Consider the following 72,089-nt stretch of genomic DNA (forward strand, 5'->3'; position numbering starts at 1 on the left):
TTATAGCCCTCACGAATGCTTCCCTTTTCTTTTTGACTAATCTCTCAATATCCTTTGTTATCCAAGGTTCCTGAAACTTGCCATACATATCCTTCATCCTAGCAGGAACTTGCCAGTCCTGAATTCTTTTCAACTGATGTTTGAAAGCCCCCCACGTCAGTTGTTGATTTGCCCTCAAACATCCACCTCCAGTCTAGATTCCTCAGTTCCTGCCTAATATTGTTATAATTAGCCTTCCCCCAGTTAAGGACCTTAACCCAAGCACTCCTGTTATCTTTATCCACCAGTACCTTGAAACTTACTAAATTATGGTCTCTTTTCCCGAAATGCTCCCCTACTGAAAGTTCGATCACCTGGCCGGGTTCATTCCCTAATACCAGATCCAGTATTGCCCCTTCCCTAGTTGGACTATCTACATTTGTCTCAGGAAGCCCTCCTGGATGCACCTTACAAATTCTGCACCATCCAAACCCCTAGCACTAGGTGATTCCCAGTCAATATAGGGAAAGTTAAAATCACCCACCACAACAACCCTATTGCTTTTACAGCTTTCCAAAATCTGCCTACATAACTGTTCCTCAATCTCCCGCCGGCAATTGCAAGGCCTATAGTAAACACCCAACATCGTGACTGCACCCTTCCTATTCTGGCACTCTACCCATATTGCCTCTCTGCATGAGCCCACCGAGGTGTCCTCCTGTCGTACAGCTGTGATATTCTCCTTAACCTGCGGTGCAACTCCCCTTCTTCTACATCCCTCTCTATCCTGCCTGAAACATCTTAATCCTGGAACATTTATCTGTCCATCCTTCAATCAAGTCTCTGTAATAGCAACATCATAGACCCAAGTACTAATCCAAGCTCTAAACTCATCTGCCTTGCCTGTTATACTTCTCGCATTGAAACAGCTGCATTTCAGACCCCCAGTCCCACTGTGTTCAGTAATTTCTCCCTGCCTGCCCTTCCTCTTAGTCCTACTGGCCATATTCATTAGTTTCCAGTCATTTATTTCACCTGCTTACCTATTGCTCTGGTTCCCACCCCCCTGCCATACTAGTTTAAACCCTCCCGAGTGAACCTAGCAAACCTTACAGCCAGGATATCGGTGCCCCTCCAGTTTAGGTGCAACCCGTCCTTCTTGTACAGGTCCCACCTGCCCCAGAAGAGATCCCAATGATCCAAATATCGGAAACCCTCCTTCCTACACCATCTGTTCAGCCACGTGTTTAGCTACACTATCTTCCTATTTCTAGCTTCACTGGCATGTGGCACAGGGAGTAATCCTGAGATTACAACCCTAGAGTCCTGTTTTTTTTAACTTTCTGCCTAATTCCCTGAACTCCTGCTGCAGGACCTCGTCACTCTTTCTGCCTATATTGTTAGTACCAATGTGTACCACGACCTCTGGCTGTTCTCCCTCCCCCTTCAGAATGTCCTGTACCTGATCAGAGACATCCTAGACCCTGGCAGCAGGGAGGCAACACACCATCCTGGTGTCTCTTTCACAACCACAGAAGTGCCTATCTGAGCCCGACTTTGGAGTCCCCATGACAATTGCTCTTCTGTGCTTTGAACCCCCCTGAACAGCAGAGCCAGCCGTGATGCCACTGCTCTGGCTACTGCTATTGTTTTCTCCTGATAGGCCATCCCCCCCAACAGTATCCAAAACGGGATAGCTGTTAGAGAGGAGGACAGCCACCGGGGTTTCTGCACTGACTGCCTGCTCCTTTTAGCGGTCACCCATCTATCTGTCTGTACCTTAGGTGTGACCACATCTGCAAAACTCCTGTCAATGATGGTTTCCGCCACCTGAATACTCCTAAGTGCATCCAACTGCTGCTCCAACCGATCCATGCAGTCTGTGAGGAGCTGCAATTGGGGTACACTTCTTGCAGAGGTAGTTGTCCGGGACACTTGAAGCGTCACAGGTTTCCCCATATCCCACAGGTGAAGCAACTCACCCCAGCAACTGCCATTTCTAGAACTATTTAATAAATTAATTTAAATCTAATAACTACTTACTGACTCCTTATTAACTATAGGTTCCCTCAGGCTAGATTTCTACTATAAATGCTAAATTCTAAAGAATAGTAATCTCCTGCTTCTGGTCTAGATACCCTCTACTTATTAATCAGGTGATTAATTTATTTGGTTTAATTAGGTTAGCAATGTTTTAGTTTCAAATTCAGTGTAGATTCCCTACCAGCCAATCAGGGCACAGATTTACCGAGACACTTTTAAATTTTTTTTTTTAAAAGACCTGAGGTCTGCCCTCTGGCTCTGCTCCCTGGAACTAGGCCGCGAATCCCCGAGGTAAGGTTTTTATACTCACCTCTCTGGTACTCCATCCTGTTCTAGGGAGCAGAGTCGAACAGAAATGTATAATGGAAAATAAGGTTACTAAAATTAAAATGTTTTGAACTGTACAATGGATAATTTAAAAGACCATTACTTACATTGCATTATTGAACATCTGCTTCTAAACTGATTTCACATTTTAAAATATTTAATTTTAATTGGATATACCTTCAAGGAAGCAGCCATCACTTTATTAAGGACTTGATCACAAATACAATGTACAGCAGTTAACAAGTCACAGAATTTTAAATTTCAGATCACAAATTAATCAGAATCACATTATTACACAAAACTCAAGAGCTTTCTACACACAGCACATGAATTACCAAATTGCACATAGAAATACTTTACTCCTAGGTCCGTACTCAAGAATCTACCATTTATTTTCAAAATTCGCATTTTATGCTTCAACATAACGAACAAGCAAAACTCCTTGTGAACATGGGCCCAGCCAGCCAATTCTTCCCTGAATGTAAACAAGTTTGTGGTGAATGCTGGAGTAATACTAAAATACCTCATGCAGAAGTGAATGCTCCAGGAACAACAGTGGCAGAATAATTACAGCATACATATAAACAATTTTCAGCTACTCAATGCAGTGTGGAGCATTTTCCAAAAATAAAGCATTGCACTTACAAGATAAACGACTACCATTGATCAAAGATGATCATTATATAAAGATTTTCAAATATTTGAAGAAATTGCAATGCTGACCTTCTGATCCATCTGCTCCCTATGATTTTGCATTGCAATTAAGACATTGAAAGATAACTCCAATAAAGACGTTAAAGCACTGAGAACTGTAATATTGCCAAAAAAAGATTAAAAAAACTAATTTCCCACACTTATTGGAAAATTAGTTTTAAAAATACAATTAATGTTTATGAGTACAGTGAATCAACTTGCCAATGCTTCACAGGTTATTGTAAATTAAGCAATTAGGATTTGGAGTTAGTTTTATTGTTTTAGTCTTATTTCAAGGAGCAGATTACAAATTAAAACGTCAGCAATGCCTTTAAAAAAAAAAGGAATATGAGGAAAATGTCCAGGAAATTCAATGTACATTTTACAAATGAAAACATATAAACTAGAAACAGTAAAGAGATTAAATGCAATTAGTATTTCATGTATTGGGGTGGGGGTGGTGGTGAGCAAAACTGGAATTCAGAAGATTGGAATATAGTTATCAATCTTGGCCCTGTGCCTTTGTGCAATACACTCTGCAATCCATACAATGTTCCTGCATTCCTGTTCTTTAAGCTTCACATATGCATAGAAGACCCCAAAGTGGAATTGGTTCAGAAATGCCAACTTGTTCAGCTTAACCTGCAAAACAATCCAAAGTTAATGCCAGCCATGCAGAATTCTTAAATTCTGTAGACCCCAAAACATTTTACAATTAAAAAATACATTAAAGCAAGCCCAAGTGCAATTTCTAAACTTCTTCTGAAGCCAGACATGAACTGCAGATAAGACAATTGCTCCTCGACCTTTTCTAACATCATTGTGCAATAAGCTTGCAGGAAAAGTTGCTCCAGTTTGATAATTCACCAATGAGTTATAATAATTTCAACACTTCTCTGTACTTGCACAGGAGAGTTCACTTAATAAATCGAATTCACAAATCACTCCAGCCTGCAGGGCTGTTGCCTTGCTGGATTCTGTTGCACAGATCTTGTGTACTCGGGGGCGACCCTAATCTAAAGATGCTGGATTTGCTAAAGCCCATTAAAAATCATTCAAGTGGCTGTTCTTCATAAATCCAGCAAGTTTACATTGGCGTTTCCGTCAAAAATATGCATTTATATAGTGTCTTAAATGCAGCAAAATATCCCTCCAAGGCCAGTGTAAAAGGTAGTTAACTGTGTTTTATACACTAGTTTAGAATTATTGAACATTCATATGGGTATATCTGCATTATTTTCTAAATTCCAGTACTCAACAGCTAATGAATAAAGAATGGAAAGTTCTTCTTCCATCTCCATCCATCGTGCTGACTAGCTGTGGTTGCAAATGGCTAGACATTACTCCTTGAATACACAGACTCTACAGGAATCACTCACATACCGAATGACACCTCCACATTTACAGTTCATTGAACATCTGCAGTATGAGGCGATTAACAATTTTTATATTGCATCAAAATGCAACAAACCAGTTTAAATTTTAGAATACAAAGGCGCATAAATACACAGGCTGTCTCACATCTGTTCAAGTTCTTAAGACTAAATGTTTTCAATAAATGTATAAAGAAATTGATAAGTCTTTACTGGTAGGTAGAGAATCAGATGGGAACCAAGAGGGTGAAGTGGTCCCCAGGTAAAATCCCAGCTTTGGTCTGGAAACCCAATTTTTATTATGAAATTAGAGAACACACTCTACAACAGTTTATGGTCTACCACGGAATCACTTTAGGGGCACCTATCGAAATTTTATCAATGGCTACTGAAGATTCAATTCTTGAGAGTTCCTCAATAACATTTCAAACAAACTGGGACAGGTAGAGCCATATAATTCCTAAGTCTCCCTACACTTCTTTACTGGTTCCTCCAGTGTTATCCTACATGGAATCTAGAGTAACTTGGGTAATGAGATCGCTACAGGTTACTTGGGGAGATCTGACTTTATCAAGTGGTTGTTCAAAGGTATAAACCCACAATTCATCTAACAATGCATTGCTGAGTGATACTTTACTCGATGTTCTTTAATATTGTGCCAAAAGTTCTAAAAGCAAATGTGCAGTAAAATACATATCCCAGGAATGGTGTTGCACTTCCCACTCACCATCGTTTATTAGGCATATAATGTAACACCTCACACAATACTCTATTTTTGTCACGCTGCTCAATTCAAAGTTAAGTACCTCATGTTCAAAAAATCTATCCTCAAGGGTTTTGTCTCCAGGATTGCTGCCAGCTCCTTCAAACAGTAGCTTGTATTCCTGAGGGGTAAAAACAATAAGTGCAGTAGGAATCTGGCACTCAACTCAATTATCAGATGTGAATTACATAATGCAAGTGTTATAAAGTGCATGTCTGAAGTGCACGAAATAAAGAAAATACAAAAAATTTGTGAATGTACACTTTATTCTACATCTAAGCCAATCCTCTTAACCCAAGTCAGAGGTGCATTTAGCTTGTAGTAAGTTAAAGTAGTTTTCACATTGGCTACTTGTATCAAATTACCCGTTATGAACCAATAGCGGAGATTGCACTTTCTTAATAAGGGAATATATCAAAGCATAAAAAAGATTTTCCTATAGAAAATAGAAAAAAAAAACAAGCTATCTCTTGGAATAGAGATCAAAAACATATCACAATCCATGGAAGAAGCTATTTACATTTAGTCAGTACTTTAGCATGTACAAATTACTCCAGAACTTTTCAATCTAAAAATGGGCACTACTTACTGGATAATAGTCTGCCACGGTTTTCACCTGCTCATAATCATCTGCTCTGGCTAACTGAGCAAGACCTTCTGGGTAGAGTTTTCCACAATGAGGGAATAGTTTCGCTCTGTCTTCTTTAGACAGTTCTGTCCCAAAAGAGTTTATGGTGATGATGAAAGCTCGCCTGTCTGCTTCAAACTAAATGTTATGGAGAACAAATTAGTCTAGTGTTCATTCCTCACAATAGGTTACAGTTTCTTCTATATACACTGCTGCACAGTATCTGTAGTGCACAGAAATCCATATTAATACAGTTCATTTATTGGTGGTCCAGCACTGAGGAAATTGATTCAGATTGTCCAATTACAAAGCAAAGGATTTTAAAATGATTTAGAAAATATAAACACTTTAAAAATTATAATTGAAATATTTAATGGATGTTTGAGGGCTACCTTGATCTGAAAATTTTTTCTTCTATTTAAACTACATTTCAAATCTACACTAACTAGAGGGTAGCGGGAGGGGTGTGGGGTTGGAAATCACAACAGGGAATGGTGACCACTATCTCAATTTGCACTATCTGCACCACAGGTAGTATTGTGCATCCTGCTCTTTAGTGAGTTAGTGATTCATGCAGATGTTGTTTTAAGTGTTATTTGAAATCTGATCTCATCCCTCTCAACTTCAAGTATAACTGTGCCTGACTGCAGCTGAAGCTCTCCATGGAGATCCCAACATCCGCATGAATCACTAACTCACTAAAGAGCAGGATGCACAATCTGTGGTGCAGATAGTGCAAATTGAGAGAGAGTGGTCACCATTCCCTGTTGTATCTTCTTCACAAGAGATTAGCTTCTAGCTGCAGTTCACAGTTGAAGTAGCACTATTGCATTATAATAAATTTTCCAAAAGACTGCACATGCAATGAGTAAACAAGCTAAATCTATTTTTAAAAAATTAAAGTTAGGCTAGATTAAATGTTAATTTTAAAAAGTATGATAAATATAATAAATTCATGTAAATGTTCCAACTTTACATGTGGTCCAAGTGTCAAAAATTCCAAATAGCAGCTTGGTCAAGGTTTGGGGGAGAGAACAAACGTTAGATGTAACGATGTGGAGGGGACCTATTTGAAAAAAATCTGGAATTTATCGCCAGCTATGGAATCTTGTCTGTTTGTGCACGTTAGATCACTCATTACTAAGCCAGTAAGATCACAATTGTAGCTAAACTATTGTATGCAGTGCCTTCTGTAAACCAGCTGCAGCTGTTACAATGAGACATTTCAGCCATTTACAAAAATTCTAATTCTTACATGAATCTTAAGTCTTACTCTGATTATTCTGAACAAAAATTCAAACAAAGGCTCATTAATATTTAAAAACAAACCCAAACTTCAATCAAACAAATGAGAAATTACCCAACTGGCTACACATTTTGATCAGAACCTTGGGAACATGAATCAATGTACAGGGTTTGTACTGACTGTCAAAAATATTTAAATCATGGCGAGTTTTTAAATTCTCAAACTTAATATACTAAGTTCAAATTAAAATTAATAAGACATTTTTGAACGTTTAGCATTGCAGTTTAAAATTCTCACCTCCAAAATAGGACACATTGCATCAGCAGTTGTACCTCCCAATGTCTTGCAGAACTTGTAAAATGATTCGAGATATGCCTTAGGGTTTTGTGGGGATGGGGGAGGGCAAGAAAAGCAGTTAAGTCAATTACATAAGCTTCCAAAGTCATGTTGAAACAGCCTAGCAAACCCCTCTCAGTGAATTGTAGCAAATCTATTGTGGTTGAATTGCATTAGATTTCATGACATTCAACTAAAACTTTGTTTCAACTTGCAAGTTGGCCCATCTGAGATTCTCTTCTGCCAAAAAGATTCATATTGAAGCTCTGTTCCATGTACACCAATAGCCCTTTGTCACCTGCTCGTGTATCAATGTTAAATGAGTTTACAGTGAGTTTTGGCAGGTTAGGATTTTAACTGATTCCATTATAGTAGATACCACATTACGACTTAGCACTCACTGAATAAAATAATCAACCTGTCTAATCAATGCAAAACTTTTCATATTTCATTTGGGCAATATAAACCAATATTCCCAGATTAAAAATGGTGAATAATGCATTCACAGGCTTCTCACCTAGATAGTGAAAACAAGATACTGCCCAAATTTCACCAAAATGAAGGTCTCACACTGAAATGAATTTGACCTGCCTTAATCTTTCAGTTCCCACATGCCCATACACTGAGCTGCCCAAAATTTGAAAAGGTTGGCAACAAAATAGTTACCGGGGAACCCTTAAGGTTTAGCGGTTATGGGAAATGCAAAATATATTGTGTCCTGTTAGTGGTGTTTCAAGATTCTGGGTATTGTACACTACAGAGGGCACTTATTGAAAATCTGACTTTATTACACCCACCTACACGTACTGGATGCTAATACTGGCTGTCCAAGATGAGAATGTGTTCCATTTCTTAGCAATGACATCTTTTACCTTGCTGCACATAGAATTCATTTAAAGTTTCAGAAGTACAAGTTACTTTGCAGTTACCTTGTACAGTGTATTACGAATAATTTCAATGTTCATTTCATCAAGGTCTTGTTCGGATATACAATCTTGGAAAAATGCAGCTGAAACGAAGACAAAAATCTCATTGCACTCATTACTTTGAATTTTATAAAGAAAAACTGAAAATCTCAACCACAGTGCATTCACTAAATTAAAATTCTGAAGGAACAATTTACATTGAATATCACTTACAATATTTCAAAAAGCACAGAACCATTTTTACTGTGTAGCTCCCAGAGTTCTGCAACAAGAAAATGTATTTTAAAACATAGATCCCTGTTTACACTCTGGGTCATGCCTGGATGGAAAACTAACTGCTCCATTAACTCTGTAGATACAGGCAGCTGCAGCTGTCTCCCAAACAGATATTCAATGGGAGAATTGCAGGTTATTTTAAACCTTAGATTAAGGTCAGATAGGTTCCTAAATTGTCCAGAGGGCTCAAAGGTTTGCAAACCAGGTTTACTGTCCATGCAGTACAAGATGTAGGTATGACATGAGCCCTCCTGCTAATTTAGTGTTTGCACTAAGTGGAAATAGCCTCACACAACTGCTAAATTTGTAGTTATAAGCATCTTTAGCATTGATAAGCAGTACATTCTAATAGAAGCCCTCTGTTGTTTTTTCCTTAGAAAACTAAGTTATGCAAATTCAAAAGTGTTGTCCTCTGGCCCTCGGGCAATGCTTTACACTACAAGAGCATAGATTGGAAAATCAAAAGTTCCTTAGTTGCCTTTTGAATGTTTAGCAGATCACTATACATCGTGCAATGGATGAGAAGTTGAGGGTCAAGGAGGACAAGTTCTAGCAGATATAGTACTTTAATACATTATTGCATACAATTAAGATTCTTAAATGCCTCATTTTCTCTTATTAATTAGTGTTCAATGTTAAACAAACTATGGCAACAGGCTTTGATTTGCTGTAAGAATGCTATTGATTTTGAAAGAGTATTTAACTTTTGCAGACTCGAAACGTCAACTCTTTTCTTCTCCGCCGATGCTGCCAGACCTGCTGAGTTTTTCCAGGTAATTCTGTTTTTGTTCTAAATAATAATCCCAGTTTTATTCTTAAGCCAAGGGTTAACTGCATACTAGTTTTAAAAACACTGCAATTTACATAGCTTCTTTGTACTGCACTCTAGATCAGAGCTTCCCAAAGTGTGGGTTGCACCCCCCCCCCCACAAAAGGGATGCAAGATGAGATTTTGTGGTTGCGAGCTCAGAGGCAGCAATGGTTTCTTTGCTCAAACCAATTTGACAGCTGTAGGACCCCTTTAAATCCTCACCTTTTTCCCCCATTGGGTAGGCGAGGCCTGCTCTCTGAGGCCTCATTGTCGTTGCAAAAACATACTGTGAAAAGGTAGGGGTTCGTTGTTTTTGTAGAAACCCTTTTCATTAACTTCCCCAACACAACTCCTGTTCTCCCACCACCACCAACCTATCACCACCTCCGCACCTCCCAGTCAAGAACTAAAGCCCCCTCCACTTAACAACTGAAAACCTCCCCTCGCTGCTCAAGAGCTGAAGCCTCTTCCCACCTGCTCAGTAGCTCTCGCAACCCCCAGATGTTCACTGAGGGATCACACAAAATCTGAGGCATTAAAATGTGGTCACACCAGGAACAAGTTTGGGAAGCACTGCCATAGATCCTTAATTTCCTGAAGGCGATGCATTGGCATGTTGAAAACCAAAAGTGAATAGTTTCAATTCAAATCAACTGCTTTGCAACAACCTCAATCTGCGCTATTCACCTGGGCACCCAATAGGTTAATTGCTATTCCTGGTCAGTATCATGAGCCATTAATACCATAGACATGAAGAATAGGTCACTTTTCTGATTTATAAAACAGCTGAAGTATATCCTAGCTGAAGGACTAGTCCCAGTGAAGAGCGCTATTCAACTCATCCATAGAATCAATCGTATAAATTCCCACAGTACTCATTAAGCGATTGGGTAGCCTTTCCCATTCAATGTGATGGCAAAAAAATAGGAGGTTGCACATAGACTGACATCAACACCATACTCTGCTCTCTTTCCTTTAGGTCAAGTTGTTTCAGCTTGGCTGCCTTTCATGTGCACAGTAATTCCTTATGAGTAATTATCCTACCTTGGTCCGTAACCAAACCCCCAATCTTCCATAATGTGGACACTTAGGTATAGAACAACTGTTATAAAATCTAATACAAAGTTCCAAATTACAAGGAAGAACTTGAAACATCGTCACAGTTAAGGAAAAAATATATTAGATTATAAGCCAAACTTCAGTTCAGAAAGATGCTTTTACCTATGTTCTTGGAAACATAGAACTTAGGAAGAGTAGACCTTTCAGCCTTTCGAACCTGCTCCACCATTCAATAAGATCATGGCTAATCTGGTTTGTCTCAACTCCTCTTTGTCGTCTGCCCATCCCCATAACCCTTGACTGCCTTGTCTATCAAAAATCTGTCTAACTCAGCCTTGAATAAATTCAATGCCCCAGCCTCCATTGCTTTCTGGGAAAGAGAATTCCACATACTAATAACTCAAAAAAAAAAATTCTCCTCATCTCTGTCTTAAATAGTAGACCTCTTATTCTTAAACTGTGTCCCCTGGTTCTAGTCTCCCACAAGTGGAAACATCCTCCTGGTATCTACCCTATCGAGTCCCCTCAGGACCTTATATATTTCAATAAGATCACCTCTCATTCTTCCAAATGCCAATGGGCATAGACCCAACTTGTCCAGCCTTTCCTCATAAGAATTAATCAAATGTTGAACTCCTCCCATTATGACTTTTACATTCTTTAATCTTCAGACCCATACCTTACCTAAAGGTGTGTCAACCAAGATGGCATTGTAAAGTTCTGCTGGTGTCTGGGCAATGTTCACTGCTTCCATCTGCTCAAAGCTGCCTAAGGGGTGGCACTTTGGTACTAGTTCAGAAATGGATCGCTGGTGTAATGTTCCAGTAATCAGGAGAATTACATTGTCAATCATGTAGCTGTACCTGTATAAATAAAACTACATTAACAGCTTATAGAGGGAGTTGGTGCTCAGTTTGAAGTCCCAGTTATATTTTTAAAGAAAGCCATCATACTGTTGTAAATTCTAAATGCAATCACTTGCACTTAAGATAACTTGCCTTTAACATAGCAAAATATCCCAAAGCACTTCACCAGGTAGGAGAGAGGATTTGGCACCCAGAACACCAAACATAAATAAGCTGGAGTTAGGGAGAAGCTAGTTAAGATGACTTATCCAAGAAGTAAATTTTGAACTTTTAGAAAACAGTGAAGAGATGTAACAAGGAGGATCATTTTTGAAGTAAATTCCAAGCACAAGAATATTATGGTTGAAGACTATGCCACTAACCTTGGAACTAAAGAGTATGGAAAATAACCAAGCTGGAAGAGCAAAAAGATTAACCAGGAGGTAAAGTTAGAGGAAGTTTCAGAGGTGAAAACAGATGAAAGTGAGCACCACTTAATATGCATAAGATATAGGCAGTACATTTCTCGATAACTTGCAGTTTCTGAATGGTGGAGCTGAAAGCTAACAAAAAGATCATTGAAGTTTGCACGAGTGCTTTAAAAGGCAAGTGTACTTTACTATTCCCCTCAATCTGATGCTTATGTCAAAATACTTCAGGCAACTTTTAATCTCGTAAATGTTACTAAAATGCTCCAATGGTGAAACCCTCCTTTCATCAGTACCATTTATACTGGATAGCATTTACAAAGTAATGTGCACCAGTAAAGGCAACAGCCATTTTGGAAAAGCAACTTTCTCCAATTCAATTAATCAGGTTTGGCCCACTTGGTTCCAAAGTGCTTTCTGCACATAATTTTAAGGACACATCCTGAGAGGAGTGCAATTTTTTGAATGGCTATTGGTCAAAATTTAAACATTGTCAAACAATGCTTAAATTATGTGACCAATGCTGCATCCTCAATATAAAGTAGTCGAATACAACAGTCCTAGAAGAGTATTTTTGGCAACTATCTTTCTTAAAGCTTTACACTGGCCCAGGACTTCCAATTTCCAGACAATTGTACTTCGGAAGTACACCAGGAGATGAGCTGGAGCATCTCCCGGAAGTCTCCACACAAGAACTACATGAGAATTGCACAGTAAGTTTAAACTTCCGATGGGCAATTACCCTGCAACGGGAACTATCCAAAACACCAATTTAGATCTGAATCTTTGGATGGTCCTCACTCTTAGCAGAATAGTTACCCAGAAAAAGTTGGAACAATTAAAGCCACTTCTAACTCCTGGGTAACTATGGTATTGAGCTCCCAACTCCCGATTGGTTTCCCCCAGTCCAACCCAAACATCTCCCGCGTCCTTGACCACCCCTGAATCCCCAATAACCCTTTGACCATCCTCTTGACAACCCCAACTACCCACCCAACATCCCCTGCTGCCCCCTTCAACTACCCGCCCAATCCCCATTCCCCTACTACCCTCCCAAATGAACCCCCCCCAACAACATACCTTCCTACCCATCCACCCACCCATCCCACTACACATCATCCCTTCCCAACCCGCCCATACTACCTACTTACCTTATCCTTGGCTTCCGAAAGTACATTTAAATATAGGAACCATACCTTAAAAAGGGGTTGTGGTTCACTTTGCCGACGTCACTGTCCTGCACTGGAAGGCCGCAGGAACCAGGTATGCTGCACATTTCTCACTAGGCCCGGGTCAGAAGGTCAAACAAGAAATGTACAGCTCCTGACCTGGGTAAGTAAAAAGGAGCAGAGGGGCAATCTGACTACGATTGCCACTCCATGGAAGTTCTGGCCCAATATCTGTTTTTAAAATTGTATTCTTACTCATGGTGCAAAAGAAAACTTATTGGCTGACTGGCATTTTAATTTGCAATTCTTGGTTGCGTTAGAATATCATAACCAGCAGAATTGGAAGCTTGAAATGGCCAAGTACCAAATTTTGCTATTGAAGTGGGTGGTAGAATTTTGGGAGCATTTTACACTCATGAATAATTTTAGGACTGCATCACTAAAAATACTGTGACAGGATCTTCTGGTATTTAAAACACCACAAATGATCTTGTATTTACACCTCATGACACCTTCAGGGTGTTCCAAAGCACTTTGTGCCCAATTAGTTACTTTTGAAATGTTCACCACTGTTATTTTGGTAAATAAGAACCAAGTGTACACAATCCCAAAAGGCAAATCAGCTGAATATGCAGTTAATCTGTTTTTGATGGTGTTGGTTGAGGGAGGAATGCTGGTCAAGACAACTAGGTAAATATGCTACAAATATTATCGTGAAAGACAAAGTAGATTTTCTCTCCTATGTTACATTGCCCCCACACACAACTTTTTACTCACGTGATGAAATCAAGAAAGCTGCCCAGTGGCTCGTATGCATGGTTCCTCATATGCCTAAACTCAACCACCATCTTTTCCTTCAACTTATCATCAATCACTGACACAGTGAGTGGGGAGGCCTCATTCGCCAGGAAATTACCATAGTCCGTGCTCTGGAGATGAAGCTTCAGATCTGTAAGATATAATTTAAGATGTAAGCATAATTAACCCATATTCCATGAGACAAAAGCTTCCCCACCCCATCAAAATAAAGATCACCATCAAACTGTCAAAAGAAACAAAAAATATATTTCTGGCCAGGAGGTTAGAGTATACTTTTGTATATTTCTTCCCTGCAGTCTAACTCCTTTGCTACATGCAGTTTTATGCCACAGATCAGCTCAAATAGAATTGTTCTCTGTTTTAGCAATCAAATTGAACACATTAACATGGGGGAAACTTAATTCCATCCCATTTCTGGTACCCAATGTCAGTGAGCATTTGTATATCCACAATATTACAAGTATCACCAACTCTGTGCCAGTGGATATCTTGAAACCACTTTAGAACATTGTGCAAAAGCCAACTCCAAGATTGCCAACATACAGCAAATTAAGGGCAGTTTTCCTCTGTTGGGCCATAACTGGTAGGTTTCAGGCTGAGATTGCTCAAACTCATTTTTATCTGTTCATTCACAGGACAAGGGCACCACCAGAAAAGCCAACATTTATTGCCCACCCATTGTTGTCCTCAAGATGGCAGTCATCTACCCTAACCTCTGCAGTCCCATAAGGTAAAACTACTCTGACAGTGCTGTTAGGTAGGGAGTTTGACACAATGACAATGAGAGAATAATGATACATGCCCAAGTCAGGATGGTGTGCAACTTAGGTGGTGACGTTTCCCATTTGTGTACTGTCCTTGCCTTAACTGGTAGAGATTGCAAGCTTGGGAGTTGCTGTTGAAGCAGCTTGGCAAGTTGTTCCAATGCAGCCTGCAGATGGTACACAAAACACCAATCTATATTTCATAGAGATCAACCACCAGTACAGATTTTCATTCCAGCACACTGGGCTGAATTCAGCTCAAGGGAATTACATAGGATTACATAGGACGTACTGCACAAACAGGCCATTGATCCCAACCAATCCCTGTTGTTGTGTATGCTCCAGTCAAGCCTCCATCCATCTTTTCTTATCCAAATCTAACATAAGTATCTATTCCCTTCTCCTTCATATTTGTCTAGTTATCCCTAACTGCATTTATACTGCTACCTTCACTCCCTGTGGTAGTTAGTTCCCCATTTTCACCAATCCATGGATGAAGTTTCTTCTGAATTCTCTACTGGATCTTTTCATGACTATTTCATATTGATAGCCTCTAGTTATGCTCTACCCACAAGAGGAAACATTCTCTGTATCCACTCTAACAAAACATTTCATAATTTTAAAGGACTCTATGAGGTCATCCCTCAACCTTCTTTTTCAAAAGAGACCCAGGTTGTCAATCTATGCCTGATATGAATACCCATGCATTTCTGATGTCATCCTATCAAACTCATCTGCATCCTCCCTAGTGCCTCTGTATCCTTTTTATTGTAAAGTGACCAGAACTGCATGAAGTAATCTTAACTATGGACTAACCAAATTTTGATACAGGTTTAGCATAATTTCCCGACTTTTCAATTCTCTCCCCGTAGAAATAAAACCTAGTGCTTTTGTTTTTTTAATGGTCTTCCTAACCTGTAGCACAACTTTTCATGATTGGACTTGCACTCGAGTTCCCATTGTTCCTCTAACCCATTTAGACTTGAGCCTTCGAATAATAGTTGACTTCCCTATTCTTCCTGCCAAAATGCAGAACCTCTCATTTATCTTTTTTTGACTTGATTTGTCAATTTTCCCGTACTGCAAATTTATTAATGTCCTCGTGTAACTTGCTGCAGTCGTCCTCAGCATTGACCTTCACCCGCAATGTCATCTGAAAATTTGGAAAATTGATTGGGGCATCACTCGAATCCAATATGCTACAGTTATTTTGTGCCAAGTGATTTTTTTTTAAACAAAACTAACATGTAGACATTTTCAATTCCTGCACTGAGAGAGGGGTAAAACCTCATCTAGGGAGCATCCAGACATTTTGGGTGGGTGGGGGGGGGGGGGAGCAATTGCTTCTTGTCAAGTATTCAGAACATTCAAAATCCTGACACAGCTAATTGATTACTCACTCAGCTAAGTAGGTAGGTGGAAAAGCTAATTTGCATTCAGCAAGTTACAGTACAGCAAATGACTGGTTAATCAATTTTTGGTGGGGTGATAAATGTTGATGAATGTCAACCAAGCCACAGAGAATTCACTGCTCTTCAAATGGTGCCACAGAATCTTTTTTGTCCAATTCAGTTGGTAGATGGAGTCTGCAAATGACATCTCTCTGAAAAGATAAAATCTCCAACAATGCTGCATCCCCTAGGTATGGTATTGAACTGGTGGTTTAGATTGATTGCTCAAATCCACAGCAGGGCTGAAAATCACAACCACTGGACTCAAGAGTGAGCCAAGCTCAGTAAAGTCTAAAAAAAAATGACCAAAAACTTTTGTTTCTCCACGAACTGTTTAGGAGATTTCATCGTGATTTCATCATGGGATGCAGAGGATATAGGCCCTACTAAAAGATTTGGTTTAATCATTTAAATGTGGCACACTCCATACAAAGTGTGGCATAATACATATTTCCTACCACCATGGACTATACATTTGATTCACTGGACAGCTCTACAATCTCAGCAAACCACAGAACAGTGGAAAGCCCAGCACATTACCATCTGATATACATAGTGTGTAAAGTGCAAGTGAAATTAATTAATTTTCAACAGGACTTCAATATTGCAATTTATAATAGCAAAAAGCCACAGCACAGACTGTTCAGAATCGTGATCCAAAACCCTGGGAGCGCAGGTAGCTGAGGAATTGGTAATCAAGAACGAACTTTAATGCTGCAATAGCCAGAGACAGGTCAACACCAAAATCCTAATTAAAACAATACTGCTGGATGTGACTTAATACTGGAGTGCATCTAGATAAGGGAACTGCTATACAGTTAACATTAGGCAGGGCAGAGGTAGCTGTCAGTTAAACCAAGTTCAAAGAAACCTCAGTATCTGAAAATCAAATTAGGAAGTGTAACCAGAGCTCTGATTAAATAATACTGCCAAAAATGGCTAATTGTTGCAATTAAGTTACATAAGAATGAAAAGAAACAGCCACTGTAGCTTCTCTTTTGCGACTACCTTTTAAACACTTTGCTATTGTCGGGTGTCCTAAAAGAGGAACACAAAAAGTGAATGATTAAATTGAAAAAGCGTGCACTGTTTTGGCTTTAGCAACCTTTGACTTTTACTGCAACTCATTCAGCTAGTAGAACATGGCTTTGAATATAAAGAAATATGTTATTCATTACTGGTGACTGGAGTCATACAAAACAGTTTTCCCATGAAGTCTGGAGATGCTTTGAGGGTGAAAAACACATTTGATGGTATAGTACAGAACAAACCATTCACCCAGTTAATATCAACAATACAAGTACTTTAACTTCCTCACAGGAAACAGGGTCAGTAATGCCTTTAAATCAGTAACCCCACTGAGGTTAAAGAAATGTTTTTTTTGTACTGATGGCAAGCTTTATAAGATGCAGTGTTCCAATTTCAAACCAAATATTTGATTACATAATAGAGAACATATTTGTAAACATTAATCAGGATTACAACTCATTTTCACCAGTATTTTAGTTCCATTGGACTTTAATAAGCTCAGGCATTGCCCTGCGATTAATTTAAGAAATTCTTGTTTCAGTGCATGCTCTATCACAATTAACATCCTGATCAAACATCGTCTGTGGGTCATATTTCATTTTCATAACTGTTTTAGTTACAGGTTCACAGGAAAGCATCCAAGCTTTGCAGTGAAGGTCCACGCAGCTGATCCGCAGCATTGTTATAAGAAAGGTTCCTAAAACTCACTTTATAGAAGGGGAGATGAAGGTGTGGCACCAATCAATCAACAGGCTGATGTAGAGTATATGCAATCAAATTATAAATTCAGGAGGAGGAGAGGTGGGTAATCTATAAGATCAGTCAATAAATTGTTGCCACAGTATGAACCAAGTCAATAGTGAAGGCTATAAACAAAGAGCACAGCAGGGGAACTTCACATACTGGGGATCCCACAGCAAGAACATTACTGCAGTTTTCCAGTGACTCCTGTCTGCAATGCTTCAATTGTCTTCCCCATTCCTCAATTATTTTCTGCTTTTCCCTCTCACCTTTAGTTCATTTCCATATTCACTAGATTTTAAACTAATGTACGATTCTTACTAACAAAAGTTTGCACAAATTGACCAGTGAACAATTTTGCTTTTATCCTATTGCCACCTTTCTGGAACTAGGACCTGAACAGTGCAACCATGAGTTCCTGCAGCCAGAGACAAGCAACCTATGCATACGTGGCATTCTGGGAAGCTGCACAATACTTGATATTGTGTAACTGTTTTCGGCTCGCATGTCAATAACAAATCTTGATCATATTTACAATATTACCATCTGGAATCCTGTAAACAGGGTTATCAGATTAAGGTTAGGAAGTACCATGTTATGCTATTTGCATTCATCATTGAACTGAGCTTCACATAAGAGATCAATCCTACTGCAACTGTTAGTTTGGACCGCTGAAAAATTCAGAAGTCTTGTTTCTCTCTCTCTCCAGTCCCTTGCTTTTCCCTTCCATATTTAAACTAAGCACTGCTGCTATATACAGCAATTCCAGCGTCAAACACACAGACAGTACAAGTCTCCAAGCTGCTATTAATGTGTTAATTATTTTTAAGTTGGATTCCAGCAGCCAGCTGCCATCACTATTGCTAGCAAATATGGCTCCCTTATTCCAGCAACAGACTTAAAAGGCCCAACTTTTTTCCTATACAAAGTGCTGTGATGCTTAATTTATTAGGAAAATCAATTAATATGAGTTGGAGTTAAGGAAATTTTGTTTGATTACATCTATATGATGCACCTTGGGTTTTTTATCCAAATTAAAATGTCATACATAAATGCAAGTTCTTGTTGTTTTACACTGTTCATACAGCTATTAAAATTGACAAAACAAATAAAAACAAACCATCAAAGGAATTATAGAAACTTTCTTCAATGTTTCCCTCAATATTGCAGCCACAGAAATAACAATCTTGGAAAGATAAAAGGAATTAGAAGAGGAGAAATATTAACTTTTTAAAAAACATGCACATTGGCATTTTTAAAATGTGTTCTGGAAGAGGAAAACATTTTGGACTTCTACAACTTTTGAATTCCTAAACATTGTACTTCAATTAACCCCTGTCTAGGCCACCCTTCTTTCAGCCCAAACGTCTACTAGAGTTTCTCTGAAAGCTTTTTTTTATTCTTTAATGGGAGGTGGGCACCACTGGCTAGGCCAGTATTTATTGTTCATTTCTAATTGCCCTTGAGAAGGTGATGAGCTGCCTTTTGAACCACTACAGCCCATGAGGCATAGGTACACCCACAGTACTGTTAGGGAGGGAACTCCAGGGTTGACTCAGCAACAGCGAAGGAACGGTGATATATTTCCAAGTCAGGATGGTGAGTGACTTGGAGGGGAACTTCCAGGTGGTGGTGTTCCCATGCATCTGCTTATCTTGTCCTTCTAGGTGGAAGAGGTTGTGGGTTCGGAAGGTGCTAAGGAGCCTAGGTGAGTTGCTGCATTGCATCTTGTAGACGGCTGCCACTATGCGTCAGTGGTGGATGATGGAGAGAGTGGATGGGGTGCCAATCAAGTGGACTGCTTTGTCCTGGATGGTGTCAAGCTTCTTGAGTGTTGTTAGAGCTGCACTCATCCAGGCAAATGGATATTATTCCATCACACTCCTGACTTGTGCCTTGTAGATGGAGGCCAGGCTTTGGGGAGTCAGGTGGTGAGTTATTCTTCATAGGCTTCCCAGCTTCTGACCTGCTCTAGTAGCCACAGTATTTATATGGCTGGTCCAGTTCAGTTTCTGGTCAATGATAACCCCAAGGATGTTAATATTGGGGGATTCAGTGATGGTAATGCCACTGAATGTCAAAGGCTGATGGTTGGATTCTCTCTTGCTGGAGATGGTCATTGTCTGGCACTCAAGTACAAATAACATTCGCGCCCAAGCCTGAACGTTATCCAGGTCTTGTTGCATATGGGCACGGACTGCTCCGGTATCTGAGGACTCTCAAATGGTGCGGAACATTTCAGCAGTGAACATCCCCACTTCTGACCTTATGATAGAAGGTCATTGATGAAGCAGCTGAAGATGGTTGGGTTGAGGACACTAACCTGAGGAACTCCTGCAGTGATGTCCTGCGATTGAGATGATTGACCTACAACTACCACAACTATCTTCCTTTGTGCTAGGTGTGAAGCCAACCATTGGAGAGTTCTCCCTATGATTCCCATCGACTCCAATTTTGCTAGGGCTCCTTGATACCACATTCGATCAAATGCTGTCTTGACGTTAAAGGCAGTTACTCTCACCTCAAGTTCAGCTTTTTTGCCCATGTTTGGACTAAGACCGTAATGAGGTCAGAAGCTGAGTGGCCCTGGCGGAACCCAAATTGAGCGACAGTGAGCAGGTTATTGTTGAGTAAGAAAGTGCCGTTTGATAGCACTGTTAACGACACCTTTTATCACTTTGCTGATGATTGAGAGTACACTGATGAGACAGTAATTGGCCGGGTTGGATTTGCCCTTTTTGTGGATGGGACATACCTGGGCAGTTTTCCACATTTTCACATACTTGTAGCAGTACTGTATTGGAATACAATTAATAAAATGCAAAACTTCCAAACTCAAGTCAATTTGGCTTCATGTCCAAGAGGTGCCATTCATGTACTAAGTTTGCATGGATAAATTAAGTTTTCATTAGTCTCGCATTATAAGTTTACAACTGATCCATAGATTCTAGAAATGATGTGCACCAAAGGATAAAGTTTAAAAGAAACCAGCTTTCTGAACATCTGGATGCCATTTTAATTCGAAACACATACCTTTCCTTCAGAGGCTTCCAGTTTGGTTTCTATCACATAGTTGACAGAAGAATATTAAACATTGAGAACAGTGTGTTCTTAATAGTTGTGTAAGTGCTGCATTTGTAAGATTTAATTTTGTCATTTCCCTGGAGAATCAAATAGAATTAATCATAAATGATATCTAGCAAAATCCTGGTTTTGTAACTCCCAAGACAGACAACAAAGGATAAAAATCACATTTAGAGCACTTTGAATTACTATTTTCCATTTTCTAACAGCTGTTAATCCATTTGAAATATAGGCTGGCTTTCAATCATTTAAGTATTGACAAGCAACTTTCTATTAACAAGGCATGCAGCACAGTCTCCCAAAAGTTGTAACGTATTGGTAGTAAATCAGATTTATTATACTGGTCTAAAAGCATTTATCTTGAGTTATTCTAGCAAGAAATGCCATTTAGAGATCTGATGGGATCATTTTTTTGTTGTACCCCATTTCATCCATGGTCACAAGGTAAGGTACTATAAAAAAGTCCTGTATTTATATAGTACTTTTCATGACCACTGGATATCTCAAAATGCTTTACAGCCAATGAAGTATTTTTGAAGTGGAGTCACTGTTGTAATACAGGGAATGGGGCAGCCAATTTGCACACAGCAAACTACCTCAACCAGCAATGTGATAATGACCAAATAATCTGTTTTTGTGATGTTGATTGAGGGATAAATATTGATCAGGACATCAAGAATAACTCCCCTATTCTTCTTTGCAGTGCCATGGGATCTTTTAAAGTCAGAGCAGGTACATGGGACCTTGGTTTAATGCCTCTTCCGAAAAACAGCACCTCTAACAGTGCAGCACATCCTCAAAACTGTATTAGACTGTCAAGCTTAAATTTTGTGCTCAAGTCCTGGAGTGAGAGTTGAACCTAGAACCTTGTGACTCAAGAAGTGACAGTGTTACAAACTGAGCCACAGCTTGACAAACTATATTGAAATCCATTATTGTAGTGCTGGACAATGGATACACAGAATGGATGACAACAGAGTCAGGTACTACAACAAATGCCATTACAGTATTTTTATTGGGCTTAAATATTAACAAAATTAGAAAAAATGAAAATTAATGTTCTCACAACTGACACTGGCTGTCAGTACATATTACTCCTAGATAATGAAGCACAAAAATTATTGGTCACAAAAAACAGCCCAAATAATAAACAATACAAAAATGTAAAAACATAATTGGGAATAATGTTTTATTTTAAAGTTTAACATTGAATTTTTTCAATTTTTTGGTGGGTTGGAGGAGGGGAAAGAGAGAAAGATGCTCAAGAATACATCTATACTTTTAGTTTGTAAGTATTCTGCCTAGAACTAATCGTTTCCAAGTATTACCATCATTGGCTGAATCAACCAAGCTGTTTACAACCAATAGCCTTATTGATTCCCCTCTCACCAAGGAAAGGGGATATGGGTAAGAAAGTCAAGTTCAGAGTTGATCCATATCAAGGGCTTTACTGCATTCAAGAAATGTGAAGATAATTGCATCTGCAATTCAAAGAAGGCTTATTTTTAAATCTGAACCAAGAAAAAGCAATAATGAAAAGGTAAAAAATCTTGGCTGCCAAGGATTAAACTGTACCAGTCCCTAAAAGACAAAGCCCCACAGAATCAAACTGAAGGGTGTTATCCAACAACATTGAATTAATGGAAATAGCCTAGAATACAGTACTGAGGAGCTGTAATTCAATCAACTGAGTTTGACATCTTATACTGGAAGTGATGCACCAAGAAGCTAATGTAGATAAATTATAAATGACAACAAGGCAATAATCTAACGTATAGTAATATACAGAACTGTAAAATGGGCAAGTTGAACCCATGTAATGAAAAGGGGTTCACAGCAGGGATACTGCCTCCTAGCACATTTAACAAATTACAGCCAGATGATTTGACATGCTTTGAAAATTACTACTGATGAATTTCTTCAGAGTTTAGATGCAACCTTATGACTTACCAGCCACTTATGGTTTTATTGCAAGGCATACCACAAAGTGAGGGAAAAAAAACTAGCATTTATAGAGTCTTTCACATCTTTGGAATGCCCCAAAGCTCTTTACAGCCAATTAAATACTTCTGAAATATAGTCACTTTTGTAGGAAAGGCAGCATCTATTTATAAGGCCCCACAAATAGCAACATGTTAATGACTGCATAATTGATTTTAGTTTAGTGACAGTAATTGAGGGATAAATATTGGCTGGGACACTGGAGAGAGCACTCCTGCTGGTTTTTTTTTTGAAATAGCACCATCAGATCTTTTACATTCACCTGAGACAGGATCTTGGTTTAGTGCCTCAATACCATACACTCCCTCAGTACTGCTCTGAAGTGCTGCCTAGATTCTGTGAAGTCTCTGGAGTGAAACTACCACTGAGCCATGTCTAACACTAGGAGAATTAGCATTAATGCAACAGTACATCTTCGTCATTGTGGTAATAAGCACTGATATACAAGCAGTTAGTTTGAGTGCATGGAACATACGTTATAGATCAACACTTGTTTGTATTTGACTTTAATTATACTAAGCTGCAGCACTCCTGCCCTCTGGAGGAGGGATAATGTATTTTTACAATGTACAATGACTGGAAAACTCTACATGGAATTCCTTTGAGATAAACACAAGTAGATATATTACTTCCAATGTGAATAGAATGCTGCCTCCCAGAACTTAATAAATATTTTAAAGAGCAATATCATATTGCATACATTAGACTAGTTTAATAGTTCTATCAGTTCTTAGCAAACTAGAAAATTACTGCATTTGTATTGGACCTCATTACATTTGAATTACTTATTGGTCTGCAGTCATTATCTTCAGATCAACAAATGCAGTGACTATTCTGCACACAATCTGGGGCTTAATGTCTTCAGAGGCCACAGTGCTAACTGAGGGAGGAATGGTAGCCAGGAAATTAGAAAGACTTTCTGATCTTTGGATCCAGTCACAGGATCTTGACCATCCATTCACCTTGGGTGATGACTGGGACATTGTTTTAACATTTTAGATTTGCCACCTTTTCTGCATTTTTGAGGCTGAGTGTCAATTCACATCCTTCCTGGTTCCTATCACTCTTCACTGTTCACCATAGAGGCATAGTGGAGGTAACTATAATTTGCAGAATCGCTGCTTCCAGAATCACAGCTGGATTTGAAGTATATTACAAAAATATTGCACTGATCCATTTGATTTATAGAGGGATACACTGTATTTATTACAGCTAGTATACAAAGGTGTCAGCTCTATATATGGCTCCTATGCTCCATGTTGTCAGTTGCACTTTTATCTCAAATTTTCAGAATCCGGTGAGTTTTAATCCTGTGGCCAGTACACAAGAGTTGTGAAGTACATGCTTTGCTGTTCCCGCTTGTCCAGTTCACATCTTTTAAAACTATCGCTGTCCAATTTAGAAATTACATGTCAAATACACAAATAATAACTTGAGAGATCAGAGACTGGAGTATAATTTTCTGTGCATGGAGTCAATCCAGAACTTCTTTGCAACATCTTTGTTGTAATATGTATGTTACACACTCCATAGATTGTCACCTTGACATGGTGAAAAGGCTTGTCCCTCTACTGATCCCTTGTGCGATGCCATCAGAAGCTCCTTGATCCTGGTAGGGCCAGACAAACCTCAGTCCAAATAGTCCTCAACAATAAAACAGGCAAAGGAAGGCCGTGCATCTCACTGGCTGTGAAGGCAGAAAGCAACTGCAGTGGCAAGAAGGTCCTTTGGACAATGACGACGCCCCAAGATCTCAACTTTAAACAAAGTTACACGCATGGTTCTACCAGGGTACATTTGCCAACTCCTGAGGTGATGGAGAATTGGCAATGGGCACAAAGCTATGAACCTGGGAGCCCCAGTTCAAGAATCTGCACACCGGCGACAAATGCATAGAGGCCATTGGACACCTGTGGTGAGACAGAGGCACCTTTGGGCAGCCGCATCTGTGACTACTTCCTGTGGCTGAGGAAATCCTTCCAGAGAAAGTGTAGGGCTTTAGACCTTCCAGAGGAACCTCTGACATGGTTCTTGTTGCCAGACAAATCAAGGAAAAATGTCGAGAACAACATCAGGGACTCTTCATTGCTTTCATCACCGTGACCAAAGCATTTGACTCAGTTTATTGCAAAGCTCTGTGGATTGTGCTCCAAAGAGTTGAATGTCCAAGAAACTTCATCAAAATCCTGCAATTGCTTCAGAATGATATGACTGCAACTGTCCCGAATGGGCAATCTGAAACAGATGCCTTCAAAATCCAGACCAAGGTCAAGCAAGGCTATGACATAGCCCCCACGCTACTTATGATCTACTGGACAGTGGCTATTCACCTCAAAGATCAACAGCCCTCTGGAGTCAGTATTAAATACTGCCTGGACAGAAAGCTCTACCTTCACTGATCTCCGTGCTAAAACTAAATTGACCTCCAGAGCCATACATAATCTACAATTTATGGATGACTGCAGTGTCATTGCCCATTCTGCACCAGATTTGCAAGCCACTTTCGATCTCTTCAATTCTGCATACAAGAGACTTGGCCTGTCTTTGAATATTGCCAAAACAAAATTCGTATCAACTCACACCAGGTCAGCCAAATATTCCACCTCCCATATATGCTGCAGGAACATTTTGAACATTTTTCATACCTTGGCAGCCACCTCTCTCAAAAGGCCACCATTGACAAGACCATCAAACACCAAATCAGCTCAGCCTACTACAACCTAGAAGTTACATGTCAAATACACAAGTGATACAGCTAGTGTTTGACAACAAAGACCATCACAAGTCAAAAAAATGTCCTAGTTGTTGTCACGACACTCCTGTACTGCAGTGAGACCTGGACTGTGTATTAGCAACACCTAAGAGAATTAGAGAAATTCCATCAGCAATGTTTCCATCACATTTTCTGGTTTCAATGGGAGGAATGACAAACATTAATGTTCTTCCTGAAGTCAGCTCCACATTCAGGCAAAACTCCTGCAAAATCAACTTCAATGAACTAGACAGTGTCTGGATGCTGAAAAGCATGTCTCCTGCCATGTCCTGTTTACACAACTCTCAAATGGCCAACATTCCAGGGGAGGACAAAGAAAACACTTCAAGAAGAGTGTCTTGAAGTGTGGTAACATTGATATTAATGATTGGGAGGAGCTCGCTCCCAATCAATCCAAATGGTGGCAATTTGTCCATCAAGCTGCATTATGCTTTGAGTCACAACATCTTAATGATGAGACAGAGCGGCAGCAGAGAAGGAAAGAAAAGGAACACTCTGGTTCCCACGACCTTGTAGGACATCCTGCCTCACAAGCCTAAAGGTATGCAGGTTGGGAATAGGCCTGTTCAGTCACATGAAGACCATTAGCAGAAACTGGGGGTGCTGAATAGATGTCATCTTCAAACGAAGGGGCAGTTGACGACGAATGTTGTACATCCTCAGTTGGGCATCACCATTCTACCAGTCATACCTGAAACTGCACTATTGTACCACTGGATGGAGAGTCACATGTTCCATAAATCATCTTCATGATCCCTACACCTCCAGCATATTACTAACACTCTGATGGAGATTTACTGACTTTGTGGTCAATGTCACAGGAGGTCTGCTAATAGCTTTAAAACAGTCCTGATTCAATCTTGAATTTATTTTAAAAGTGCAAAATAATTATGCCTATTGGTCACTTTTAAATGGAAGTGATGTTATATAGCACAATTAAGTAGAATAAAGCTCCAGAAAAGTAATTTTTTTTTAACTTTCCCACTTTTTATTTCAGCATGCTGTATTAACATAACGTAATTCACATCTGGCAATTATAAAATCTTCTTAAGAACAGTAAAGTCCAGAAATGGGTTACTGCACTGTTGAGTCTACGCTGCAATCAGCGTGAGAAAGAATCAAAAGGACTGGGTGACTGAGCACAAGAATGGTCCAACAAGCAGGCCCAAAGAAGGCAAGATCACCATGTCATTAGGCCTTGTGATCAGATTATAATGTTGCATTCAGACTTAAACTGTAATTTTGTTTTTATGATATCCAATAAAAATATGGATGTGTAGTAAAAACTGGAGGGGACACTTGTTCTGACAAACTTTCAATGAAAAATTAATTTTGAAATGTTCCCACCACCACTCAGTATTTAATATATGGGTGTTACGAACAGGTGAGGTATTAAGTTTAAACAGCCATCCATAAAGAAAAAAAAAGTGTTTTGATTTTTTATTTCCCCCAACCCCTCAGTTTTGGTGTGATCCAATTTCTAATAACTCCACAGCAAACTCAGGATAGGGTAAAATCAGAGGGTTAGTTTATTTTACACACTTAAAACGCGGGAGGTGGGTATCGCTCTGTAGCCCCTGGTACATTCATACAATAAAAGAAGGATAAGGAAAAGGCGGCAAAGACCACAGAGAAAATAAGTACTGTTTCATGCCAGTCCAGAATCGACAGTCCAATGGGTGCATTCTTTCAGAGTTGGCAAGCTGAAGACTGATGCTGGATAATTCACTTTTCCAGTGGAGGTGACTTCCACGATGAGATAGGCCTGTAGAGGTGAATTACTCTTGTAGATACTGGTACAGAAATTCCAGTAGAAACCTTGTAGTTTGGGCATTCACCTGGACTGAGCCCTTGTACTGAGCTGGTGTGGTGGTGATGTGTGTGTGTGTGTGTGTGTGTGTGTGTGTGTGTGTGTGTGTGTGTGTGTGTGTGTGTGTGTGTGTGTGTGTGTGTGTGTGTGTGTGTGTGTGGGTGGGTGGGGGGGGGGGGGGAAGAGAGATTCTCGAGATGGTTGATGATTCAAACATTAATAATTTCAAAAGACGTTTTGGGGTCTTTTGTCACATCAGGCTGGTTATTTCCGTTGGCCAGTCCTTGGCCTTATAAATGTAAATAGCCTTTGTGCAAATCCCTTGGATTTGATCTCTGCAGTCACAGAGGTCAATAGTGTCTCATACACACATTGGAGTTAGGAGTAGGCCACTCGGCCCTTCAAGTCTGCTCCGCCATTTAATAAGATCATGGCTAATCTGACTGTAATCTCCCATCTACCCCTGATAAACCAGGGAGTGAGAGACTATCAAGAATCTATCTACCTCTGCCTGGAAAACATTCAAAGGCTCTGCTTTCACTGCCTTTTGAGGGAGTTCCAAAGACTCTCAAGCCCTCAAAACATTTCTTCTCATCTGTCTTAAATGGGCGACCCCTTATTTTTAAACAGTGACTCCTGTTTCTGGATTCTCCCACAAGAGGTCTCTTCAGAGATAATGAGGTGGCAGCTGTTCTGAATGTCAGGGAGTACCTTTTGTTTGAAATAGCCAGTCACGGCTTCAGTCATTTTAAAGCCTCTGTCCAGTTTTTAAAAAAATTATAAATAAGCCACATATCTGGGACAATGTGGAAATATATTTCAGCAGCCAAAACCCGAAAAACCACACCCTGAAAAAGTCACAGTAAATTTCCAAACAGGACCAAGTTAATGTAATGAATACTCTCACCTCCCTCCTCATACCCAAGGAACAAATTTCAGACTGTAGTTAAGGAGCGGGGGGGCGGGGGGGGTTGATTGGGAACAAAGGGAGTTAACACATGGAGGCAGAGGACTTAGGTGAGGTACTAAATGCATCTATTTCAAGGAAAAGGATGCTGCCAAATTTACTTGTCTGGGTGAATGTCGCTCCAACAACACAAGTAGTACAACACCATACAAGACAATGAAGCTTGTTTGATTGGCACCCCATCCACCACCTTAAACAACCACTCTCTCCACCCACCAGTGCACCATGCCTGCATTGTGTACCATCTACAAGATGCACTGCAACAGCTCACCATGTTTCCTTCAGCAGCACCTTCCAATCCCACAGCCTCTAACACCAAGAGCGGTGCTTCTCAAACTGAGGTCCATAGAGACTTTCCAGAGGTCTGTGAAATAATTTCTCTAGCAGGAAAGAGAGAAATACACAAGGAAGGAAAAAGAAAAGAAAAAGTCACTATCTGGTTGTATAAATTAACAGTAGCTGGCGTTAGTAGCCGATAAGATAGCCACATCTGAAGCAAATACTTGCCCATTGGCTGCCATGGTTTTCAAAGATAAGTCTTGTACTTCCATTTGGCAGAAGGCGAAAGGAGAGGCCAGTTTCTGCTGTGATACTATAGGGTGCATCCAATTTGGACTGAGTAAGTGCCGTTATGCTGCCAAATTATTTCCAACATTTTCTGTTTATATTAATCTCTTACTGCTTTGCTTTACTAACATAGGAACAGGAATAGACAATTTAATCCCTTAACTCTGTTCTGCCTTTCAATGGGATTGTGGCTGATCTGTGACCTAACTCCACATACCTGCCTTAGCTTAAGGTATCGAGATAGATTTTTGTTTGCTCCCCATCAATCTCAGTTTTAAAATCAACAATTGATTTTGCATCAATTGCCATTTGTGGAAGTGTGTTCCAAACTTCTACCAACCTTTGTTTAAAGATGTGTTTCCCAATTTCACCCCAAAAGGCCTGACTCTAATCTTTGGACTATGCCCTTAACTTTTAGATAGAAATAGTTTCTCCCAATATATCCTGTTTCACTTAAAACCTTGGAAAAGTTCAACCAAATCACCCTCAATCTTCTAAATTCCTGGAAATACAACCCAAGTTTGTGTAATCTCTCCTCCCAATTTAACCTTTAAAGACAAGATATCATTCTGGCAAATCTGCTTCATTCTCTTTTAATTAGGCAAAAGTTGTAAGTCTGACTTACTTAAATCTTCCACCATGTCACAATGATGTAAAATTCTTGAATGATAACACTGTAGAAATTGGGCTGAGTTTTATACATCAGTAAACATTCCCAAGAATGTCAAGGGAATACTCTAATAGAATTAGAGGGAAGGAAACTCGTATGATTATGAAAAGCTTTTTTAAAAATTAAATGAATAACCTGCTTTCAGCCTGTTAAGCATTAAATAGGACGAGGCTGCTGTTAATACTGAGTTGACCAATAGCTGTTTGCATTGGGTGGGATCTATGAACTGATTGCCTTTAATAGCATACAAATACAATCTTTAACCATATTAAATACAGATCCATTGGCATAAGAACACAGTAGGAATGGGAGCAGACCATCTGCCCCTTGAGCCTGCTCCGCCCTTCAATATGATCACTGATCTTTGACTTTAACTCCATTTTCCTGCCCCGTATTCAATTCGCTTGGAATCAAAAAATCTCTGTCTTAAACATACTCAACCACTGAGCATCTACAGCCCTCTTAAGTAGATAATTCTTAAGATTAACAAACATCCAAAGTGAAGAAATTTCACTTCATCTCAGTCTTAAATGATTGTCCCACATCTTGAGATGATGCTCCCCATGTTCTGAACTCTCCAAGCAGGGGAGACAAAATCTCAGCGTCTACCCCATCAAGCCCTCGCAGAATCTTGTGTTTCAATGAGATCACCTCTCATTCTTTTGAACTCCAGAGAGTATAGGCCATTCTACTCAACCTATCAAAGGACAACCCTCTCATCCCAGAAACAAATCCAGTAAACCATTGTTATACTCTCCCTAAAAGTAGTATGTGCTTCTTTAGAATGTTAGTGGAAATACACTTATCCTTTATCTGTTTTTTCTGGTATGTCTCTATCTATATCTGCGAACTAGTCTTCAAATTGCTACTCCAAGTAGTTAACTATTTTTGTAAAAACATTACTTGACCAACCTTAAATATGAATGTTATAATTTAGGGGCAGGAGTGGCACCTGATTACTAATCCACTACTAATCCTTTTACCCAGAAAAGTGAGGACCATGATTGAGAATAGTAGTCAAGGCCAAAATAGATCACTAATTACATCCCACCAATTAGAGTGCCTGCCCATTCTCCCTATTCTGTCTCCTGCTGCTCAGATCAATAGCTTGTCCTCAATTCCATGAGTTTCAACTTTAGTTAATTTATGAAGGATTTTAACAAATGGCTTCTGGAAGTCCATGTAAATAACATCTATAGACATTGTTATGAGTTATATTTTGGGACTGTAGCTTTAAATTTAGGGTAAACGAATTGGGGGCATATTTTGCCATCTGCCTAACAGTAAGCCTTGGTGGTTTGATTGTTGGAGATCAGCAAAACTATATAAGTCTTCTTTTGAAGTGATGATGCAAGATATTTATGCTTGGACCTGATTCACCCACAGTCCCAGAAAGGTGCATTAAGTATTGAGTTGTAAACTTTTGTGCTTATAAGCTATGTAGGTATTTTTTAAAGGGAGTTGTGTTCATATTTCTACTTCAATACAAAGCTAATGTGTTTCCATTGCCATGAGGAAGAGGGTAGACACATTTTTGAGGTCAGGTTACAGGCTTCCCTATAAATCCATGAATATCAAAGACAAACAGAAAGTTATGGCTTGATATGGTCTGCAGCCATCTGAGGAGGAGAGAGAGCAAGAGCTAGGGGGACAGAGCAAGAGATAGAAGCAGCAAAAATGCAGGTTGATTGTTCATCACACAGAAATCAGGTGGGAGTTCGTGTTCAGACTGAAGAGACCAGATTCATTAGTGTTTAAAAGGAGGCTGGAAGATTTGCCATGCTTGGAGCTAGAGGAAAGAATCCAGTGTAAGCTTCACAGTGAAAGTCATTTCTGAGATTGAAAGTTACTACTTGGGTTTGTGCAGAGGAAGCAACCCACTGGAAGCCGGGAGCAACTGTGAACAGTTTGCCATAAGAACTGTAATCCTGTGGAGAGTGCGGTGTGAGATAAATAAAAAGAAACCATTTATTTCTGTACTTTAAAGTTTAAGTTGCCTACAAAAAGAAAATATTGTTTAGTCAATAGTGTTTTAATAGTGTTTCTCCAGTCACCTGGTACAGTAAAAGTTTTAAACGGGAAATCTTAAGACATTCTTTCAGCTATTAACTGGAAGTTCAAATTTCTTTTTAAGAGATCTCTACAGAGATCGTAACAACACTCCCCTGTATTCTAGGCACCTTTTCAAAACATTTCAATCAGGTTCATCAGGCATGATCAACCCTTTACAATTCCATACTGGTTCTCTGATCAGTTGAAAGCTTAAGGTGTTCAGTCACAGGGTCCCTATAGGCTTTAGTATTTTCCCAATAGATGTTAGGCTAACTGGTTAATTCCCTGGTTTCACCCTCATGTTTCTTAACTAGCAGAGTGATACGTGCAATTTTTCAATCTAAAGGAATGGCTCCTGAATCAAGAGAACTTTGGAAAATTATTGTTAGGGCATCTGCAATGTTCTCACCTACTTCCTTTAAAATCCTGGAATGAAATCCACCTGGTCCTGGGGATTTGTCACTCATTTAGAACTATTGTTTCTTCATTACTTTTAATTTGCTTAAATAATTTTGCTGGCTGCCTGCCCCTGATTCAATATTAGTTTCCTTGGGATGTCTGACATGCTTTCTTTCTCTACTGCAAGTACTGATGCAAAGCAATGATTTAGCATGACTGCAATCTTATCTTCACCATTATCAGGTTTCAAGGGGCCCACATTATTTCTGATCACCCTATTTTTCCTAATCCAGGTATAGGGCCACAAATGTGGAATTGTTCAAAAACTTGATATTTTCCTGTGGGTGCCATTCAAAATTTACAACATTTAGAAAATTTAGCGTTTGTAGGCTATTACATCAAATAACATCACCTCAAGTACCAGCATTCAGCAGCTGTCCTGTATGTGGGAACTTATGATGTCGGCTACCATTATAATAGTACCATTTGGTCTCTTTCATTCCTCGTGTCTCACTGTATGTTGCCACCACTGTGTATATGGCCCCCGATGTTAAAGACGGCCAACAAGATCGCTCTGGTTCGCACATGCACAGAGTGATCGCTGATGTCATTTCAAAGAACCAATAGAGACCTGATCCATTCTTACTTGTTCACAGACATCCATGTACCAATGATACAAAAAAGTAAATCCACACTCTCCTTGATTCCTTCAGGCAACCTGCTACCCCTTCATCTATCATAAAAGTATAGATAAAAAAAACAAACTCTTATGGTACATGCTGCTCATACAATCTTAGCTCATCACCTTCCATACTGACCCTTTCCAATATGTAAACATTTCCTGGTTACCCGAGAGAAATTAATTCATTTGTCAGTTGCTCAAAAACCCCACACACTGCAGAATTTACAAAAAATAGATAATTGTATTTGCATATCGCAAGAAGCAATATAAATTGAGGCATACAATTTGAGATTAGTTCTATTTTTTGGGTTTCTGATTATGTCTGCTAAAAGTCACTGGGGCAGCCCATTCATCAAAACAATAAATGCCTTTCCATAAATTGATTAAACCTAGTAAGAGGGATAAGCTAATGCAGATAAAAGGTGCTTTCTTCCCCCCCCCCCACTTCCTTTAAGTCGTGTATTCATTGTTCGTAATACATTACTCAAATATTGTTTGAAAATATTTTGTGATGACCCCAATGAAAAACGTCTGTTTAATAAGCCTACTAGCATGATCAAGTTATGTTAACAGCATAATGAATGATCCAGAAGCACTTTGGCTTCAACTGCAGGCATATTAATTCAACCATCCAATGCTGAATTAATCAGTAACTCCTCCAGGTTGAGATTCTTAGCATTCAATGTTCAAAGACATGTACAAATGCAAAAAACAAATGCAGAAAAAGGAATTAATTGTAATCTTCAGCATTCTTTCTCTTGAGAAAAATTATTTGAAAATTTGTCAGATATTTACACCTCTAGGCAGACTGAAATGTGCAAACCTGAGAACCTAGATACCTGAGAAACTGGACACCTGAGAACCCAGGCAATGTGATAGCCATGCCCAACCACTGTAGAGCATTTATCACATTCCTGGAGTTAGATATTCATATTATATTGTATAATATTGCACAATTTGTACTGTGCAGTCTACAATGATTTTTTTTAAAGAACTTTTTTCTCATGTAGCCATGCTAGAACACTGAATATTTAAATGTCAACAATTCCTTCATAACCCATGCAGAGGGCACAATGAGACAGCAACTGTTCCTTTAACACTCCCATCTATGCAAGAAAAAAAAATATTGAGCCTTTCATGATCACAGGACATCCCAAAGCATTTTACAGCCAATTAATTATTTTAAGTGCAGTCACTGTTACAATGAAGGAAACAGCTCCAATTTGCACACAGCAAGCTCCCATAAACAGCAACATGATAATGACCAGATAATCTGTTTTTGTGATGTCAATCGAGGAATAATGTGATTGCCTTCGATTTTTTAAAAACTTATTAACCCTGGTCCAAATCTATGACATGAATACCAGCTATTATTCACTGGCTACAGTACTTACATCACATTTTATCCAGAACATGGGTTCCCATATACAAGTCTGAACTTTATTCCAAGTACAGGAGATACTAATAAGGACTACTTCCCACTGAGACCAAGTGCTTTCTGCTCTTTACATCGGCCAACCGTACCCAAGCCTGGGAGTGCAACAACATGCTGACATCAGATACCATTGGAAATGGTAAATAATCTATTCTCCTGCACAAGTGAACCATCATGTTTAACTCTGACAATTGTAGTAACAGTAGCTCCCATGGATTTTCCTAGAAATTCAATCTGGTGGAACCATGCGTACATACATGTTAAATATTCAACTCAGCCTCGCTAGTTAACGTACAAGAGTTTGGTTATTTCATTTTGTAACAGCTTGCTGCAAGTTGACATGCTACAGTTTACTTTTCTACTACTACTCTGGGTAATTTGACTAAAATTGTAATTTGGTCTTGCTACACAAATCTATATTGACCAATGCATCCTACTTACACTGTTTGTTTCTGTAGAGAAACACTAGTGACTGTATTTTTGACAACACACGAGAATCTCTTTGTATATATTGCCTGTCCCAAAATAGAGTGAAGTGGACTTTATTTTTACCATTCTTTAGATAGTGCCCCTTTTATAGTGATTTGCTCAAATCAGCACCAGCTGAAAGACCATCTATGAAGTGACACCTTAAAAGTGCAATTTCTCCAGTGTTCCATTACATGAAACATAGTTACTGTTAGAGTCAAAAGGTGGTAACAAGCTCAATTTCCTGAGATCAAACATATGGGTAGTTATCAACACATACTGCAACTACAGCTTGCTAGGATGCATGGGAGAGTGTTTTTGCTGCATAATTTCAATTAATTCAGATAAACTCTGAATACTAAAGTACCCATTCTGCTCATCCTGCCACCAAAACCTCCTACCACAGCAATGAACCGTCTTGGCACCAAGACTCCAGGAATTTTGCCACCAACTACACCATGCTGCCCATTTAATCACATTGTCCTTTTACCAGCTTGTACCTTTTCCCTTGCGTGCTGTCATGGTTTAACTCAGCAGTGTTCATTTTCTATTCCACAGCATATTCTATACCTCATTACATACACAAAGTTACAACACTTTCAAAGTGACATTTTGAACATATCTGCTACCTACATAGAATTGTATACACTCAAGCTTTACATGCCAATTCATGATTTATAACAAGACAAATCAAATTACATAACATTGTTTAAACTCAATTTATGCCATTTGTCAGACACACAGCATGCAATTGCTATGTTGCTGACAATTTTCAATTTCAACATCAGTTGAGATTTCCAGAAACAGGAAGTGAACACGCATTAACTTGCTACATGGTTAAAAGTAAAGAATAGCAGATTTAAATAAAAATTTCAAGTACATTATGAATATTTCATATGCAAAACATTTAGTAAAAGGCAACCACTTTTACTGTATCAGGCAACTTAACATTGAGTGATTAACCTCAACACCAGCCCATAGATCAAATCCTTCTATTAAACTGAGCTCAACTCCAGAACAGTCACGTTCCTAAAACTGATCTAGTATTCCGATTTCTCAATACTGTTTTCTACGAAGGAAGTGGAAAAGAAACTGATGACCAGGAAATGACATTCATGTTACACAGCCCCAAAAGAGATGTTGCCTTAACCTTAATTTCCAATACTGTTCAAACAGCACCTTATTATGAGGCAAAGGAGGTTTGAGACAAGAAATAGTTGCCCTTTTCAAGCACAGGGCATGATGTTTTACTTATATAAATTACTGTCTTTTTTGACCTCGAATTGTCAGACCCACCTCATTAGTTCCCCTGATAATTAATGAGGCAAAGTAACTATTCAATATTTCTGCCATTGACATCACCTATAAGTTTATCTTGTGAAGCCTACCCCTATCCTGACTTTCATGATATTTATGTTTCTGTGGAATACTTTATTTCTTTATAAATTCCTTGATTTAATTTCATAGTTCCTTTCAGCCTTACTAATTCTGATGTTTTTCTAACCTCATGTTTTGATTGCTTTGCTTTTTCTCTCCCAAAATTGCACTGCAAATGATTACAAAACATAATTAACATTTATTAAGAACCATCACATATAGTAGAAAGCAGTATGCAGCTGACAAGTGGATATTCAAGCAACGTCACCACCACCTCTCTCCTCCCACCCCCCCAATACCATTCAAATGGCAATGCTAATTCTGAACAAATTGACATAGTAAGGCATACATGGCAGGAAAGATGGCACAGGAGGGTGGGCTTTCTATTCCTGGAATGTTGGGTCCAGTTCGGGTAGAGGTACAGGCCAGACAGTTTGCACTCAATGTCCTCAAGGGCGGTTAGCTGGTGCTGCTGGGGAGGGTTTAAACTAATTTGACAGGGAGGTGAAAACCAAGATGTAGCATTAGAAAAGTGAAACAAGATGCACAAAGAATTGGGAGACAGTTGGCACGACAAAAGAAACAGTGATTACATGACATCAGCCCAAGTGGAAATATAAGATGATCTAATTTAGGTTTACAGCGCATATATGTGAAAGCAAAGTGTGGTAAATAAGATTGGTGAACTGTAGGTGCAGACAGCGATTTAGAACATGACTCAAAAAAGAGCAGAACTGAGTGCTAAACAGTCCTGATACAAGGGGTTCAGGAAAGAGAGAAGGCAGGAGGGGTGACGGTATTAAAGAGAATATTACAGTGCTGGAGAAAGAGGATGTCCTAGAAGGGTTGATGACAGAATCTATTTAGTTAGAGTTGAGAAATAGTCAAAGTGTCATTACACTACTGGCTGTACTCTATCAATCAGTCACCAACCATGGGAAAGCTGTAGAGCAATAAATTTGCAGGGGTTAAAAAATCACAAAGGTGCAACTTTATAATAGCGATAGGGGGCAGGGGTTCAAGTACCCTAACACAGACTGAAATATCAACAGTACAAAGGACAGAAGGGGGAAGAGTTTAAGTGTATTTAGGAGAATTCTCTTCAGCATTATACTTCCATTGGAAGGAATATTCCCAAGAAGGAGAGGCACATCGCTGGATCTAGTGCTGGGGAATGAGGCAAGTCAAGTGGATCAAGCGTCAGTAGGGGAACAGCGATCATTGCATCACAAGGTTTAGACTAACTATAGAAAAGGACAAGAAACAATCTAGATTAAAAATATGTAATTGGAGGAGAGCCAATGTCAGTGGGTTGAGAACAAATCTGTTCCAGTTAAACTGGAATCAAAGGTTCACAGGCAAAACTGTAATTGAACAATGGCTATCTTTAAGGAGGGGAGAATTCGAGTACAGTATAGCCACATTCCCAGAAGGGGGAAGGAAGGGCAACAAAGGCCAGGGTTCTCTTGATGATGGAGAAAATGGGGGGGGGGTGTATGACAGGTGTCAAGTTGTCATTGCAAGTTAAGTTTGACCTCTGAGAATAGCTAAAACACTGGGGAGAATTAAAGTACAGTTTCAGAGGGCCATGGCATACTTTGGGTGGTCCCAATAGAAGTAAATAATTCCAAGATAACAAAGTATAAAAGAATTCTTTGGGGAAGTAAAAAATAAAGCTGAGTGCATAACATGTAGAGTTATAGCCTATAGTGTTAACTTAATGGTATTTGCTTTAATTTGTGCCATATACAATAAAGTTTGTGTTTTTGTTTAAAGATAATCTTATGGAGTAGTTTTATTGGTTAAAATGAGGTTCAGATTTGTCTTTAAATGTTATCAGCCCATAATAGGATTGCATCAGTGGAAATTGGTTAGATATTGGTCACAATTTTCTAATCCTTCTTAGATTATGGGGTGGTTCCAGAGGAGATAAATCCAACAACTAAAAGCTAGTCAGTTTAACCTGTGGTGAGAAAGCTTTTAGAAATGATATTCCAGGACAAAATGAACAGCCACTTGGACAAGTGCAGATTAAGGAAAGCCAGCAGATTTATTAATGGTAAACCATGTTTAACTAATTTGAAATTTTTGGTGAGGTAAGAGATGTTTGAGTTTAATGCAGTTGATGTGGTGTATATGGACTTCCAAAAGGCAAAAGTGCCACATAATAGACTTGTCAGCAAAGCTGAAGACTGTGGAATAAATGGAGCAATAGCAGCATGGATATAAAGTTGGCTGAGTGGTAATGAATGGTTGTTTTTCTGATTGGAGGAAGGCATATGTGGGCATCCCAGGGGTTGGTATTAGGGCTACTGCTTTTCTTGACATGACTTAGACTGGGCGTACAGGGCATAATTCCCAAAGGCGCAGATGACACAAAACTTTCAAGCGGCTTTCAAACTGGAACAAGTACCTGAACAGAAAAAAATTACAGGGCTTCAGGGAAAGAGTAGGGAAGGGTGGCCAACCGTCCCATATTTTGAGATTGTCCTGTATCTGAGTACACCGCCCCAGGCTGCCGTTTGTCCCCTAATTCGATCATCCAAATTCTGTGCATGTACACTAGCTGCTCACCTCCCGTTTGCCCCCACAGCTATGACAGCGCCCCCCCCACAAGCACCTGCGCCACCCCTCGCCCCCCCCATCCCAGCACCAGTCCCTGCACCCCACCCCCCAGCACCAGCCCCCGCTCTCCCTAGCTCCAGCCCCCGCTCTCCTTAGCTCCAGCCCCTGCCCCCAGCTCCAGCCCCTGCCCCCAGCTCCAGCCCCTGCCCCCAGCTCCAGCCCCTGCCCCCAGCTCCAGCCCCTGCCCCCAGCTCCAGCCCCTGCCCCCAGCTCCAGCCCCTGCCCCCAGCTCCAGCCCCTGTCCCCAGCTCTCCCCAGCACCAAGCTCTCTCAGCACCAGCCCCTGCCTCCTCCACACCCCAACGGCAGTCTGTCCCTTAATCTTCTCCACGAGAGTTGGTCATCCATGGGGTGGGGTATAGGACTAGCTGAGTTGTTCCTGCAGAGGGCCGGCCTGGGCTTAGCAAAACAAATGGCTTCTCTCTGTGCTGAAACCATTCTATGATTTTAAGTAGGCCCCTGGTTACTGAACGTTGAGTTTCCCCGACCACTACAGTCAAACGCTAAAATAAATAATGTAAACGTCTTTATCCCTACAACACCCTCCAAACATTACTCCCCGTTTCAGCAACAGGGGAAGCCTCACCCAGTGGCCGGCTCAGTCCAAACACTTCAACCGTTCCACACATGGGGGAAAAACAACAATCGGTAATTTTTGCCAGAGCGCTGCAGAGGAAGGGGCCGCGACCGCGATCATCCTGCAGCCGGTGGCGGGGGACAGGACCCCAGGCCGGGATTCACTCACCTTCCAGAGTCTCACATTGCACCAAATTCAGATAATCACCCTGCGACAGGATGCCGGCCTTGAACCCTCTCACCAAGCCCTCCAGGTAGCCGTTCTCCACATTGAAGTAGAGTTCGTTAAACGAGCCCATTTCAGGGGGGGAAATAAGAATCCGTCTCAGAGATCACGAACCGAGGCCGCTACTGACCACCTGACCAGTCAGCTGACCACGCTTCACTGAGCATGCGCAACAGCAGCCCAGCAAGCCCGTCCAGCAGGCACTGCGCATGCGCAAGATCCGCTCAGCGAGCTGACCCGCGGGCACCGACCTTGCGTGGTCTGTGAGCCCAAACGGCAGGCACTGAGCATGTGCAGCACCAGTTCAGCGGGCCGGTCCAGCAGGCACTGAGCATGCACAGCATGCGCGAGCTGGCTCCTCAGGTACTGAGTATGCGCATTATCAGCTCAGCTGGCGAACATCTCTGGTGATTGAGAATGCGTACGTGTTGATAATCTTTTAAATGAAAACCAAATCAACAAAATTGGGATAAATCAGGTACAGCCCCTAATTCAGGTCAGCTGTAAAACCAAGAACAAAGTTTAAAGGAAACTTACAAACTTTAAATCAAAATGTGATTAAAGGGGTCAACAAAACACCCCAGACCCCGCGGTGCCCACCGAGCACGGAAGGCCTCGAGAGTGCCAGCAGACACCGCGTGCTCCTTCTCCAGGGACATCCGGCAGTGAGCGTAGCCACGGAAGAGGGACAAACAATCGGGCGGGACTCCCCCGTCGATCGCCCGCTGCCTGGACCTGTTAATGGCCAACTTGGCCAGGCCCAGGAGCAGGTTCACGAGGAGGTCCTCCTCCTTCCCGACCCCCTTCCGCACCGGGTGAGCGTACGTGTTGATGATGGATTTGTTTCAATAGCAACAACATTATCTTTATAAAGCCCCCTTTAACGTAATAAAACGGCTTAAAGTACTTCACAGGAGCGTTACAAAGCAACATTAGATACCCAATCACATAAAGTGAGATTGAGACAGAATGTGGTCAAAAGATTGGTTAAAAGGTGGGTTTTAATGAGTGACTGGAAGGAAAATGAGGGAGAGGTTTAGGGAGGATTTGGTTGCTTAGGGAACTGAAGGTGTGACCACCAATTGAATTTGGCAGTACCTGAGAGTGCAGAATTAGAGGAATGCAGAATAGATAACTCAGGGGCCGTGGGGCTAGAGGAGATTACAGAGATAGGGAGGGAGGGGCAAATCCATGGAAGGATTTGAAAACAAGGATGAGAATTTTAAAATTGTGACTGATAGCCAATATAGGTCAGTGATCACAGGGGCAATAGATGAACAGGGCTAAGTGCGAGCAAGGACATGGGCAACATTATGGAGAGTAGAATGTGGGAAATTAGCCAGGAGTGTGTCGGAATATTCAAGTCTAGAGGTAACAAAGGGATGAATGAGAGTTTCAGCAGCAGGTGAGCTGAGGCAGGGGTGAAGTTGGGTGGTGATCTGAGTTGAAAATAGGCAGGCTTAGTGATGATGTGGTCAGAAGTTCATCTCAGTCAAATATGGCACCGAAGTAGCGAACAGTCTGGTTCAACTTCAGACAGCTGCCAGGGAGACAAATGGAGCCAGTTTGTGGCGGGGGCCAAATACAATGGCTCAGTGTTCCCAATATTTAACTAAGAAAACTCCTGCTGATCCAGTTCAGGGTGTCAGATAATTTAGAGATTGTGGAGGAAGGGATGGAGCTGATGATAAGATACAGCTTGGTGTCATCAGCATACATGTGAAAACTAATGCTGTGCCTTCAGTAGAGAAATAGGAGGGGGCCAAGGATCAATCCTTGGGGTACACCAGAGGTAACAGTGCAGGAGTGGGAAGAGAAGCCATTGCGAGTGATACTGTGACTATGAACCGATACATAAAAATGGGACCGGTCCGGCTGGTCAATGGTGGAGAGGGGTTGGAGGAGCATGATTTGGTCAAGCCTATAAAAGGTCGAGAAGGATAAGGAAGGGTCATTTTACTTTGCCACAGTCACACAGGATGTCACTTTTTTTTTTGTATTTATTCATGAGATGTGGGCATTGCTGGCTAGGCCAATCAAGTGGGCTGCTTTGTCCTGGATGTTGTCAAGCTTCTTGAGTGTTGTGTGAGTTGTACTCATCCAGGCAATGGGAGTGTGTTGCATCACACTCCTGACTTTTGCCTTGTAGATAGTGGACAGGCTTTGGAGAGTCAGGAGATGAGTTGATCGCCACAGGATTCCTAGCTTCTGACCTGCTCTTACAGCCATAGTATCTATATGGCTGGTCCAGTTCAGTTTCTGGTCAATGCTAACCTAGGATGTTGATACTGAGGGATTCAGCAAGCGTAATGCCATTGAATGTCAAGGGGCAATGGTTTGATTCTCTCTCTTGGAGATAGTCATTGCCTGGCACTTGTGTGGCGCGAATGTTAATTGCTACTTGTCAGCCCAAGCCTGGATATTATCCAGATTTTGCTGCATTTGGACTGCTTTCTTTTTTGAGGAGTTGCGAATGATGCTGAACATTGTGCAATCATCAGCAAGCATCTCCACTTCTGACATTATGTTGGAAGGAAGGTCATTGATGAAGCAGCTGAAGATGGTTGGGCCTAGGACACTAAACTAAGGAACACCTGCAGCGATGTCCTGGAACTCAGATGATTGGCCTCTAACAACCATCTTTCTTTGTGCTAGGTATGTCTCCAATCAGCAGAGGTTTTTCCATCTGATTCCCATTGATTCCAGTTTTGCTAAGGCTCCTTGGTCCCCTACTCAGTCAAAATGCTGCCTTGACGTCAAAGGAAGATATGCTGGACATGTTTGGACAAAGGCTGTAATGAGCTCAGTGCTGCATGACCCCAGTGAAACCCAAACTGAACATCAATGAGCGGGTTATCGAAAGCACCATTGATGACCCGTTCCATCATTTTACTGATGATTGAGAGTAGACTGAAGGCCGGTAATTCGCCAGGTTGGATTTGTCATGCTTTTTCTGAAGAGGACATATCTAGGTAATTTTCCACATTGCCGGGTAGATACCAGTGCTGTGGCTGTACTGGAACAGCTTGGCTATGGGCGCAGCAAGTTCTGGAGCACGAGTCTTCAGTACTATTGCTGGAATATTGTCAGGGCCCATAGCATTTGCAGTATCCAGTGCCTTCAGCTGTTTCTTGACATCACGTGGAGTGAATCGAACTGGCTAAAGACTGGCATCTGTAATGCTGGCAAACTTCAAGTGGATCATCTACTTGGCACTTCTGGTTGAAGATTGCAGCAAAAGCTTCAGCTTTATCTTTTGCACTGATGTGCAGAGCTACTCCATCATTGGGGATGGAGATATTTGTGCAGCCTCCTCCTCCTCCATTGAGTTGTTTAACTGCCCACCACCATTCACAACTGGATGTGGCAGGACTGCAGAGCTTAGTTCTGATCTGTTGATTGTGGAATCACTTAGCCCTATCTATTACTTGCTGCTTAGGCTGTTTGACACACAAACAATCCTGCGCTGTAACTAAAACAAAAACAGAATTACCTGGAAAAACTCAGCAGGTCTGGCAGCATCGGCGGAGAAGAAAAGAGTTGACGTTTTGAGTCCTCATGACCCTTCAACAGAACAAACATCAACTCTTTTCTTCTCCGCCGATGCTGCCAGACCTGCTGAATTTTTCGAGGTAATTCTGTTTTTGATTTCCAGCATCTGCAGTTTTTTGTTTTTATCTCTGTGCTGTAACTTCACCAGGTTGGCATCTTATGCTGCTCCTGGCTTGCCCTCCTGTCATTTACAGTGCCCTGGTCAATGCCGGGTGGTTCGTCTGCTTTTTCCCAATTTTGATACAACTGAGTGGCTTGCTAGACCATTTGAGAGAGCAGTTAAGATTCAACTGCATTACTGTGGGTCTGGTGACACATGTAGGCCAGATTTCCTTCTCTGAAAGGGACATTAGTGAACCAGATATATTTTTACAACAGTGGACAATGGTTTCATGGTCTTCATTAGACTTTTAATTCCAGATTTTTACTGAATTCAAATGCCACCAGCTGCTGTGGTGAGATTTGAACCCAGGTCCCCAGAGCTTTGCCCTGGGTCTCTGGATTACTAGTCCAGTGACAACACCACTATACCGCCACCACCATCTCCCCTTACTATGTCAGGGACCTGAATGGAGGAATTCAAACATGGAGTTCTAGGAAAAGTAGGCACAGATTTGGGAGATGACAGCACGTTCAAGGACTTCGGAGAGGTTAGGAACGTTGGAGATGGGGCGATGGTTTGCTATGACTGTGTGTCAAGGGTTGATTTTTTTGAGGAGAGATGATGATGTCAGATTTAAAGGCAAGAGGAGCAGCACCTGAAGTGAAAGAACCATTAACAATATCAGCCAACATAGGGACCAGCAGAAGAAGTTGGATGGTGAACAGCTTAATGGAAACAGGGTCGAGGGAGCAGGAGGCGGATCTCAGTTTCTACTGTAGCCAATCTCTTTTTGCAACAAATCTTATGCCTGTCCATTTAATTTTTCTTTATGGATATGATTGTAAGCTCTAACTTTAAGAGGCGGCATCATTTTTCAACTCTAACTTAATACAAAATATAGCCAATTTTGGTCTTGAAAAGATAAGCAAACCCTTTGAATCAAGTGGAGCTGTTTCGTTAAAAAACAAAATATTGGAGATGCTGGAAATCTGAAATAAAAATAGTAAATGCTGGAAAAGCTCAGCAGGTCAGGCAGCACCTGTAGACAGAACAAAAGTCAGCATGTTGTGTACAAGCTCTTCCTCAGAACGGGAAGATATTACAGACAAAGCAAAAGTGGAAAGATGGCAAAAGCATAACAACCACATACAGGAAAAGAAAAATATTATTTTATTTTGTACTCCAGTTCCCTGCAATAAAGGCCAACATACTATCTGAATTCCTAGTTGCACCTATGTGTTAACTTTCTGTGATTTGTGCACATGTACACTCATATCCCTCTGAACACCCCCATTTAATAGTTTCTCACCACGGGCAGGCACATGGCAGATGTGATTTATTGCAGAAAAGTGTGAGGTGATGTAATTTAGTAGGAAAATTGAGCAGTGGTAATATAAACTAAAGGGTGCAGTTCTAAAAGGGGTGCAGGAAGAGAGAGACCTGGCGGGTGGGGGCCAGGGTTCAAAATATGGGTGAATTCGGCCTCAAAACATCACAAATAGCCCATGAAAAATCAAAGACAAGGACGAAAGATTCAAAACATAGAAAGAAAGATCGCCCCCATGTATTTTGATTGGAGGAGTAGCAATGGTGGGAAAGACAGAATCTATGAGGAGCCGCTTCTCCAATCACAGATTCTGGCTCTCCAATGCTCGCTCCTCCAGCTCCTCCAATGACAGGTTCTCTCCTACCCAGTCTTGCTGCTCCTCCCAGAGACAGAATCTGTGTTTGAAGGAGCAGCAAGGGCAGGAGGGAAGGAACCTGTGATTGAAGTTGAGGGGCAGTTACTCTGACTGGTCTCACTGTTGCCATGCAGCATGCTTTCGGCTGCACTGCGAATTGCTTTGTCCAACTGCTGAATGACCAGAGCAGGGAGGAGGCAGCCAGAAACCAAATGACGAGGCGCAGAGTACAGATTAGGCCAGGCTACATTTTCACAGTGTCACACGTAACACCATCCAATTTTTTTCTACTTATAAAACCACCTTGGTTCTATCAAGTCCAATTTTAATTTAATGTGCCAGTCGATCTTCCATATAAGCTGCACAGAGGATTCAAGGCCAAATACAGTATGCAGGCCTGGCTCTTTGAGGCGAGGGAATCATTGCAATAAAGAAACAGGAGAGGAGACCGATGTGAAGAGCATGAGAAGTAGGGAGTAAGAGGAAGATAGGGGGAGAATGGGAAAGATGAATGAGGAAGCTGATGTGGAAGGAGATATGGAGGGGTGAGGGAAAGGAGAGGAATAGAGAAGGGGGCAAGGGTGAGATGATGGGAGAGGGAAGGCAATGGGAACAAGAGGAGAAAAGGCAGAAAAATATAACTCATTGGAAGGGAAGTTGACAAAATCTTTCAGCAGGGAGGGAGCAGGTCCATGGCACCTTGAGCAGCGGGTTAGTTCAAAGGTGGGTTGAGGGTAGATGGTATGGGCTTAGCTTCTCCATCCGAATAACTCCAAAATTATTCACATTCTTTGCCTCCTCCTCACCATCCAACTCGGTGGAGCAACTTCCCAAAAACAGAATAACTGATTGTTATCAATTTTCTACTCGTGGGAGCTTGTTGTCCATAAATTGGCTTCACCCAATAAAGGAATTATTGAAAGCGAAGAAAGGAGTCCCTGAAAACCATAAAGTAGCCCCCAAAAATCCAAAGGTAGCCTGTGAGAAAATTAGGCTGGGCAGTTTTCTTTCTCAAAACAGACCTTGAAGAAAACAAAACAAAAACAGAATTACCTGGAAAAACTCAGCAGGTCTGGCAGCATCGGCGGAGAAGAAAAGAGTTGACGTTTCGAGTCCTCATGACTCTTCAACAGAACCAAAAAAATTTTGGTTCTGTTGAAGAGTCATGAGGACTCGAAACGTCAACTCTTCTCCGCCGATGCTGCCAGACCTGCTGAGTTTTTCCAGGTAATTCTGTTTTTGTTTTGGATTTCCAGCATCTGCAGTTTTTTTGTTTTTATCTTGAAGAAAACAAACTATTTTGGCCCCTGTAGGGGGTATATTTGCACAAAGAGCAAAGGTAGGGCAAATTGACAAAGTGGTTAAAAAGGCATATTGTATCCTAGCCTTTATAAACAGAGACATAGGCTAGGATTTTCTGGAAGGTGGGACCTGCTGCGGGGAGTGCAGCCACCCAGCTAAAAGTCCATTGACTTTCGACAGGACTGGATGATCCCAGTGCTCGGTGGGGCTGAAAATTCCGCTGATAGAGTAAGATAGCAAGGAAGATATGGTAAACCTTTATATAACACCATATCAGCCTTAACTAGACTATTATGTGCTATTCCATGCACTGCACTTTAGGAAGGATGTGACGGCTTTAGACAGTGTGTAGGAGAGATTTACAAGAATGATTGCAGGGATGAGCAGCTTCAAGGATAAGTTGGAGAAGCTGGCATTGTTCTTAGAGAAAAAAAATTTGAGACTAGATTTGATAGAGGCATTCAAAATCATGAGAGATATGGATTGGGAGAAACTGTTTCCATTGACAGGTGGGTTGAGAACCAGAGGACACCGATTTAAGGTATTGACAAATGAACCATCAACGACATGAGAAAAATTCTGTTTCTGTTTCTGCTAGTTCTGTTGAAGGGTCATGAGGACTCGAAACATCAACTCTTTTCTTCTCCACTGATGCTGCCAGACCTGCTGAGTTTTTCCAGGTAATTCTGTTTTTGTTTGAGAAAAATCTTTTTGTGCAGCGAGTGGTTAGGATCTGGAATGCAGTGCCTGAGAGAGTGGCGGAGGCAGATTCAATTTGGGCTTTCAAAAGATAATTCCATAATTATCTGAAGGGAAACATTTTGCAAGGCTACAGGGAAGGGTAGGGGAGTGGGTCTAGCTGAGCTGTTGTTGCACAGAACTGGCACAGATAGGACAGGCTGAATGGCCTCCTGTGTTGTAACCATTCCATGTAAAGTACTTAGATGAAGAGCAAGAAATTGTTAAATAACAAAAAACATAAATAATAACTGTATTTTCCCCCATATAGTCAGCATCTGTCAATTTGATTCCAGCATAGTCACTGGGTAGCACATTAGTTTCAAATTGAAGATAAAAAGTAAAGTTAATGTAAACTTTAATGATTCTTCCTAATAAACCTATCTCAATATGAATGTTTTCTAGATGCCAGTGTTGCAGCTGTACTGGAGCAGCTTGGCTAGGAGCACAGCAAGTTCTGGACCATGTCTTCAGTCCTATTGCTGGAATATTGTCAGGGCCCATAGCCTTTGCAGTATCTGGTGCCTTCAGCCGTTTCTTGATACCATGTGGAATGAATCAAATTGACTGAAGACTGGCATCGGTGATGCTGCGGACATCAGAGCAAGCTAAAATGGATCATCCACTCGGTACTTCTGGCTGAAGATTGTAGTAAATGCTTCAGCCTTATCGCTTGCACTGATATACTGGGCTCCTCCATCATTGAGGACGGGGATATTTGCGGAGCCTCTTCCTCCAGTGAGTTGTTTTATTGTCCACTACCATTCACGACTGCTTGTGGCAGGACTGGAGAGCTTAGATCTGATCCATTGGTCATGGGATCGCTTAGCTCTGTCTATCACTTGCTGCTTTTATGCTGTTTGACTAGCAAATAGTTCTGCATTGACACTTCATTTTTAGATATGCCTGGTGATGCTCCTGGCATGCCCTCCTGTACTCTTCATTGAACCAGGGTTGATCCCCTGGCTTGGTGGTAATGGTAGAGTGGGGGATATGCCAGGCCATGAGGTGACAGATTATGTTCAAGTACAATTCTGCCACTGCTGATGGCCCACGGCGCCTCATGGATGCCCAGTCTTGAGTTGCTAGATCTTTCGAAATCTATCTCATTTAACACGATGGTAGTGCCACACAACATGATGGAGGGTATCCTCAATGAGAAGATGGAACGTCATCTCCACAACGATTGTGTGGTGGTCACTCCTACTGACACTGTCATGGACAGATGCATCTGCGACAGGCGGGTTGGTGAGGGTGAGGCCAAGTATGTTTTTCCCTCTTGTTGGTTCCCTCACCACATACCACAGACCCAATCTAGCAGCTATGTCATTTAGCACTCAGCCAGCTCAGTCAGTAGTTGTGCTACTGAGCCACTCTTGGAGATGGTCATTGAAGACCTCCCCCAGAGTACATTCTGCGCCCTTGCCACTCCCTGTGCTTCCTCCAAATGGTGTTCAACATGGAAGAGCACTGATTCATCAGCTGAGGGAGGGAGGTACATGGTAATCAGCAGGAGGTTTCCTTGCCCATGTTTGACCTGATGCCATGAGACTTCATGGGGTCCAGAGTCATTGTTGAGGACTCCCAGGGCAATTCCTTCCCGACTGTATACCACTGTGCTACCACCTCTGCTGTATCTGTCCTGCCAGTGGGACAGGACATACCCAGGGATGGTGTTAGTGGCGTCTGGGACATGATCTCTAAGACATAATTCCGTGAGGATGACTATGTCAAGCTGTTGCTTGACTAGACTGTGAGACAGCTCTCCCAATTTTGGCACTAGCCCCCAGATGTTAGTAAGGAGGACTTTGCAGGGTTGACAGGGCTGAGTTTGCCTTTGGCATTTCCGGTGGCTAGGTTGATGCTGGGTGATCCGTCCAGTCATTCTTTTTTTGAGACTTTGTAGCGGGTTGATACAACTGACTGGCTTACTAGGCCATTTCAGAGGACATTTAAGAGTCAACCATATTGCTGTGGGTCTGGAATCACATGTAGGTCAGACCAGGTAAGGACAGCAGATTTCATTCATTAAAGGAAGGGCATTAGTGAACCAGATGGGTTTTTATGGCAATCGACAATGGTTGCATGGTCATCGTTATATATATGCACATACAAGTTAGGAGCAGGAGTAGGCCACTCGGCCCTTTGAGCCTGATCCACCATTTAATAAGATCATGGCTGGTCTGACTGTAACCTCCCACCTACCCCTGATAAACAAGGGAGTAAGAGGCTATCGAGAATCTATCTATCCCTGCCTGGAAAACATTCAAAGACTCTGTTTCCAATGCCTCTTGAGGGAGTTCCAAAGACTCACAAGCCCTCAAAACATTTCTTCTCATCTGTCTTAAATGGGTGACCCCTTATTTTTAAACAGTAACTCCTGTTTCTAGATTCTCCTACAAGAGGTCTCTTCAGAGATAATTAGTTGGCAGCTGTTCTGAATGCCTGGGGGTTCCTTTTGTTTGAGATAGCCCGTCATAACATCAGTCATTTTAAAGCCTCTGTCCAGTTTTTAAAAAAAATTATAAGTAAGCCACAAATATATATATATATATATATATATGTTTGTGTATTTTACCAAAATACAGAGTGAGGTCTTAACTCAGGGACAATGCGGAAATATATTTCAACAGCCAAAACTTGAAAAACCAGTCCCAGAAAAAGTCACAGTAAACTTCCAAACAGGAGCAAGTTAATGTAATGATGAATACCCTCATCTCCTTCCTCATACCCAAGAAACAATTTTTAGGCTGTAGTTAATTAGAAGTATGTGAAATACTATAAACATTCAGTGATCTGCATGCAACAGGATTCTTCCATTTTTCAACTCAGGAAACTGGTCCATAGTCTATCATAGTAAACACAAATAGTAAAAATGTATTAAGAGGAAGGGTTGGGCTGATTGGGAACCAAAGAGGGAATCAACACATGGAGGCAGAGGGCTTAGATGAGGTACTAAATGCATCTATTTCAAGGAAAAGGATGCTGCCAAATTTACTTCTCTGGATGAATGTCGCTCCAACAACACAAGAAGTACAACACCATTCAAGGCAATGAAGCTTGTTTGATTGGCACCCCATCCACCACCTTAAACAATCACTCTCTCCACCCAGCTGTGCACCATGCCTGCATTGTGTACCATCTACAAGATACACTGCAACAGCTCACCATGCTTCCTTCAGCAGCACCTTCCAATCCCACAGCCTCTAACACCGAGAGCGGTGCTTCTCAAACTGAGGTCCACAGAGACTTTCCAGAGGTCCGTGAAATAATTTCTCTGGCAGGCAAGAGAGAAATACACAAGGAAGAATAGGTGACTTCTGTGGGATTTCACAACCCGCCATCCACAAATGTATCCGTGAGGTCACAGATGCCGTCTTCTCCATGACACACAATTTTGTGCATTTCACCCGAGACCGGGACAGCCAGGATGCAAGGATCATTGGATTCACTCAGATCTTGGGATTCCCACAGATGCAGAGTGCGATCGACTGCACCCGCAGCGCTCAGGTCTCCATCGCTACACTCAGTGGACTTCATCAACCGCAAGGGCATCCACTCACTGAACGTGCAGTTGGTATGCGACCACCAGAAACGCATCCTGCAGGTATGTGCATGGTTTCCAGGGAGTGTGCACGCGTCTACATCCTGAGTGGCTCGCAGATCCCTGTAGTCTTCCAGGGTCCACAGAGACTGCAGGGTGACTCAGGGACAAGGGCTACCTGCAGAGGACGTGGCTGATGACACCTGTGTGACGGCTTCAGACTGCAGCAGAGCGAAGGTATAATGAGGTTCATGCTGCAGCTCGCAACTTGGTGGAACAGACTATCGAGATGTTGAAGATGAGGTTCCGGTGCCTGGGCTGGCCTGGTGGAGCCCGGCAATACAGTCCGCAGAGTGTGTCATGCATCATTGTTGTCTGCTGCGCCCTTCACAACCTGGTGCTCCAACAGGGAGATGAGCTGGCTGAGGAGGAGAGGAGGAGCTGGAGGTCTCCTCGTATGAGGAGGGTGGCAGCGGCGGTGAGGGTGAGGGGGTCCTCAGAGGTGATGATGACGGGGATGAGGATCTCGCACTGGCTAGATGAGGCAAGTGTGCTCAGGAGGCCCCCAAAGCTGCCAGATTTGTGGAGGATGATAACAACATGCAGTGAGGTGTCCCCGTAAAACATCGCAGTTGTGAATGTTTGACTCCAGTCTGGCTTATGGCAGCGCCAATACCCTCTGTGAGAATGCTCCTGTCATAGACACGCAGTGGAGGCCCTAATAGTTGCTCAATCACAGGAGGATGATGACAACATGCAGTGAGGACACTCCATGAATCTTCACATAGTCTCTTTGGATGTCTGACTCTTGTCTGGCTGAGGGCAGGTCGCTTGGGCTCCATGGTCAAGGCATCTCAGAGATTCAGCCATGAAACTTTAGACGCATCCAATGCTGTGTCCGCTTTCACCACCTGAACCCTTCAGGGGTTGGTGCACAGCATCACTGGTCACAGATGCTGGTGTGATGGGGGTCAGCCCCACCTTAAAGGTGCTGAGAGCACAAGAGAGAATGAGAAAACTCTGTAGCACCTGCCCACTACATTCTGGCAGCAATGATCAGCACTGCTGAGGTGCAGGCATTAGTAATGTTTCCAGGGAGCTTGAGGCTGGACCATCACTGTGGTCTGAAGGCCACACAGCGCACAGGGAAGAGGCCCTGGACTGAGACACCTGCCTTTTATCTTGTGCAGACAGGTTTCACATCTGAGTGACAAGAACACTGCTCATCAGAACAAGGAGCCACAGGCAGGGAGACATTCTAGGAATTTATTGACAATAGTGAACAGTATGTACAAGTGATCAACAGCCATGGCCAGGCTGTACAACTAGTTTTCTTAACTGCACTAACCCTGCTGCTACGTCTTGGTGCTCCGCGGACATCCACAGCAGAGGTGGAGGCAGCCTGCTGATTGTGACGTTCTGTCTGTGATGACCTCGGCAGGCATCCTCTGGAGGACCAAGACTTGGAGGGCTCCAGCCTGCTTTTGGGGTCCTGCTGCATGGCAGTGGCACCCTCCTCGGCCTGTGAAGCTGGAGCTGCGGAGATCACAGGAAGAGGGGATTCAGGTGGACCGGACATTCCCGGAGTCATCTGGGTGGATGACCCCGGAGCGTGCACCAGCTGATCCTCCTCCCTATGGGTGCCTAAGGGCCCCTGGCTGACTCCATGAGCGGAAGGAGTGGCTGAAGTGAGATCGAGCTGCCCAGCACCCCTCTCACGTACACACTGTTGGAGGCCAACTATGGCATCAGCAATGGAGCAGTGCAGAAGCGACATCCTGGACCAAGGTCTCCATGGCGGCTGCTATTCTGCCAGTGTTGCCTTCGGTGCATTGCAATGCAGGCACTATCACCTCAGCCTGAAGATGGACTCATCTGGATTGCCTTGCAATCTGAGGAGTGCAGCGGACATCCCTTCTTGATGTTCCTGAGCTTGCCTTTGCAGCTCCAGCAACTGTGACATGACCGAATCCAGAGGCTCCTCATCTGACTCGGACTCAGCAAAGTTCTGGCCTCCAGCAGTCCTCCAAATGCCGGGGACTGTGGAGGTCTCTGCCGCCGCCTACTGTGGATCAGACTGTGCACTGTGCTCACCAGTATGTGATCCCATGCCTATTCTAGAGCTAGGTCCCACCAAGGTGTGTGTTTCTCTTCTGATGGAGGGTATGAATGAGTGCTGTGAAGGGACTTCAGGGAGAGTGCCTTCAGATTTCCCTTCGGAGGTTTCTTCGGAGCTTGATTGAAGGCCCTGGGTCATGGACTCAGTCGGCTGTTTCCCGATGTGCCTGCGAAAGCAAGGAGAGATAATTAGTTAATTAGTGCATGGCAGTGGCCTGTGAAAGAGGACACATCACTCATGGCATGGTTATCTGATGGATGTTGCACTGCTGGATCCTCACTTAGTACAGCAGAGCCAACCTCACCATCAGCACAGGACCGGTCCAGATTTTGGCCGGCCAGCTGGATGGCTCTGTTTTCAAAGTCCGTGAGGACCTTGATTTCGGGCATTCTGCCACCAGTCTGCGACCTCTATCTCTTTTTGTATGCCAGCTTGTCCTGCATGAATAGAGAGGGAGAAAGTGTAAGCAGGACATCAGCCAGGCCAGATGATACATGTGCCTGGCCTGTGCTGGTGGTGAGTGGTCCCATGGATGGGATGAGGACAATGCAGGTGTGTGTGAAAGAGTGAATGGTGATGTCCCTTGCACTGGCAGTGAGTGAGGGCCCTGTGGATGTGTGATGGGTTTGTGAGTGTGTGAGCTGAGGGTGATGAAAAGAATGACTTACCCTGGTGGAATGGAGGAGATAATTTATCCTCTTGGGGCACTGAGTGGCTGTCCTCTTCTGAAGGGCATTGGCACTGCCCACTGCTGCCACCTCCCAAGCTGGATTGGTCATGTTGCTGCCCATCCTGCGGCCAGAGTTGGGCTACAGGACATCGTGGCGGGCCTCCATGGCATCCAGCAGTCACTCAAGGGACCCATCATTGAAGCGGTGGGGGGGTGGGGGCGTGCTGCAGTCTTTTATCCTCTGCTGGCCATGTCTCCCGGGCAGCAGGGGTGAGCTGGTAGTGATGGGCGGTGTGCTGGCGGTTGCCTTTTAAACATGGTGGCCAGTGTGATGCACGGCCAGGTGATGGCAGTGGGGTGAATGAGACCCCGCCTGCCATGGAAACCGCATGTTTCCTGAGAATGCATAAATAATGAGGCAGGTTTGGGACAATATGGTGTGAAAACCCACCATTGTGCCGGAGGGTAAAAGATCGTTTTACATGCCCGCATGTGCAAATCTGGGAAAATTCCGCCCAAGGTAAATCTGCTTCATTCTCTTTTAATTATGTAAAAGCTGTAAGTCTGACTTACTTAAATCTTCCACTATGCCGCAATGATGTAAACTGCTTGAATGATAACACCATAGAAATTGGGCTGAGATTCATAGATCAGTAAAAATTCCTGAAAATATCAAGTGAGTACTCTAATAGAATTAGAGGGAAGGAAACAGGTATAAATATGAAGAGCTTTTTTTAAAATTAATTAATTCCAGATTTTCACTGAATTCAAATCCCAGAGCATTACCCTGGGTCTCTGCGACAATACCACTATGCCATCACCTCCCCCAATTCTATCTCTGCTTTCCCCCAATAGACTGCTGTGAAATTCATCATGTTTTCTGCCTGAAAATCAACATGAATAGCCAAGCAAAGAGATTGGGCAACACTAAGGAAGGGCGACACCTGCTGCTCCAGCCATTTGAAACAAAGTATGATACAGTGTTAGATCAGCATGGAGCTGAGAAAAGACCATCCAAAAAGATGACTATAGGGGAACTGTGTGCCTATACATCAAATGAGTTTGAGGAAGTAATTTTATGTACAACATTTATCCATTTTTTAATTTTCCCTTTGTATTTATGAATGTATTCTTGGTTTCATTCTTGTTTCTTGTTTATCAAATAAATAGATATAAAAAATGCTGGACATATTTAGTAGGTCTGACAGCATCTGTGGAGAGAGAAAGAGAAGCCAGAATTTTTCCCTCGTCGGGCGGGCTCGGTGGGAGTGGGCAGGGGGCTTTCGGGAAGCCAACCACCGCCCGCGATCGGCTCCGCGCCGCGATTTCACACAGTCGGGCCAATTAAGGCCCACCCTGTGTAGATCACGAGCGACAGCACTGAGCGCTGCCTGTGTGGGTGGGGGGTGGAGGGAGAGTCGGGTCGAGCGCGCAGTTTGAGCATGTGCACGAAAGAGCGCTTCAACCTCCCCGAGGCGCAGAGCTGCCTCAGGGAGATTGAAGTGCTTTTTAAAAAAATTAATAAAAGCAATTAAAATGTAATGAAACATGGCCCCTCCTGTGACTGTGTCACATGAGATGGGACTTGTTTTAATGTCAAAAGAAAGTTTTTATTTAATGTGTATAGCTTTAGGAAACTTCATCCCGCTCATGGGTGAGGTTTCCAAAAAAATGTAAAGACCACTTGGCCTTTTCGCCTGTCCACCAGCCATTAGGTTGGACGGGCAGCATAAATTTCCAGTTAATTACCTTGTTAATGGTCTTAATGGGCTTTTCAATTATCGGAGGGCATACAGCCGACTCCGGCACACTTCAGCCGATCGAAATATTGCGCCAGTGCGCAATGACGTCAGGACGCACACCCATCGCGCATCATATTACGTTTGGATGTGTCAGGCATGTTGGGCGCGAGCCCACACGCCAAAGGTAAACTTCTGGTCAGAGTTAATGTTTCAGGTCAATGCCCACACGTCAAAACAAAAGGTCATCAGAGCTGCTGAGTACTTTTCCAGCATGTTCTGTTTTTATGTCAGATTTCCAGCTGTCATAGTATTTAGCTCTTGTACCAAGTAAATTAAGCCTAGGTTTTTTCTGTAGATAGCCTAAATGAGAACTTCTTAATGGCAAATTGTCAAGTAACCTACTTTTATTATTATCATTGAATTGTATTTGAGTTTTTTGCAATAGAAATACCATGGACAACAAAATTAATCCTCCAATAAATTAAAAATAAAATGCTGCAGCTGCTGGAAATCTGAAATAAAAACAGAACACACTGGAAAAACTCAGCAGGTCTGGCAGCATCCATGGAGAGAGAAGCAGAGTTAACGTTTTGAGTCCATATGGCTCTTCTTCAAAGTTAATCCTCCAATCGTTTACAGCCCAGCATCAAAAAAAATCAACTTGAAAGCAGAAAATGATGATAATACAAAGCAAATCAGTTAGTGTCTGAAATAATGATATGATGGACGAAATTTTACGGCACTGTTGGAATCGGGCGTCATGGCGGGCAGGGGGATGATATGGCATGAAGGCCAAAACTCGGTTTTACGCCTTAGCGAAACCAGTTTACAATCGTCTGGTCCACCCCTCAATGGTAGGCAGTGTTTCCTGCCACCGTACATCAACAACGTCATTTTAATACATTTGCATTTAATTATAAGCCCTGCTTGCCGGAATCATCCACCCACATCAAATTTACTGCCCACATAGGCGTGATTTCAGAATGGCGTGCTTCATGACTGCCTTTAAAAGGCATGCACCTGGTGACCTGGACTTCGAGGGCAACTCGGAGGAGAGTGCACACAACCTCGTGCAGTGCTCGCGAGCATCGCCTGTAGGACATCAAGGAAGAGGAGCCGTGCATTCACGGGGGGTTGGGGGGGCACCAACAAGTCACATTTTCCTGGCTGCCTTTCAGTGCAGTGTCCAGGCAAAGGCTGTAGTGTGGGTCAGGCTGGGGTGGGGGGGTGGGGTGCAAGGCAGCACAGACTGAAGGAAGTACACAAGCACATGGCAGAGGGAGGGGGTGATGAGGGAAGCAGCCACACACATGAGAAAGCTTGTCAAAAGTGAGCATTCTTCTGCAGCTGAGACTGTTCAGTTGCAGCCCCATTGATTTGCTTGGAGTGGGGCCTCTGAAGCTTTTCTGCCCACTCAACAACTCAAAAGTGTGAAAGTGTCACCAAATACTCCAGGACATTTCACCCCTTGGGCACACACTGCAGATTAATGTGTGTTTTAGGAGGCAGCAGAGCAATAGGCTGATTGGGCAAGTTGTACAATCCCTTTGCAAAAGATTGCCATGGGCACAGCCACTCATGGAGCCTCTTGCAATGTGTTTATTGAGGTTTTGGCCAGTATCCATTATGGTTCAAGCTAACAGTGCAGCCTTGCAGTGAGGGTTAAGAGAATGTTTGTGTCTGAGCTGAGAGCACAGCATGCAGTCCAATGGCTGAAGCTGCCACCAATTGGTCAAGTGGAGTGGGATGGAGGTGGGTGAGGTTTCAGGCAGCCATGCAGCTCACCAAACTCTGGCTATCCAAGTAGTGGCCAGCGCTCTCCTGCATGAGTGAAGGGGCCTTCAGACTTAACCAAGAGAGCATCTTAGGACACGTTTTCTAACCCATGCATCTATCTCGTTGAACATGCAGGAGGAGAACATCAGGATCATGGAGCCTGGTGATTTAGCAGTATGTCTTATAGCTTACAGATGCCAGGGAAGGAGAAGAGAGTGGCGGAGGCGCCTGGCTCGGAAGAGGGAGGAGCACCTCCCTCAAGATGAAAGGGCAGCAGGGCCTGAAAATCCACAGTGTGCCATTGCTCATAGGTGTCACATTAGACCCAGGGTCTATGGATGGCGCCTGTCATTCCTGCAGACGCCCGAGAACCAGTGTCGCCGAGGACTGCGCATGTCTAGGGCACTAGTCGGTATGCCACCTGCTGCAGGATTTGGCGTCATGGGGACATGGAGGGCATCCACTGTCAGTGTCCATGAAAGTGACCGTGGTGCTCAATTTTTATGCCAATGGCTCCTTCCACAGTCCCACAGACCTGTGTGAGATCTTGCAAGCCTCCACACAGAAGTGTTTCAGGAGGTCACAGGCGCCATTTTTGTGAAGGCACAGACTTTGTGCATTTGGCTCCAGATCAGGAAAGCCAGGAAACAGGATCACTGGATCTGCACAGATCTTGGGTTTTCCACAGGTACAGGGTGCCATCGACTGCATTCAAGCAGCGCTTAAATCTCCAAGGCAACAAGCAGTCAACTACATCAACTGCAAGGGCTTCCACTCACCAGATGTTCAGCTAGAGTGCGACCACCACAATGCATTCTACAGGTCCACCCACGATTCCCAGGGAGCATCTACAATTCCTACATCCTTAGCAAGTTTCAGATCCCTGACATCTTCTAGGGCCCAGGGATCTGCTGGGTTGGTTCCTCAGGGACAAGGGCTACTCACAGATGGTGTGGCTGATGATGCCTGTGCGGTGACCTCAGGCTGCAGCAGAGCGACAGCAGAACGAGGCTCAAGCTGTGACCCGGACTTTGGTGGAGCAAACGATAGGCATTTTGAAAATGAGGTTCTGGTGCCTCGACAGGTCTGGTGGAGCACTACAATACAGTCTCCAAAGGGTGGTGCGCATCATCGTTGCTTGCTGCACATCCACAACATGGTACTGTAATGGGGGGAGGATCTGGCTGAGGAGGAGATGGAGGAGCTGCATGTATCCTGCGATAAAGAGGATGTCGAAGGGGGTGGTGATGATGAGGTGCTCAAAGGCGAGGATGCCAACAATGAGGCCATAGCATTGTCCATATGAGGCAGGTGCACTCGGGAGGCCCTCATAGCCACAAGATCCATGGTGGATGACCATGAGATGCAGTGAGGACACTCCATAGATCTTCACACAGCCTCTGTGAATGTCTGAGTTCTGTCTGGCTGAGGGCAGCTCACTTGCGCTCTGTGATCAGGGTCATATCATGGAGACGCAGCCAAGAAACTTTAAATGCACCTGATCCTTTGTCAGCCTTAAGCACTTGAGCCCTTCAGGAGCACAGCATCACTGGTCACAGATGCTGAAGAGATGGGGCACCAGCCCCACCACAAAGGTGCTGAGAGCACACAGAGAGAATGACGGAATTCTGTGACGTCTGCCCACAACATTCTGGCAGCAAAGACAAGCATCATCAAGGTGCAGGCATCACTAATGTTTCCAGGGAGTGTGAGGCTGGACCATAACTTTGGTCTGAAGGTTACACACTGCACAGGGAAGAGGCCCTGGACTGAGACACCTGCGTTTATCTTGTGCAGGAACCAAGGTTTCACATCTGAGTGACACGAGCACTGTTCAAAATAATAAGGAGCCATAGGCAAGGAGGCATTCTTGGAAGTTTATTTACAATAGTGAACATTAAGTACAAGTAATTAACAGCTGTGCCCAAGCTGTGCAACTACATCTCCTTAACATTCTTGGCTACATCTTGCTGTTTCCGGGACATCCACAGTGGAGGTGCAGGCAGCCTGCTGACCGCCTGTGATGACCTTGTTGGGCGCATCTGGAGGGCTGAGACCTGGAGAGCCCCGGCCTGCTTTGGGTGTCCTGCTTTGTGGTATTGGCGCCCTCCTCGGCCTGTGGATCTGGAGCTGCTGGAGTCACAGGAAGAGTGGGTTCAGATGCGCTGAACACTCCTGGAGTCACCTGGGTGGATGGCCCTAGGGTGTGCACCTGCTGACCCTCCTCTCTCTGGGTGCCTGAGGGCCCCTGGCTGACTCCTTAAGGAGCAGGGGAAGCTGGAGTGAGATCGAACTGCCCTGCAGTCCTCTCGCATTGACACTGTTGGAGGCCAATTATGGCATCAGTGATGGAGTTAAACCCGCACAGCGGTGCAGAACTGATGTACTGGACCAAGGTCTCCATGGCAGCCACCATCCTACCAGTGTTGACCTTGGTGCGTTAGCCTGCCAGCGCTGCCACCTCAGACTGAAGGTGTATGGACTCCTCCATCGTGCCTTGCAATCTGAGGAGTGCAGCAGACATCTCTCCCTAATGTTCTAGAGCTTGCCTTTGCATCTCCAGCAAATGAGGTATGACCAAGTCTAGGGGCTCCTCATCTGACTTGGAGTCAGCAGATTTCTGGTCTCCAGCAATCCTCAGAGTGCCGGAAACCTTGCAGCTGCCTGCTGTGGATCAGACAGTGTGATGTGCTCACCAGATTGTGGTCCCGAGGTGTGTGTTTCTGTGCTGGTGGAGGGTGTGGGTGAGCAGTGTGATGGGTCCTTAATTAGGGTGTCTTCAGATTCTTCTTCCGAGTTGTCTTTGGGGCTTGAGTCGAGGACCTGGCTCGTGGACTGTCTTGGCTGCTTCCCAAATGTGCCGGCGAAAGCAAGGAGAGATAATTAGTGCATGGCAGGGGACTGCAGAACAGAGGGACTGAATCACTGCATGATTGTCTGATGGATGTTACACTGCTGGATCCTCATTTGATTGAGCACCACCGACCTCACTGTCAGTACAGGAATGGTCCAGATCGTCGCCGGCCAGCTGGATGGCTCTAAGTCTGTAAGGAACTTGGTGTTGGGCATTACTCCATCAGTCTGCGACTTCTCTCTTTTGTTGTGTGCCAGCTTGTCCTGCGTGAAGACAGATGGAGAGTGTAAGCAGGACGTCTGCCAGACCAGATGAGAAGGATGCCTCACATGTGTGGTTGGTGAGTGGTGCCATGGATGGAATGAGGGCACGATCCACAGGGGAGATGAAGGTGTGTGTGAGAGAGTGAATGGCAATGTCCCTTGAACTGGCAGTGAGTGAGATCCCTGTGGATGTGTGATGGGCTTGTGAGTGTGTGAATTGAGAATGATAAGAACAGTGACTTACTCTGGCGGAACAAAAGAGATCATTCATTCTCTTTCGGCACTGGGTGGCTGTCCTCTTTTGCAGGGCATTGGTGCTGACCACCACTGTCAGCGCCTCCCATGCTGGATTAGTAACCTTTCTTGCTGGTCTTCGCCCAGAGCCAAGGTAGAGGACTTCATAGAGGGCCTCCAATGCGTTCAGTAGGCGCCCGAGGGAGGTGTCGCTAAATTTGGGGGCAGCATGTTTCCTCCCTTTGGCAGCCATGACTTTGCAGCAGCTTCCGATCCCATAGAGAGAGCTAGCTCTCTGCAGGGTACCCTTTAAATATGGTGCCCTGATTACAGAAGGCCTGAAGTGACAGCAGGGTGCTCTAGCGTGTTTCGTGGGAATGCATTATTAATGAGGCGGGATATGCTGGGAATGGGGCGATACAGCGCGAAAACCCACCATTGTGACCGATGAATAAAATGTCCTTTTTCCTGCCCACTACTGCATTTTGTGAAAATCTGGGACGATTCACCCCTGTAATTTTTTTAACATAGAATCTTCTTTTTTGGTCGGTTGAATATCCAACAGGCACAGAAATTCATCACAATTCTCTCCATAAATGTAAACAAAGTGCTTCTGCAGGTTTTTATATATGAAGAGAGCTCTATTTTAAAGAATAATTCTTCCCTTTTAGAAAAAGTCTTTCTATAAGAACAGTTTAATTAGACAGCTAAAGATTGAAACATTTCCTGGTCAAGCCTTGGCATGTTTGAGGGAAAGGAGGAAGTCTTATGTTTTATGGCTTTAGGGAGGATAGGGAAGCTGGGTACTGTCTGTCATCTCAGGTGAGGCAATAGAACAGATGGTTGCCAGGGAAGACGCAAGGAACATTATTTACAGGAAAGTATTTTCAATGGTGTGTTTTAATGCATATAAGCTCACACTTGGAAGTCAGGTGCTTGAGTTCCCTTGGAGTAGAATTAGTCACACTTGAAGCAAGTCCCCTGCAAGACTGATCACCTTGTGGTTGTGTATCAACATCTTAGTCACTCTTTAACTGCTTGGTGAATTTAACCATTGCATTTTAACTTATTTATGCCATGTTGTAGTTTCTTAAACGTGTACAAGAGACATATATATTGTCCCTTTAGTCTCAGAGTACCACAAACCAAATCTAACGTTCATAACTAACCCTGAAGAATTCATCTAACGATCTTGTACACCTAGCATGGGATATGCAATCTCTCTGTGCAGAGATATGTCCCATTTGTCCATACTCAGAGAACTTAGGCATAGAACCATGGAATGATTACAGCACAGAAGGAGGCAATTTGGCTCCATTCTTGCTCTCTGCAAGAGCAACTCAGCTAGCCTCACCCCCCTGCCTATTCCCTGTAGCCCTGCAATTTTTTTTATTTTCAGGTAATTATCCAATTTCCTTTTGAAAGCCACTGTTGAATCTGCCTCCACCACACTCTCAGGCAGTGCAGTCCAGATCCAAACCACTCGCTGCATAAAAATGTTTTTCCTTGTCTTGCCTTTGGTGCTTTTGCCATTCACCTAAAATCAGTGTCTTCTGGTTCTTGAATGGGAATAGTTTCTCTCTATCTACTCTGTCTAAGCCTTTCATAATTTCCAACACCTCAATCAAATGTCCTCTTCTCTAAGGAGGCCAGATTCTCCAATTTATCCAAGTAACTGACGTTCCTCATCCCTGGGACCATTCTCACAAATTTTTTCTGCACCCTCTCTTTTGCCTTCACATCCTTCCTAGAGAATGTAGTAGTACTTCATTGTTTTGATGTTTTATGCCACGTAACACTTATTGAACCAATGAGTCAATTCTTAATTATCCAGACTCTTAAGTGCTTTGGCTGATCTGCCATGACAATACATCCCCATTTTGATTATATTCCCATCTTCCATTCTTACGCACAAAATGTACAAACTCACTCTTACATTGAACTGCTTCTGATTCACTTAGGTGCTTAATCTATCAATGTTCTTTCTGCTTAACCTGTTGATTCAAAGTCTAGTTTATGTTACACATAAAAATATGAACAACAGCAAAGGGTGACAAAACAGATAGTAAGACCTACAAAAATGGAGTGTGAAAAGAAATTTGCAAGGGATATCAAAATCAAAGAAAAATTTTTTGCTATTATGTTCAGAAAAAAGGTTGTTCAGGAGTAATGTGAGCCCCTTAAAAACTGATAGTAGTGATATTTTCAATGAAAATAAGGAAATAGTGGATATCCTGAGTAATTCCCTGAAAGGATGGCTTGAACAGATTCAATAAAAACTTCCAAAAAGGAATTAGATAAATACTTGAAATTGGAAAATTTGCAGGGTTATGGGAAAAGAGCAGGGAATGAGATTAATTGAATAGCTCTACCAAAGAGCTAGCACAGGTATGATTGGCTGAATGGCCTCTTTCTGTCTCCTTCTATGATTCTACAGCTAATTTATGCTTGATGCTGATAATTATGTGTTCAAAAGTATGGAATGTAGCCTGAACCAGTCACGTTCGACATATTTCTTACAAAAAATACCTTCTAAAACATATAAACCAGTCCATATTTGGGTGCAGATGGATTACACTGCCTTTGTTAAACCATCTCTTATACATTCAGCAATTAATTTCAGTTCTGGTCAGTATGCACTGCAACGAATCCAGACCAAGCCAAACTGAATGGACAGATGTCCAAATAAGATATGGCTTACTTTACCAAGTGACCTTGGTTCCATTAGCTTGCCTTTCTCAATAAAAAAAGCATTTTGACATATGAGGGAAATTTGGTATTTCATTATCTCTCAAGCCCCAGGTGATTTCTTTCATTTCCTGAGTAAGTCAGCAACTGGAACACACCCCAATATTGGTTCGATAATGTTAACATGTTTCCCTTTTGCAATAAGTAAAAGTCAGAAATCACCATTCGTTTTTGAGTTATTATTCTGTTATATTTACAAATTAGGATCTTCCATCTACAACCAATTTGGCAAAAAGGTCAAGATAATTTGTTGCTTTGAGGACTCTGTACATTATACATTAGGGCTTAATTACACAAAATGTCATGAAATGTATTTACTTGAACAATTGAGTTGGTGTTGACATACCAACCCTCTATGATGCAAAGATGCAGAGACAAAACATTCTGGGGCTGAATTGACAAATAAGGTTTTCCCTTTTCTCCATGAATTCAGTAAAATACAGTTCAATTATTTAGCTGAAGCCAGTCAGTGCCAAAAACCATTCATTTATGCATTCATCTTTCCTCTCCTTCTCATTTTTGAAGACCAATTCAGATCGGGTCTTCTTTCCTTAGGCTGTACCTCGGGATCAAGGATAACTTGCTTCCACCCCAGTTCAGTAGGTTCTGAAATGGCTAAAAAGCTCAATGCATGATCTGCAGACTCTGACACCTGGGGCTTGAAGGGTCAAGTAGATGAGTTTTTTGGAAGGTTGTGAGCTCTCTCCGATCCCTCGTCTTTGCTGCTTCATGTTCCCAGTAAAGCCTGTTGATGTGTTCGGTATCATCTTAAATGAACCTTCTCCACTTTGGTCAGTCACCGCCCAGGGTCTCCCAGGATGTTTGGCCTTTTCACAGATGCTTTGAGGATATCCCTAAAGCGTTTCCACTGTCCTCCTGGGAGTTTCTCCTGCCACGGCCAAGTTCCGAGTAGAGCAGTTGCATTGGGAGTCTGGTATCAAGAATAAAAATGACATTTCCCACCCAGCGGAGCTGGTTTTGAATGATTAGCTTCTCAATGCTGGACATGTTGGCTTGGAGAGGACAGTTATAGCACAGCTGATGGTAAATTCTGAGTTGTTCAAATCCCAGAGGGAAACTTGAGACATCTGTCACAACTTTTTTTGCAAATTGTATGTTTCGGGATGCGGGCTTTGAATTCAGTACTATTAAGGCTTATAGGTTTTTACAAAACTATATTAAACATTTATTAATAAGAGAAGTGATTTGAAGCATATGCATATGTCTACAAATTGCTACTATAACAACTTTTAAATCTTGTAATTAATCTGACTCCCAGTTCACCTCCGTTAAGGCAACAGTAAGACACATAGATTTTAAAAGACCCAGGCAAAGAAACACGATACCCTGAACAATCAAGTTCAAAATGAGTTTCCTTAACTTTAGTTGGTTGCAGACAGCAGCTTGAAGCTTGATGCTGAAGGCTTTTCATGCTTGTTAGATCTTAAAATGCCTTCTCTCCTTTATACATATTTTCCCTTTTGAATGCAAATTCTCATTGTTTCACTATGTCTTTGGACTTTACCTCCCTGAGCTTAAAAATTTATCATAGTACCAATTTTGCCAGTAATCTTTGAGAAAAATAAACACACTGGGGAGAATTTTCCCCCATCAGGGGCGTTGTGCGGGGGCGGGCAAGAGTGGGCGCAAACCTGATCGGTGTCCCCGATCAGGTCCGTGCCACCATTTTATGTGGGTGGGCCAATTAAGGCCTACCCAGCGTGAAGCACATCCGGAAGTGCTGTGCGCTCCCTGTGCGGGCGAGGTGTTCCCTAAGTCGGGGCCAGCACTCTTTTGTGAATGTGTGCGAAAGACTGCAGAGATCTCCCTGAGGCACAGAGATGCCTTAGGGAGACTAGTTTAAGTTTTAAACATCTAAATGTTTAAAATGAAATTTAAAAAATTCAAGACATGTCCCCTCATGTGACAGTGTCAAATGAGCTGGGACATGTCAATGAGTTTTTAAAAAGAATTTTATTCAATTTTTAAACACTTCATGAAACCTCATCCCGCCCAGGGATGAGGTTCCATGAAAAATGTGAAGGCCGCCTGGGCTTGTCGCCTGCCCGCCAACCTTAAGGTTGGATGGACAGCTCAGTTTATTAGTTTATTTAGTTTAATTAGTTTCTAACAGGCCTTAATGGGCCTTTGACAGTTCGGCACATGCCCGACATCACCCCGTGTCATTTTACACCTCGGCGAGCGGGCCCCGCCCCCAATTGCTGAGCCAAAAATCCTGGCCGCTGTTTCTGAACTTCACCTGGCGATGTGACACATTTCACCCCTCCTTTGAAAACAATCTAGTCTGGTTTATTTAAAAATGCAAATGTTCTTTTACACCTTACATCTAAACTTACCCCATGTTTACCTACTTAACATTTCAAGCCCGTTTATCTTCTAATACCTTCAGACCAGCTGTCTTTAATCCAATTAAGTCCCACACACACACATACACACACACACACACACACTGACACATATAGATGCAGATACCACTATTATTCTACTTAACAATAAATTCCAGTAACATTATTCTATCTTCCTGACAAGGACGCTGCCAGTGGACTGCACTTTCTGCCACCAGATTTGGAGGATCGTGCGTAGTCACCACTGGTGATATTTCTCCAGTGCTCCGGGGTGCCTGCTGTATGTTGTCTAAGTCTCTGAACCATATAACAGCGCATGGATCACCACTGCCCGGTAAATCATGACCTTAGTCAGATCAGCTATGGCACCAAAAACAATATGTTTCTTCCAGTGTAATGTTGAAATAATCATTCTTAAACTATGAGCCTACATAGTAAGTGTTGGTAAGCTACTCACCCACGCAGTGTATCACAGCTGAGCCTCCTCATCAATGATGACAAAATGATGGATGTTTCAGGAGGTATTTGATAAAATGCCCTGAGCATGAGAATTGCAAGTAACTCTGTGGAGAAAGGAAGAAGTCACCAATCCACATTTTCAAATTACATCATTAATAAGAAATGAGGGATAATAATTAATGGTCATTATTTTAAGTTCACAGAGCAAGCCAAAGATGGCAGGAACCTTGACTGACAGCGATCTATCTATTATTGTGCACAGTGAATCAGAGGATTTAGCTCATGTGGGGCATAAACATAGCTTGGACTAGTTGGGCTGAATGGCCTATTTTTTGCGCTAAATTCTATGAAATTCTAAGTAATTCTATGCTGTCTTATCCAATATACTATTTGAGTGGCTGATTTCTGGAGATTGAATTAAGATAACTTTCTTTCTTTTGTGGGAGCTTTGTGGAATTTTCAGATTGAATTGGATGATTGTGCTAATGTTTCTGTGAAAACTGTAAACCCTGGTTATTGTGTATTATTAATATTCATTTATTTATATCTTACCCTTAGTTAAAGTCCAGGATATGGAAAATGATATGAGAGAAAACGCTTCTGGTTGCAGGGAGCTAACAATTAAATTGTAGCCCCTGCTACCTGGGAAACCAGGTACAAAGTAGTAAGGGGCTATTGGTATATGGCAAGAATGGAGAGTTGCTGCGGTCTATAACCTTTGGAGAAGTGGATCCTTCAATGTGGAAGTAGTGGAGTGGTTAGGGGTGGGGGGGGAAGGTTCTAAGGTACGTGATGGCTGCTTCAGACTATGGCAGTGGTGGGATGGGTTTCCAGGTAGCACTGGGAAAATGGTGCTGAGTTGTGATGTTGAAAACTGGGATTGCTAGCAAGGAGAGCCTGAAGGATAATGAAAACGTTGGTTGCCAGAGCATTGGAGTGGAGTGAAAAGGTCTGGGAGAAATAGGAAGGACTTTGCAAAATTTGCAAGCACTGAGAAAGGGATACCAGGACCTGGAAGGTGTTGGGAGGAGACCTTTACTAGCACCAGAAAGGATGCTGGTGTGTGGTAGTGTTGGAAGAGTAGCCTCGGTGTGTAGTGGCAATGGCACAGTGGTGAAAGACTGTGAGGGGACTGAATTGAGTATTTTCTTGATGTGGGGAGAAAGGAAGGTAGGTTCTTAGTAACGAGAACAATTGGAAGGAGGTTGGATGCTGCTAAAGAAAAAGCACAAAATTAAGGGTTTTTACAGGGTGGATCAACAATGGCAAGTGAGGAGAAAGGGGCTTGGATATTTGATGTCAGGCAAACAGCATAGATCTCCATTTAACCTAAATCTACTGAGCTCTGAACACCATCTGGAATGAACTGATAACAAATGAAGGATTCTTTATTTACAAAGTATTTTTTGAATTACCCATGGTTCTCAGCAACAATTCTTTCTGTTTACCAAGAGTTCATCATGATTATAACAAACCCCATTTTTTTTTTAGCATTTTTTAGGCCATTTTCCCTCCCTGAAATTTGAAGGGAAATGCCACAGTCTGACTGTATGCAATGTGTATAGTTTCTCACCCCGTATCGTTTGACTGTACTCGCTGGCGTTTACTTACAGAACCTCTGACTTTATATCAGTCAGCAGATTCCAAAACAGAATTGAAGAATCTGATTTATTTATTTCCTATCAGATAATATTTATCTTGTAACTATAATCCATTGTTGAATTAAACTCTCATTTACCAGGGTACCTCTTCTGTTGTCAGCCATGGCTCAGTGATAGCCTCTGGATACAAAGTTTGTGGGTTTAAGCCCCATCCAGAGCCAAACACACAAAGCTAGTTTAACACTCCAATGTAGTACTTCAGCCTCTTAAAGCAACACATTCACAATTAACTCTTCACAGTGCTCGTTCCTAAAGAGAAGCACCAACTCAGTCAGCATATTGCACTTCCCCACTCCACTCCCCCACTACTTGTGCACAAAATGAAAATCCCTTCCTTTGTTTGTAAGAATCATATACACCCCCATCTCTTATTTTAGCTCTGCCACAGAGACTCATGCTCATTTAGAAACACAGAGTGAAATTTTCCTGGGGGAGGTGGGTTCAGGGCAGGTGGGGGCGGGCAAATTGCAGAGAATGCCATGAGGCTGGTATCCTGGCATGTTCTAACTTCCTTCTGTCTTTCCCGGGGTAGTGAAGTCGGAAACCCCACAGTTGAGGACAAAAGACAACTGACATCCTTAAGGTAACTAAGGGCAATTTTGTGCATGAATTTTCTCTTTCCCAACTGTGAAACGATGACGCACTGTGTCTCCAAGCTGGCAGGTTGGACCAAGCGAGAGCACAACGGAAAGAAATTCCTCAGTGAAACTGACAAACTGGGAAGACTTTGATCAGTTACACTGAGGAGCCCCAGCAATGGTCAGGTGAAAGACTGCAGTTCAGAGCACTCCTTCTGTCAGAGAATGCCTTCACTGCTTGACAGGTAATTTTCAAATGCTTGGAAGACACTTCATCAGATCAGCGATTCACCCACCTTCAGCTGCATTTTCCTGCTACCAGCCTTCAGAGTGGCACAGGAGCAGTTTATGTAGCTCCACCCATCCACCTTTGTTGAGGGTCAAGGGTAGAGGGCTCACCACTGCCAACTGCTCCAGCAGCAGCAGCAGAACCAGCTGCCTTCCCCTTAGCTGTATGCCCCTCCAACGGGAAGATGGAATGGCCGCTGAGATCCAGCTAGAAGGAGGTGAAACCCCTGACACTGGGTCTCCAGGCAGATGATCTTGACATGTCTGAGCACTGGTGCTTCAGGAGGCTCAGGCTTACCTGGCAGGTCACTGCTGACATTTCCAGCCTCATGGAACAGGATCAGGATCAGGTGGGCACACATTACCATTGGCCAAAAAGGATGCCTGCCACCACCCCCCACCCCCCACCACCCTGTGTCTCTGCCTCTTGCCAAGTTGTGTGCTTTCTTCTTCATCAAGATGAGAAAGCAGGGAGGTGTGAGTACTTTTAATGGCTTGTTTGTATAGGAGTGAAGGACACCATTTGTAGAGGGTCACCGTCAGGCATGGGTGAGAGAAGGCAGTAGGTAGAGGGCAGCTGTGAGTGTTGGCCGCTTGGATGGGGATGTGAAACACCTTTAGGGAGAACTGCAAGATGTGTTGGCCTGAGATGTGCTATGCAGAAGAGGACAAGTCAGAGTGTGGAGATTGAAACCTGAAATTGTTCTGCCATTCATCTCTCATGCACTCCTGAAGTCCTGGAGCCTCTTTGCACAGTCTCCAGGTTAGAGGGAGCACACTCCTGCTGCTCACTTCCTCAGCCACTTTCATCCATACCTGCTTAGTTGAAGAGGTTGTCCTTTTCGCCCCATCCATGGGGTAGCTCAGCGTCCTGCAGTCCCTCGGCTCCCTCAGCTGGACCTCCAGGTAAGAATGAGAGACCCGAGGGGGCAGCCTTCCCACATCTCCATTCCTATGGATGCCACAGCCTGAAAAATCCAAATGCCGTTGAGATTCTCTGAAGTGTAGCATTTCCCTTTTAAAGAGAAATCCTTCCTCTAACAGAATGGCCACATCATCCTGTTCTGCCACCTTCAGGGACCTGTGGACATGCACTCCAAGGTCTCTCAATATCCTCCCATTTTTTGTGTGTTCCCTTGCTTTGTTTGCCCTCCCCAAATGCATTACCTCACGCTTTCCTGGATTAAATTCCTTTTGCCACTTTTCCACCCACTCAACCAAATGGAGACAACTAGCTATCATCTTCACTATCAACTACATAGTTAATTTTTGTGACATTTTCAAATTTCCCAATCATGCCTCCCACATTTAAGTCCAAATCATTAATATATACAACAAACAGCAAGGGCCCCAATACTGAGCCCTGTGGAACACTACTGGAAACCACTTTCCATTCACAAAAACACCCATTGACCATTACCCTTTGTTTCCTGTCGCTGAGCCAATTTTGGAACCAACTTGCCACCTTCCCCTGTACCCCACGGGATTTCACTTTTTTGACCAGTCTGCCATGTGGGACCTTGTCAAATGGCTTACTAAAATCCATGTAGATAACATCCACTGCACTACCCTCATCAATCCTCTTTGTTACTTCCTCAAAAAATTCCATTAAGTCAGTAAAGCACAACCTTCCCCTAATAAAACAATGCTGACTATCCCTGATCAATCTGTGCCTTTCTAAGTGACAGTTTGTCCCATCTCTCAGAATTGATTCCAATAATTGTCCCACCATCGAAGTCAGACTGGCCAATCTATAATTTTCTGGCCTATCCTGTGCACCCTTTTTAAATATTGGTACAATGTTCGCAGACCTCCAGTCCTCTGGTATCTCGTTTGTATCTAGTGAGGATTGGAAAATGATCCTCCATGCATCCGTTATTTCCTCTCTGGCTTCCTTTAACAGCCTGGGATACAACCCATCCAGCTCTTGTGACTTATCCACTTTCAATGATGTCAGTCACTCCAGTGCATCCTCTCTCAAAATGCTTACTGTATCTAATGTTTCACATTCCTCCCCTTTAACTAGAATATCTGCATTATCCCTCTCCTTATTGAAAACAGAGATAAAGGACTCATTGAGAATCAATGCACAAGTTACCATTTACATCTCTGATAGGCCCTACCTTTTCCTTAGCTATTCTCTTGCTCTTAATGTACTGGGAAACATCTTTGGGTTTTCTTTGATATTACCTGACAATATTTTTTTGTATTCTCTCTTTGCTTTCCTTATTTCCATTTTCACTTCACTCCTGTACTTTCTATACTCCTCTAGGCTTTCTACAGTATTAAGCATTTTGTGACTGTCATAAGTTTTCTTTTTCTGCTTTACCCTGTATGCTTCTGGATAACTAGGGGGCTCTAGATTTGGCAGTACCACCCTTTTTATTTGTGGGATTTTGCTTTTGAATGCCTCCCATTTGATTTGACACCATTTTCCCTTCTAGTAGCTGCATCTAGCCCATTTTCGCCACTTCACCTCTCAACTTTGTAAAATTTGTCTTCCGTCAACTTAGAACTTTTATTCCTGTTCTATCTTTGTCCTTTTCCATAATGGTGCCAAATCTAACTGCATTATGGTCACTATCTCCAAAATGGTCACCCACTGCTACTTCATTGACTTGCCCAGCTACATTTCTGAAGACTAAATCTAGAATTGCGCCCCCTCTCGTTGGGCTTGTTACATGCTGGTTTAAAAAGTTCTCTTGAAAGCAGTTCAAGAATTTTGCACCCTCTTTGCCCTTCATACCCCCCAACTATTACTGCCCTTTTGTTTTGCACTCAAAAATTTGCCGACATATTTGCTCTTCTAACTCCCTTCCACTATTTGGGGGTCTATAGTAGACTCCTAATGACTCGTTATCTTTCTGTATATAAATGTTTTCACATGGTTAGTTTAATTTGGATCCTCTATTTAATTTTGTGCCTATTTTTGACTTTTGAATAGAGAAGATGACAATAGTAGTCAAATGTTGTTTATCAGGATGAGCGAAAATAGTCCTGAAAGTAGAAGGTATCACGCTGATGTTACCATTGCCCCTGACACCAAGCATATTGTACATATGCTGTGTTAAAGGGAAATCAATATATCCAGGTAAAACATGTATTAGCAGATGAACCAGACCCTCAACATTTGTTTAATTCATTTCAAAATGACTTTGTATGATAGCAACAAAGTACCTTTCAGGTCATCTCTAATTAAACGCCCCCCCTTCCTTATCCATATCGAGCGGGAAAAATAATTACGTCAGTCACATGCCAGAGAAAACAAACTGCCTTTTCAGTTCTAAATGGATTTCTGATCATTTTCAATTTAAACATTTTGGTTTAGCTGAATTGTTCGTGAAGCAGGTGGATATTGACCTTTCCAACCTTTCATTCTACTGATTTAAAAAATGTATTTGTTTTGAATTCCATGAAGTGCATTTATTCTGCCATTCATCATCTCAGGTAAAGTAGTTCATTTAATTGCTATTATTTGTGTGCCAATAACGAAGTACCCCATATCCATTAGAATAACATGAAGCAAAGGGAGAATTTTTAAACAGCGGTCTGGCAGTGGACATGTGATCATCTGATTAGATGGATTAGATTTTAATCTCTGCAACAAAACAACAACAACTTGTACTTTTATAGTACCTTTGACGTAGTGAACTGTCTTAAAGTGCTTCACAGAGTGTTACAAAGCAAAATTGGACACCAAGCCACATAGGGCGATATTAGTGCAGATGACCAAATGCTTGGACAAAGAGGTAGGTATTGAATAATGGCTTAAAGGAGGAAAGAGAGCCAAAGACATTTAGTGAGGAATTCTAAAGTTTAGGGCCTTGGCAGCTCAAGGCATGGCTACCACTGGTGAAGAAATTAAAATTAAGGATGCTCAAGAGTCAGAATTAGATGAGCACAGATATCTTGGTCTTTTGTTGGACTGGAGGACATCACAGTGTGACAAACCCCGAGGAACTTACCTTAACTAGAAGTTAGAGATCAGGAGC

At 42.4% G+C, this 72,089-nt stretch overlaps 1 protein-coding gene across 1 annotated transcript; it reads right to left on the minus strand.

Annotated features, from left to right (window-relative positions):
- Positions 1–2,527: 2,527 nt before the first annotated feature.
- LOC121280464 (V-type proton ATPase subunit d 1) lies at positions 2,528–39,632 on the minus strand. Its single transcript, XM_041192488.1, has 8 exons — positions 39,362–39,632; positions 13,680–13,851; positions 11,145–11,323; positions 8,318–8,397; positions 7,350–7,427; positions 5,768–5,944; positions 5,222–5,299; positions 2,528–3,684 (listed from the first exon to the last, which is right to left on the minus strand). The coding sequence occupies exons 1-8, from the start codon at positions 39,489–39,491 to the stop codon at positions 3,523–3,525; spliced, it is 1,056 nt and encodes a 351-aa protein (XP_041048422.1). The 5' UTR covers positions 39,492–39,632; the 3' UTR covers positions 2,528–3,522.
- Between the last annotated feature and the right edge of the window lie 32,457 nt (positions 39,633–72,089).

The sequence above is a fragment of the Carcharodon carcharias genome, chromosome 7, assembly GCF_017639515.1.
Source record: "Carcharodon carcharias isolate sCarCar2 chromosome 7, sCarCar2.pri, whole genome shotgun sequence".
NCBI classification, from domain to species: Eukaryota; Metazoa; Chordata; class Chondrichthyes; order Lamniformes; family Lamnidae; genus Carcharodon; species Carcharodon carcharias.

Bases quoted from the DNA above. Each gene is read 5' to 3' on its own strand.
- LOC121280464 (XM_041192488.1), bottom strand. From the start codon at position 39,491: ATGGGCTCGTTTAACGAACTCTACTTCAATGTGGAGAACGGCTACCTG. The intron at 11,324-13,679 runs GTGAGTAAAAAG...TTATTTATACAG, and splicing joins AGCTTTCTTGATTTCATCAC to GTACAGCTACATGATTGACA. The intron at 7,428-8,317 runs GTAACTGCAAAG...CAAAACCCTAAG, and splicing joins TTCGTAATACACTGTACAAG to GCATATCTCGAATCATTTTA.